The sequence below is a fragment of the Papio anubis genome, chromosome 20 (assembly GCF_008728515.1).
Source record: "Papio anubis isolate 15944 chromosome 20, Panubis1.0, whole genome shotgun sequence".
Classification (NCBI taxonomy): Eukaryota; Metazoa; Chordata; class Mammalia; order Primates; family Cercopithecidae; genus Papio; species Papio anubis.
In genome coordinates this window covers 48,698,791-48,767,919 of record NC_044995.1, presented here as the reverse complement: position 1 = coordinate 48,767,919, position 69,129 = coordinate 48,698,791, and the positions used below count along the sequence as shown (strand labels likewise).

The window sequence follows — 69,129 nt, the reverse complement described above, 5'->3', positions numbered from 1 at the left end:
GGCTGTGTGGTCCTTGGAACGGAAAAGCCTCGGTGTTGCAGAGAGGACCTTGAGGATCACCCAGGGGTTCCCTGGCCCTCGGCTGCCAGCCACGCTTCCAGCAGGACTTGGTCAAGGGCTGTGCCTTTAGGGAAGGTTCCACACACTCACAAGCAGGGAGATGCAGCACGTCTCACAGCGTCCTGACCTGGACCTGGCCAAACCCAAGTCCCAACCCCTCTGGGATGGAGAGCTTTCAGGGAGCAGCGGCTCTGTGGATGGGGGGAGGTGTGGGTGGCCTCCAGGAACGGGGCGTGTGGCCGGCATCTTCAGGTGTGTCCTGCTGGCACAGGCAGCCAGCAGCAGCCCAGGGGCCTCGGGGTCCCGGTCGTTTTCCAGGTTCAGGGTGGGAGGGCCGGGCCCAGCATGTCACCCGCGCACGTGCCCCGTTTGCACTGTGGCAGCTGACACAGGCCAGGCTGGCAGGAAGGGGCCGGGCAGGGCCTGGGTATTCTGAGGCTCTGCCCCACCCCCGCAGGCGGAGTTCGCCATGTTCAGCGGGACCCACGTGGAACGGGACTTCGTGGAGGCGCCGTCGCAGATGCTGGAGAACTGGGTGTGGGAGAAGGAGCCGCTGCGGCGGATGTCTCGGCACTACCGCACGGGCAGCGCGGTGCCCCAGGAGCTCCTGGAGAAGCTCATTGAGTCCCGGCAGGCCAACACAGGTGCACCCGCCCGTCTGGGGAAGGGCGCTAACCTCGGCGGTGGCGGCACACAGCTGGGGCCTGGCATGTGCCCGGGGAGGCGGTCAGAGCTCTGGGCAGAGTGGGCTGCGGCAGGTGCAGAGGCCAGCTCCTTCCTCCCCCTCCACCCAGGCCTCTTCAACCTGCGTCAGATCGTCCTCGCCAAGGTGGACCAGGCCCTGCACACGCAGACGGACGCAGACCCCGCCGAGGAGTACGCGCGGCTCTGCCAGGAGATCCTTGGGGTCCCGGCCACGCCAGGTAGCCACCTTGAGCCGGGCACACCCTGGAATTTGGGGCCTCGGCTGCTTCCCTGGGAAGGTGAAGGGAGTTGGTCCCCATGCTGCACTTAAGTGCAGGAGTCCCTGCTGGGGAGCCGCGGAGCACGTCCCAGGCTCCTCGGGGGACAGACCCAGCCGAGAGGCAGCTGCAGGCCCAGGGTGGAGGGCGGTGTGCAGCCCCAGCCCTCAGGAGGGGTGTGTGCCCTGGAGCCTTTGCTTCGAATGAAGCTGGCGTTTTCTTGATGCAAATGTATGACACATGCTTTGTAAAAAGCCCGGAGAAGTACAGGAAGGCCTAGGAGTGTCCGATCCTGATGATGATAAGTGGGCCCTGTTTCCATCACACCTGTTGTCCTGTGTGCATGTGTGTTCATACACGCTTGCAAGGATCCAGAACTTGGAAATACAGCATGATCTTAACATGGGTGGTATTTTGCTGGCTTAATGCTCCAAAGACTTTAAAACATCTTTCCACAAACGTTTTCGGCAGCGTTGCCTGTGCTGTTGCATGGGTGTGCCTTGCTTTATTGACGCAATCTCATAATGGGGACGTTTGCTTTGTGGCAGCTGACAGCCCCATTAAATGAGCTCCTGTCCTTCCAGGAGAGGGGCAGAGACCTGTGGCCCTCGCTTTGTGGCTGGCTCTGGTTCTAGAAGTATCCGGCGGGTTCCAGCCCTCGCTGTGATCCTCCAGCTTCTCCCCATGCCGGGCGGGGGTCTCAGGAGTCTGGCTGGACGTCTTCTCCTGGGGGAGGAGCACGGGGTGGGGGCTACAGCGTGAACCCCGCCATGTGTCTGTCCCAGGAACCAACATGCCTGCAACCTTCGGCCACTTGGCGGGTGGCTACGATGCCCAGTACTACGGGTACCTGTGGAGCGAGGTGTATTCCATGGACATGTTCCACACGCGCTTCAAGCAGGAGGGCGTCCTCAACAGCAAGGTACGTGGGGACTAGGGACAGGGAGGGCGCCCTCAGCAGGACGGTGTGGGGGGAGGCGGGGACGCAGAGGGCGTCCTGGACGGCGGGGTGGGGGGAGGCGGGGACGGGGAGGGCGTCCTGGACGGCGGGGTGGGGGGAGGCGGGGACGGGGAGGGCGTCCTGAACAGTGGGGTGAGGGGGAGGCTGGGATGGGGAAGGTGTCCTGAACGGTGGGGTGAGGAGGACCGGGAAGCGGGGAGGGCGTCCTGAGTGGCAGGGTGGGCCTGGGCCCGGGGTGCCGGATGAGCCATCCCAGCCGAGGCACCCTCTGGTCTTGGTGCGGTGCTGCCCACAGCTCCCCACTGGGCCCTGCAGGAAGCTCCACACTGTCCCCTCAGGCCTGGGGCTGTGAGTGCTGGGAGCTCCGTGTCTTCCCACACAAGTCCTTCCGGGATCTGCGTGATCGGCCTCAGAGCCATGGACTGAGACAGACCCTTCTCTGGGGAAGGCTGGCTTGGCGTTTGCCATTTATTTGCTTCTCCAACCTCCAGTGTCCTCACTATGAAGTGAGGCCTTTACACCGTGTGAGCCTGTGCCTCCCGCTGACTTGGTGCGACCCAGGCTCAGGGCAGCCGCCGGAGTCCCTCACAAGGAACAGGTGGCTACCAGCTTTGAGGGCCGGCCCTGCCCAGTCTAGGTGCAACATTGCGCTGGGCAGCCTGCAGGTACCTCGGGGCCACCAAACCCAGGCGCTCAGCTGCTCCCTTTACAGAGGTGCAGAGGCCAGGACCTGGGGGAGCAATGGTCCGACAAGCCCCCTGTCTTCATAGACCAGCAGGGACCTACCCCCCTCATGAGGCAGCCTCCAGCAGCTCCCCCTGCTGCTGAGGTGGGGGGTCCCGCCTCTGAGGACCGGCCAGGGTCTGGGAGCTGGGACCGTGGCTGCCTGGCTGGCAGCCTGCCGTCCACGCAGGCACCTGCGGGGCTCTGGGGCGTTGGGGTCTCTTTGGTGGCCGTCTCCGGCCGCCTCGCGGTCTCCTCCTTGCCTCACCTGCCCGTAGTCCCACCGTCACAGGGATAGGCTCGAACCCAGGCCTTTAGGGTGGCCCAGAGCGCAAGCAGCTCCCACCTTGTCTAGCCAGAGGCTCAGCCACTTCTGTTCATGGGCTCAGCCTGGGATTTCAGTGGGGGCTGATAGGGGGAGCCACCTCTGGAGTTTGGGGAGTTTGGGGCTCTGCTGGCCCCTCAGTACGCACCCCTGCTCTGAGATTCTGATGAAAGGCACCTGCGCTCCCCCACCCGTGCTGATGCAGGCGGCCTGCAGGCCTCCCTGGGAGCCTGGAAGGGGTTGCTCCTAGGCCCCCTGGGCGAGGGTGTGCAGACTCCCGGGGTCCTTTGCCTTCCTCCCTGGGTTTCCACCTGGCCACAGTACCCTGTCTCCTTGGCAGGTCGGCATGGATTACAGAAGCTGCATTCTGAGACCCGGCGGCTCCGAGGATGCCAGCGCCATGCTGAAGCGCTTCCTGGGCCGTGACCCCAAGCAGGACGCCTTCCTCCTGAGCAAGGGGCTGCAGGTCGGGGACTGCGAGCCGCAGGTCTGCTGAGGCCCGGCACTGCGACTGCCCAGACTGGCCCGCACTCCCGCCGCCCTGGTGCCTTAGCCCCTGGCCCAGGATGGGGCAGGCTCTGGCATAGCGCCCGGGACTGGCAGGGTGGCTGAGCGGCTGTCTCTTGTCTCTTGTCATTGTCTGTCCCCACCCGGTGGCCCACCCGGCTAGAGACGGCGTCCTCAAGACATCTGGAGGGCTCTCGTGGCTGCCAGGGCCTCGTCTTTGTTGCACTAACACGCCCCCTCCCTGGGAAATGTGCCTGGTCAGGAGATGGCTCTTCTTTGAAATGAAGTCATTAAAAGGAAACAGAAAAGGAGAGAGGCTGCCTGGCCTGGTCGCTGGCTCCTGTGCTTTTTTGTCCAAGGACGGCTGGATGCCGGGTCAGGGTCCAGCCCTCGGGCTGTTGCCACACCAGGCCCTGGAGTGGGGCTCAGGTCCTTGTTGGGGGCGGGGGAATGAAGGCCCGGTGACTGGGAGCCAGTTCCCAGCCAGGCCAGCCTGGGGGCTCTGAGACACTTCTGCTTTGTCATTCTGGAACTTTCCCTCCCCTCCCTGCTCAGCTCTGGCCATCAGGGACCAGGCTCCGCTGGTCAGACAGTCTGGAAAGCCAGGGCAGCCGCTGTGTGCACAGGCAGCCGGGGCGGGGCTGGGATCGGCAGCTGCCCACCCTCTCACCCACAGGGGAAGGCTGGGCTCACTCCGGCTTCATAGGCAGAGTCTCTGGGGGTTCCTGTTGGACATGAGCAAACCGGGTGCACCAGGGCAGCTGCTGGAAGCTCAGCCACGGCCCTCGTCTCTCATGCCCCTGGGGACTGCCCGTGCCTGCCCTCCCTGGCAGCCCCACTCCCCTGCTGTGGGCAAAGTCTTGATCGGGGGTGCAGGGTCGAGGGGTCGGTTCCTGGACCCTCCCACGGTGCTCAGAGATGCCTCAGGGATAGCTGTCGGCTGTGTCCCCACCTCCCGAGCAGGACAGGCGGATGCTCCCCACCTCGTCAATCCCAGCGCTCTGATGTTTTCTCCCGTGACTGAGTTTCTCAGGAGCTCCCCTCGTGCCCTGGGAGCATTCCTCCCCAGTCTTAGTCCTCCACAAAGGCGGCTGGTCAGCAGAACCTGTGAGCCTGTTTCCCGAGGCCTACGGGTGGCCAGACATCTGTCTCGTCCTCACCTCCATTTGGACGGGACTCCGAGGGCTGTGCCATCTGCTCCAGCCCCTCTTGTCCCATTCCCACCCAACCCTGGATCCATGTGGCTGTGGCTGCTGCCGTGGGGCCTGCTTTGCACCTTACACACACCTGGCTCCAGTCCGTGCACCTGCTTCTGTGTCTTTCCAACTCCGGGGGCTAAGGGCTGAGTCTTGTCTTCGCAGAGCTGGACGGCACAGCCTGTGGCCAGCAGGTTATGCCAGCGAGGCGGGAATTGGTAAGTGGGAACACCTCAATGGTCGCGTTTCAGATACAGCTCAGAACGGGTCCTGTAGCTTGCATCTGAAGCCCCAATTACTCAGGAGGCTAAGGCGGAAGGATTGCTTGAGCCCGGGAGGTCGAGGCCGGCCTGGGCAATGTAGCAAGACCCCATCTCTACAAAAAATAAGTTCGTTGGGTGTGGGGCCAGTGCCTGTGGTCTCAGTTTTTTGGGAGGCTGAGGCAGGAAGATTGCTGGAGCCTAGGAGGTCGAGGCTGCAGTGAGCCATGATCCCACCACTGCACTGCAGCCTGGGCCTCAAAGCAAGACCGTCTCTAAAAGTAACAGTAGTAATAAAATACCTGGGGTTCAGAAAAGAGAAGCTGGAAGGCAAAGCCGACCACACCGGGCAGAGGTGGAGATGGCGAGTTTGGGGGCTCCCTAATCTTCCCCTGCACCGAGCCCTCAGGTGGCCTCCACCTGGTCCCCAGCCAAGACCCAGTTGTGCAGGAGCACCCCAGCTGGGCCCTGGGCCGTCACAGCCTTGCCACACACAGCCTGGCCTGTCACAGCAGAGCCTTGGGCTGCTGGGCCGTGGGCAAATGGCCCGGACCGTCCACACCCCGCTCCCCTGGAAGTCACCGACCGACCATGCTTAGACGTCAGTTGCGGGATGCCCCAAGCAGCCGCCCGCGGTGCTTCGCAAGCTGGGCCGCGTCCCCTAGCGTGTCCCCTGCTCTGTGGACACCCAGGGACGTGGAGGCGGCAGCCAGAGTCTCAGTCCGGGCCCCATTGCCCAGGGAGATGGCTGTCCTCAGAGCCTTCCCAAAATGCCCACACCGGGGGCACCCGATTTCCCCAAACAGTCCAGGACAGAGCAGAGGCTTTGATCACAGGGGTCCAGCCCCACACCAGGAGCAGGGAGGGGCCGCAGAGCTGCTGTGTCTCCCGGCTCCTCTGCCCCATGCTCCCCACTCAGGGCTCCAGCAGCGGGCTCAGAGGACAGTGTGGCATTAGCATCCCCTGCCCGTCCGGGTTGTCACTGTCCTTGGCCCCTCGCGGCTCCCCAATGAATAAAAAGGGAAAATAAAGAATTGTTGAAAAAAAAAAAAATATATATATATATATATATAGAAACCTGTGTGTTTTGGGATCTTTGCAACATTTCTCTGTAAACTCATTCTTTGGGTTTTTGACAACACCTGAACGCAAAAGGGGTCTCCTCCCCGGTCACCCATCCAGCCCCCGTGGGCCGTCGCCAGGTGTCCCTGGCTCCTCGTCCCCACAGCCCTGTCCCTGCCTGTGCTGCCTCCAACACACACGCCCCAGGCTTTGTGCCCGTGGCTCCCTTTTGGTCCTTCACAAAGTATTTCTCCAACCAAGAAGCTGCTGGGATCCCTGTGGTTGGTGGCCCCGAGCAGCCCCACTCCTCTCGAGGAAGATACCAGTGCAGCCGCTGTAAGCAGGCTCCGTGCTGCGGGGTAGGCAGGCGCTGTCGTCCCCATCCTCCTCCCCACGGGACTTGTGTTACTGTCCCCATGTCCCAAATGGGGTGTCTCAGGAGCAGAGCCAGCGTCCTCCCTCCTCTCCCCAATCAGCAACACTGGCTGAAGGCCACAGCCTCGAAAGGGACAGCCTACGTGGGGCCTCACTCTCCAGGGCTGTCCCTACTTCAAGGGACAAAATGGTTTGTGAAACTCAGTTCGATTCTGAGATTGATGGCCAGCTTGCGGAGGGCAGGAGGTCTGGGTTCAAGTCTCAAGGTAGACGGAGCCCAGGGGTGAGTTCCAGCGTGGGCTGGGGGCCAGGGAGCTGCCCGCGTGGCTCCCTGGGGAGCTGAGCTCCCCATGGCCATGCACTGAGCTTTTGGGCTTTTCCAGGCTGCACCAGGCCAGTGTGATGCTCTCCTCTTCAGACCCCAGACTACCCTTGGGTATTCTCTCTTGCCCCATCCTCAGCCCAGGAGGTCAGGGAGACGGAGCTCTGTCCCGGAGGCCATCCTGTGCTCCTGGCCACCTCTCATCGATGGTTTATGGATGGGCTAGTGATCTATTTTGGAGCAGCTACACCAGTGCAGCCCTCCAGTCTCACTTGGTTTGAACTATTAGAGAATTTTATTTTTCCCTGAAATTGGGAGGAGGGAATGCTGTCGGCACATGGAGGTGCTTCGAGTGGGGCCTGCCAACCCGAGGGCGCTAGGGCTGTGACGAAGGCTACCCCACTACGTCGTCCAAGCACCTCCATCCCAGTTTACGTTGGGGTCCGGTCTTGCCCCTGAACTTGGCAGTTATGTGAGCCAATAAATTCCTAGTTAGTCTTTATTTTTTTATTGGCTGGGCACAGTGGCTCACACCTGTAGTCCCAGCACTTTGGGAGGCCGAGGCAGGCAGATCACTTGAGGCCAGGAGTTCAAGACCAGCCTGGCCAACATGATGAAACCCCCTCTCTACTAAAAGTGCAAAAATATAGTCAGACGTGGTGGCCCATGCCTTAGTCGGTGTGAGAACTGACTAACGCAATTACTGAGACTATATTATGAACCTTCATAGTGTTAGAAATAAATTTTCGGTGCCACAAAAGAAACAGCCCTCGAATATTAATTTTCTCAGCACGGCAATTTTACTTCTATAGAAGCGTGCGTCTTGCAGATGGAGCAATGGTGAGAGCACATCTGAACAAGGGAGGGGAAGGGGTTCTTATCCCTGACACAGGTACCCCTACTGCTGTGTCATTCTCCTATTGGCTAGGGTTGGACCACACAGTCTAAGCTAATTCCGACTGGCTGTTTTAAAGAGAGCAGGGGTATGAGCCGGAGTGGAGAGGGGAGTAGTTTGGTGGGAAGGACGGCTAGAGAACAGGTGATTCAGGATGACTAAGAACAGCGCAGGTGACCAAGGATAACTAAGGTCAGAGCAGGTGACAAGGGTGACTAAGGTCAGAGCAGGTGATACAGGCTAGGAGGGAGTTGTTTACTGAAACTAGGGGCAAGGAGACGAAAAGAACAAGGAAATTAAAGTTTAAAATGCAGAACAAAGAACAGGGGAGCTGAACATACGGAAACATTGGTTCTTTGGAGAGGAGCTCAGAACTGATTGTACTTAACAATTTACGGGCTAAAACCTTTGAAGAGGAATTTATTATACCCTACAACAGTATATTAATTATAGTAGTTTTACTATTTTAATTTCTGATAACAATTAGTAGAATATTAAATAAATATTTAAACAATAATTTAATTTGGCTGGGCGCGGTGGCTCACACCTGTAATCCCAGAACTTTGGGAGGCCGAGGTGGGCAGATCACTGGAAGTCAGGAGTTCGAGACCAGCCTGGCCAACATGGTGAAACCGGGTCGCTACCAAAAATATAAAAAATCAGCCGGGTGTGGTTGCGCACGCCTGCAATCCCAGCTACTTGGGAGGCTGAGGCAGGAGAATCGATTGAACCTGGGAGGCGGAGGTTGCAGTGACCTGAGATCACTCCATTGCACTCCAGCCTGGACGACAAGAGCGAAATTCAGTCTCAAAAACAAACAACAATTACTTAAGCAATCATTTTAATATGTAATGCATTATACGTTTATATAACTTGCTTAATAAATAATAATAGTTATTAATATCCAATGGCAAGCTGCCGGGAAACGACGGAGCTGGGATTTGAGGATTGGGTCCGCGAACCCCAGAACGCCCGGGGACTCCAGCCAGCCACACAGGGTGGATCCGACAGCAGCAGGGGCATCGCGGTCCTGCGAAGGCGCCGCCCGCCCGGAGGCGGCGCTGTGACCCAGATTGGAGCGCCGAGAGCCCAGCGCCGCGCTGCGGAGCTTGCTGGGACTTGTAGTTCGCAGGCTCGGGGTGCGCAGTCGCAGTGCCGAGTTTGCCTCTGCGCTCGTCGGGGTTGGCGGCGGCGGCTGCGGCGAGTTCCAGAGGGGTGCCTGTTGGGGGCGTCCGCTCCGAGCGGCGAGGTGCCCAGCGGAGGAGGAGTCCCCGGGACGCGCAGGGAAGGCCGTCCAGCCTGCACGGGGCGCTCCCGCCTCGGGGGCTCTGCGTGGCGCCTGAGCGCGCGCCCCAATGGTCACCTGCGCCCACCTGGGCCGGCGCGCGCGGCTCCCGGCAGCTCAGCTGTAAGTGCCGCCGCCTCCCGCGCCGCGACCTCCGTGCCGGGCCTGCCGGGGCTCTGGTGGGGCTGGGGCTGGCGGGGCCGGGTGGCCGGGGCATGACCCTGTCGCGTTAGGGTCCCCACGGGAGGGTCGGGGGCCGGCAGCTCGCCCAGGGCCCCAGCGCCCAGGATGGCACGGTCTGTTCTTGCCCTGTGAAGACACCCCTGGATGAGAGACGCATAAGCTCCTGGGGCCCAGCCTGCAAGGAGAGGGAAAAGACGCATTGACTCTACGCTAAAGGCAGAGAGCGGCTGCCACGCTCGCACTTCAGTAAGGCTACGTCTGAGGGTCTCAGCGAGGGGCGGTCCTGCCCTCCAGGTGACACCGGGCGATGTCTGGGGACGTCTGTGGTCGTCACAACTGGGGGGAGTTCCAGGCATGGAGTAGGTGGAGGCCAGGGATGCAGCTCAGCACCCTGCCCCAGCCCAGAGAATGACCCAGGCCTCAGTGTCCACAGTGCCCTGCGGGAGAGACCTCAATTATGTGTTAGCATCGCGGTCGTGGTGATAAGATAGCAAGGGTCCTTTTTTTTTTTTTTTTTTGAGACGGAAGCTGGAATGCAATGGCACGATCTCGGTCCACTGCAACCTCCGCCTCCCGGTTCAAGCGATTCTCCTGCCTCAGCCACCCGAGTAGCTGGGATTACAGGCATGCGCCACCATGCCCAGCTCATTTTTTCATTTTTAGTAGAGACGGGGTTTCACCATGTTGGCCAGGCTGGTCTCGAACTCCCAACGTCAGGTGATCCCGCCTCTGCCTCCCAAAGTTCTGGGATTACAGGCGTGAGCCACAGTGCCTGGCTTCAAGGGTCCATTCTGTGTATACCCACCACCCCTGTTGAGGAATGAGGAGACAACTGACCTTTCTGCTGGTCTGGCAAGCCCAACCTCCCTGAACTCTCCCTTACCCAAACACGTTGGTTTCTTTTTCTTCTTTATCTTTTTCTTGAGACGGAGTCTCACCCTATTGTCCAGGCTGGAGTACAGTTGCATGATCTCGGCTCACTGCACCCTCTGCCTCCCAGTTCAAGTGATTCTCCTGCCTCAGCCTCCCAAGTAGCTGGAATTACAGGCACCCTCCACCACGCCCGGCTAATTTTTATATTTTTAGTAGAGACAGAGTTTCTCCATGTTGACCAGGCTAGTGTCAAACTCCTGACCTCAGGTGATCCACCCACCTCAGCCTCCCAAAAGTGCTGGGATTACAGGCGTGAGCCACCGTGCTGGGCTGCGTGGATTTCATTTCTGTCTGCAAGGCAGCCTCAAGAGGCCTTTCTTTTGGAGCAAGGATGAGTTTTGGGAGTTGGACATTGGAAGGGATGTTCCTGACCCAGGCGCATAGGTGTGGGTCAGTGAGGGCGTTGACAGGGTCATTAACATCAACCATGAGAGAGGAGGGTCCTGTGAGCCACTTGAGGGTGGAAGAGGGAAGACACAGGAGCTGAGGCGTGGGAGGTCCTGTCCCCATTGCCATGAGCTGTAATGTAAAGTTCCAAGAGTGGGCTGGGTGCGGCAGCTCACACCTGTAATCCCAACAATTTGGAGGTCAAGGCGGGCAGATTACAACCCAGGAGTTAAGAGACCAACCTGGCCAACATGGTGAAACCCCGTCTCTACTAAAAATACAAAAATTAGCCAGGCGTGGTGGCGGGTGCCTGTAATCCCAGCTACTCGGGAGGCTGAGGCATGAGAATTGTTGGCACCCGGGAGGCGAAAGTTGCAGTGAGCCAATATTGCGCCATTGCACTCCAGCCTGGGTGACGAGCGAAATTCTGTCTCAAAAAAATAAAAATAAAGTCCCAAGAGCCAAGGGAGCCTTGCACCATGTTGGGGCCAGAGGGAAGCCTGGCAGGTTGTAAATTCCTGACGGCACCTGCAAAGAATCCCCCATGTGAAGCCCCTCAAAGCAAGGAGACTGTGTCTGTGTTTGCCTTTGGTTTTTTTGTTTGTTTGTTTTTTGAGACGGAGTCTCGCTCTGTCGCCCAGGCTGGAGTGCAGTGGCGTGATCTCGGCTCACTGCAAGCTCTGCCTCCCGGGTTCACGCCATTCTCCTGCCTCAGCCTCCCGAGTAGCTGGGACTGCAGGCACCCGCCACTGTGCCCGGCTAATTTTTTGTATTTTTTAGTAGAGACGGGGTTTCACCGTGTTAGCCAGGATGGTCTCGATCTCCTGACCTCGTGATCCGCCCGTCTCGGCCTCCCAAAGTGCTGGGATTACAGGCTTGAGCCACCACACCCCGTGCCTTTGGTTCTTATATGAGCCTCCTGGAGCTGCTGTGACAATGCACCACAAACCGGGGGGTACGGGGAGGCTTGAAATTTATTCTCTCACAAGTCTGGAGGCCAGAAGCCCGACATGAAGATGCGGAGGGGCCATGGTGCTTCTGAAGGCTCTGGCGGGAGGATCTTCTCTGTCTCTTCCAGCTTCTGGGGATGCCCTGCCATAGTTGGTGTCCGTTGGCTTGGGACCACATCACTCCTGGTTCTAACTGCATCATCACGTGGCCTTCTTCCCTGTGTCTCTTTCTCTCTTTTTTTTTTTTGAGACAGAGTCTCGGTCTGTCACCAGGCTGGAGTGCAGTGGTGTGATCTCAGCTCACCGCAACCTCCACCGCACCAGGTTCAAGCAGTTCTGCCTCAGCCTCCCAAGTAGCTGGGATTACAGACGCCCGCCACCACACTCAGCAATTTTTTGTATTTTTAGTAGAGACGGGGTTTCACCACGTTGGCCAGGCTGGTCTCGAACTCCTGACCTCGTGATCTGCCTGCCTCGGCCTTTCAAAATGCTAGGATTACAGGCGTGAGCCATCACGTCCAGGCATCTTTTTCTCTTATAAGGACCCCAGTCATGCCCCCGGTAGCTGGAAGAGGCAGGAAAAATTTTTCTTGAGGGCTTTTGTTTATTTTTTTCCTTATCTTTTCTTTTTGAGACAGAGTCTTGCTCTGTTGCCCAGGAGTAGATGAGGTTTCACCATGTTGGCCAGGCTGGTCTTGAACTCCTGGGCTCAAGTGATCCTCCTGCCTCAGCCTCCCAAAGTGCTGGGATTACAGGTATGAGCCACCACAACTGAGCTTTTCCCTAGCGCCTTCAGAGGGAGTGCAGCCCTGCCCGCCCACACCTTGATCTCAGACTTCTGGCTTCCAGAACTGGTAAAGGATATATTCCTGTTATTCCAAGCCCCCCGGGTTACTGGCACCTTGTGAAAACAGCCTCAGGAAACACATACGGAGTGGGTGCTTCACTTCCTAATGGAGACTGAGTGTTTTGTAAACTCGTTTGCTTCCAAGGGCCTCAGGACCTTCATCCATAAAATGGGGCCTTTAAGACTCCTGGCCATGGATGGGTGTGGCGTCTCACACCTATAATCCCAGAATTTAGGGAGGCCGAGGAAGGTGGATCCCTTGAGCCCAGGAGCTGTAGACCTGGGACAACATAGCAAGGCCCCCGTCTCTACAGAAAATACAAAAAAGTAGCGGGGCATGGTGGTGCCTGTAGTTCCAGCCACAGGCTGAGGTAGCAGGATCGCTTGAGCCCAGGAGGTTGAGGCTGCCCTGAGATGAGCTACGATCACACCACTGCACTCCAGCCTGGGCAACGGAAGGAGACTCTATCTCTTAAAAAACAAAAACCCTGGCCTCAGTCCTGGGTCCTGGCCTCAGTTTACCTCCCTCTGTGTATGGAGGCCCCTTCAAGCAAATGGAGGTTGTCCAGGCCAAGGGCTCTGGGATCTGGGGACTGGCCTGGGTCTGATATTCACAGCACCTTTCTCCTCCCCACAGCTCTGACTGCCCAGGAACCCGCTTTTCCCAAGAGGAGAGAATGGCTGCCGGGTACCTGCCCCGCTGGTCCCAGGTGAGATGTCCTCATTCTCCCAGAAGGCGCCCAGTATATCATCAGGGAACAATCCCACCAGAAAGCCAGTCCTCGATAGAGAAGGAGACCCCTTGCGATGTGAAAGTTCAGGAGAATTCCCCAGGAGCGGTGTGTGGGATGAGGTACTCATGCCGCTCCCAAGTGTGAAGAATGACCCTCAGTGTTGGGACTGAGTACAGCCCCTCCCTAGGAGACAGTCTTACAGGATCTCTGGGCTGTCAGTTTTTCTGGCTAGAAACCTCTGTGCCCTTGGTGCCTTTGCTCAAGTTCTTGTCCTGCATCCAGGAAGAATGAGGTCCGCAGACAAGTAAAGGGTGAAGAAGGGTTGTCTTTACAGTGACAGCAGCTCAGAGGAGTGGGCAGCTGCTCCCTGTAGGCAGGTCGCCTGGCCGAGTGTTCAGCTCTCAGCCGAGAGGAGGCCCTGGAGAGGATGGTTCCTCTCTGCAGGCAAGTCATTCGGACGTCTCTGCAGGTCTCTGAAGCTCTCAGCCGAGAGGGTAGCTCCTCTCTGCCGGCAGATCATCTGCCGCTTTCAGTGGAGAGGGTACTTCTCTCTGCAGCTGGTCGTCCCGTCCCATCCTCTCATCTCTCTGCCTTCTTTGTCCTCTGGCCGTCCTCTGCCCTGCTGAGGCTGAGCCCAGGGCTTTTCTGGACCTCAGAGGGGAGGAAGTGTGTGCTGACTGGTCCATGAGCGGCCATGGGTGGGTCGAAAGAGGCACCATAGGCCAGGCGCGGTGGCTCAAGCCTGTAATCCCAGCACTTTGGGAGGCCGAGACGGGCGGATCACGAGGTCAGGAGATCGAGACCATCCTGGCTAACACGGTGAAACTCCGTCTCTACTAAAAAAAAATACAAAAAAACTTAGCCGGCCGGGGGGGCGTCGCTCTGTCACCCAGCTACTCGGGAGGCTGAGGCAGGAGAATGGCGGGAACCCGGGAGGCGGAGCTTGCAGTGAGCTGAGATCGCGCCACTGCACTCCAGCCTGGGTGACAGAGCGAGACTCCGTCTCAAAAAAAAAAAAAAAAAAAGAAAGAAAGAAAGAGGCACCATAAGTCCCAAATCTGGTCCGTAGGACTGGCATCCTGGCCCGGAGTCTTCAGGTCCTCCCTGGCCTGAAGGCGGGGCCCTACTGGGGACCCGCCCCCTTCCGCCCAGGAATTAATCTGCCTCCTGCTGCCATTCATGGCCCCGGGCTTGGCCCGAACCCCCCCCTCCCGCCTAGGGAGGCCAGGCAGTGGGATCAGATACCCCCTGAACCTGCAGGGACTGGGAGGTCCTTCCTGAGACACCTGCGGGTGCAGGCTGCAGAGATGCCTGGGTCCGGCGCCTGGGAGGGCAGCCACGGCTGCACCCGGGAGCTCCTGCCTCACCAACGTGGAAGAGGCAGGGGTCTCACTTGTCTCCAGCTCCTGTCTGCTTCCTGGAGCGGGAGGCCCAGCTCTGCAGCTACGGGTCTGGCAGCTACAGCTGCACCCAGGTGGGCAGATCCCGCCTCTTCTCAGGTCCCCCAAGAGCACAGGAAGGCGCAGGAGGGCGGGGCTCCCACCAGCTCCATGGGGTGTGCAGCTCCAGTGGTACCTCCCTGCCGCTGCTAACAAGATGGCATCAGCCACTGCCATGAACAGGTGGGATCCAGCACCTTCCCCTGGAGACCAGACAGTGCTGCCCAGCAACGCATCCTTCTCTTTACTTGAAAGAATATTTTTGTAATTGCGATAAAACACATGAAATAAGGCCGGGCGCGGTGGCTCAAGCCTGTAATCCCAGCACTTTGGGAGGCCGAGACGGGCGGATCACGAAGTTAGGAGATCGAGACCATCCTGGCTAACACGGTGAAACCCCGTCTCTACTAAAAATATACAAAAAACTAGCCGGGCGAGGTGGCAGGCGCCTGTAGTCCCAGCTACTCGGGAGGCTGAGGCAGGAGAATGGCGTAAACCCGGGAGGCGGAGCTTGCAGTGAGCTGAGATCTGGCCACTGCACTCCAGCCTGGGAGACAGAGGGAGACTCCGTCTCAAAAAAAAAAAAAAAAAAAAAAAAAAACACATGAAATATATGTGAACTTCACCATCTTAACCATTTTGAAGTGCACAGCTCAGTAGCATTAAACACATTCATGCGGTTTTACAACCATCACCACCGTCCTCTCTAGAACTTTCTCCTCTTCCCAAACTAAAACTCTGTCCCCAATGAGACACTCACTCCCTGTCCCCCTTCCCAGCCTCTGGCACCTGCCATCCTACTTTCTGTCTCTCTGAATCTCATGACTCTAGGGACCTCCTAGGAGTGGAACCACACAGGCTTTGTCCTTCTGTGTCTGGCTTCTCTCACTGAGCATGACCTGATTGCTGTTTTGTTTTGTTTTATTTTATTTTATTTATTTATTTTTTGAGACGGAGTCTCGCTCTGTCGCCCAGGCTGGAGTGCAGTGGCGCCATCTGTGCTCACTGCAAGCTCCGCCTCCTGGGTTCACGCCATTCTCCAGCCTCAGCCTCCCGAGTAGCTGGGACTACAGGCACCCGCCACCTCGCCCGGCTAGTTTTTTGTATTTTTAGTAGAGACGAGATTTCACCATGTTAGCCAGGATGGTCTCGATCTCCTGACCTCGTGATCTGCCCGCCTCGGTCTCCCAAAGTGCTGGGACTACAGATGTGAGCCACCATGCCTGGCCTGCGGTTTTATTTTTTTGAAACAGGGTCTTGCTCTATTGCCCAGGTTAGAGTGCAGTGGTGCGATCTTGGCTCACTGCAACCTCCACCTCCCAAGCTCAAGCTGTTCTTGTGCCTCAGCCTCCCAAGTAGCTGGGATTACAGGTATGTGCCACCATACCCAGCCAATTTTTGTATTATTAGTAGAGACGGAGTTTCACCATGTTGGCCCAGGCTGGCCGTGAACTCCTGGGTTCAGGTGATCCACCCACCTTGGCCTCCCAAAGTGCTGGGATTACAGATGTGAGCCACCACGCCCGCCCTCTGCAGTTTTATTTATTTATTCATTTTTGAGATGGAGTTTCACTCTGTTGCCCAAGCTGAAGTGAGATCCTGCCTCCTGGGTTCAAGTGATTCTCCTGCCTCAGCCTCCCAAGTAGCTGAGATTACAGTACTCGCCACCATGCCCGGCTAATTTTTGTATTTTTAGTAGAGACAGGGTTTCACCATGTTGGCCAGGCTGATCTTTTTTTTTTTTTTTTTTTTTTTTTTTGAGACAGAGTCTGGCTCTGTTGCCCAGGCTGGAGTGCAGTGGTGCGATCTCAGCTCACTGAAGCTCTGCCTCCCGGGTTCACACCATTCTCCTGCCTCAGCCTCCCAAGTAGCTGGGACTACAGGCGCCTGCTGCCACCTCGCCCGGCTAATTTTTTGTATTTTTAGTAAAGACGGGGTTTCACCATGTTAGCCAGGATGGTCTCGATCTCCTGGCCTTGTGATCCACCCGCCTCGGCCTCTCAAAGTGTTGGGATTACAGGCGTGAGCCACCGCACCCAGCCCAAGCTGGTTTTGAACTCCTGGCCTCAAAGGCCAAAGTGCTGGGATTACAGGCACATCCTGGAGTGGGATTTTTAAAATTTTTTTTTTTTTTTTTTTTTTTTTTGAGACGGAGTCTTGCTCTGTCGCCCAAGCTAGAGTGCAGTGGCGCGATCCTGGCTCACTGCAAGCTCCGCCTCCCGGGTTCACGCCATTCTCCTGCCCCAGCCTCCCGAGTAGCTGGGACTACAGGCGCCCGCCACCTCGCCCGGCTCATTTTCTGTATTTTTAGTAGAGACAGGGTTTCACCGTGGTCTCGATCTCCTGACCTTGTGATTCACCCGCCTCGGCCTCCCAAAGTGCTGGGATTACAGGCGTGAGCCACCGCGCCCGGCTTAAAAATTTTTTTAAATTTTTTTGTAGAAACTGGGAGTCACTATGTTGCCCAGTCTGGTCTCAAACTCCTGGGCTCGAGCAGTCTTCCCAGCTTGGCCTCCCAAAGTGCCAGGATTACCAGTGTGAGCAAAGTCGGAAGGGTTTTCTTTTTTTTCCCCCAGGATGCAACTGAAGAGGGAGAGGTGAAGGCACAAGATGGGTGTGGGCTGAAGCGAGTCCATATAGGGCCCTTAAGGCTGGGGTCAAAAGATCGGGGTGCCTCCTCTATGCATATGGTTCATGTGCTAGAAGTGGTTTTACATCCTTTCTTTTCTTTTTCTTTTTTTTGATGGAGTTTCGCTCTTGTTGCCCAGGCTGGAGTGCAGTGGTGCAATCTCAGCTCATTGCAACCTCCACCTCCTGGGTTCAAGGATTCTCCTGCCTCAGCCTCCTGAGTAGCTGGAATTACAGGCACCCGCCACCACTCTTGACTGATTTTGTATTTTTTTTCTTTTTTTTTTTTTGAGACGGAGTCTCGCTCTATTGCCCAGGCTGGAGTGCAGTGGCATGATCTCGGCTCACTGCAAGCTCCGCCTCCCGGGTTCACGCCATTCTCCCGCCTCAGCCTCCGAGTAGCTGGGACTACAGGCGCGCACCACCACACCCGGCTAATTTTTTGTATTTTTAGTAGAGACGGGGTTTCACCATGTTAGCCAGGATGGTCTTGATCTCCTGACCTCGTGATCCGCCCACCTCGGCCTCCCAAAGTGCTGGGTTTACAGGCATGAGCCACTGCACCCAGCCTGATTTTGTATTTTTAGTAGAAATGGGGTTTCTCCGTATTGGTCAGGCTGGTCTTGAACTCCTGACCTCAGGTGATCCACCCGCCTCAGCCTCCCAAAGTGCGGGGATTACAGGCATGAGTCACGGTGCCCAGCCAACTTTTACATCTTATAGCAGATACCAGCTTAGGTGCCATTTTATACCATGGATTACCTGGATAGCCATTCAGACCCTAAACACTCAGCCCCTTCATATGCTGAAACAACAAAGCTTTCACCATATTTCAGTGGGTCAGGGTTGTAGCAGATTCCTCTTCTTACATTGTCCGTGCCTTGTAACGTGTAACTGTGAGTCATGGAAGCAAAGAAAACTAACCTGTAATAATTGTGAGTTTTGAGTAAGGTCCTGTTCCATCCTGTGTATTGTTGGGTACTGCTTCTAGGTCTTCTGACTATAGCAATAGCAAATGCTGTGACTGATATTAACTAGTTAGTCCCCATGACAACACGCTTTGGATAAAATGCTGCTTTCCATTGAACATATGAGGAGGCTGTGTTCCGGATAGGTCAGATATATACCTGCAGGCCCGTAACCCGCGAGTGGTATGTCCCTGACATCCATGCATTTTCAGAATCAGCAGGGGGAGATTCTCATGTGGGAATGTCAGACTCAGAGATCCAGAGGTTAGAATCACCATTTCAATAAGAAATGGGCAAAGTGTTTCATCCAGACCTGTGTCCTGGTCATCATTGCTGTGTTGATGGTGGGCCTAGGGTCTATATATCCCTCTGATTTGAAGCCAAGGACAAGCACCCACAAGGCAGCTAGTAGACACTGACTTCTGGACTTTGCACCTTGACCTTTCTCAACTTCCCTGGTGCCACCAACCTCACCCCTCCTCCCATGAACGTGGGTGGCGATGGACCCATCTTGAGCAGAACCGCTGTGATATTCCAGGAATTAGTAACCTTTGAGGACGTGTCCGTGGACTTCTCCCAGGAGGAATGGGAGTTGCTGGAGCCTGCTCAGAAGAACCTGTACAGAGAGGTGATGCTGGAGAACTATAGGAACGTGGTCTCCTTGGGTAAGGCAAGCATCATTCATTCCTGTGTTCATTGATTCACATTTATGTTTGTTTGTTGTTTTTTTTTTTTTGAGACGGAGTCTCGCTCTGTTGACCAAGCTGGAGTGCAGTGACCGGATCTCAGCTCACTGCAAGCTCCGCCTCCCGGGTTCACGCCATTCTCCTGCCTCAGCCTCCCGAGTAGCTGGGACTACAGGCGCCTGCCACCTCGCCCGGCTAAGATTTTTTTTGTATTTTTTAGTAGAGACGGGGTTTCACTGTGTTAGCCAGGATGGTCTCGATCTCCTGACCTCATGATCCGCCCGTCTCGGCCTCCCAAAGTGCTGGGATTACAGGCTTGAGCCACCGCGCCCAGCCTGCATTCATCTGGTGTATTAGTCTGTTCTCACACTGCTAATAAAGACATACCCAAGACTGGGTAATTTGTAAAGGAAAGGGGGTTTAATGGACTCAGTTCCACATGGCCGGGGAGGGCTCACAATCATGGTGGAAGGCGACTGAGGAGCAAAGTCACGTCTGACATGGCCAGTAGGCAAGAGAGCTTGTGCAGGGAAACTCCCGTGTATAAAACCGTCAGGCCTTCTGAGACGTATTCATTAGCACGAGAACAGTATGGGGAAAACCACCCCTGCCATGATTCAGTTATCTCCCCCTGGCTCTGCCCCTGATGTGGGGATTTTTTTTTTTTTTGAGACGGAGCCTCACTCTGTCACCCAGGCTGGAGTGCAGTGGCCGGATCTCAGCTCACTGCAAGCTCCGCCTCCCGGGTTTACGCCATTCTCCTGTCTCAGCCTCCCGAGTAGCTGGGACTACAGGCGCCCACCACCTCGCCCGGCTAGTTTTTTGTATTTTTTAGTAGAGACGGGGTTTCACCATGTTAGCCAGGATGGTCTCGATCTCCTGACCTCGTGATCCACCCGTCTCGGCCTCCCAAAGTGCTGGGATTACAGGCATGAGCCACTGCGCCCGGCCAACGTGGGGATTCTTACAATTCAAGGTGAGATTTGGATGGCGACACAGCCAAACCATCTCATCTAGTGTCTACTGTGTGTCAGGCACCATGCTGGGAATGGGGGATTCATCGGTAAATAAGACAAACGTGGGTCCTGGTTTTGTGGCTTTCGTGGTCTGGTTTCTCTGAGAACAGATGACCTTCCTTGTTCAGTACGTGATAGCTGGAGCTGCAGTGGAATTGCATGTCTCAGCTCAGGCCTAGATAACTTCTCTGATTCCCCCTGGGAACAAAGTCAGAGTGTCTTAGTTTCACGCTGCTGTAAAGAATACCACGCCCTCGGCTGGGCGTGGTGGCTCACGCCTGTAATCCCAGCACTTAGAGATCACAAGGGTGGATCACTTGAGGTCAGGAGTTCAAGACCAGCCTGGCCAACGTGGTGAAACCCCGTCTCTATTAAAAATAGAAAAAAAATCAGGCGGGCGTGGTGTTGGGCACCAGTAACCCCGGCGACTCAGGAAGCTGAGGCAGGAGACTTGCTTGAACATGGGAGGCAGAGGTTGCCGTGAGCCAAGATCACACCACCGCACTCCAGCCTGGGCGACAGAGCGAGACTCCGTCTCAAAAAAAAAAAGAAAAAAAAGAAAAGGAAAAGAGGTTTAATGGAGTCACAGTTCCCTATGGCTTGGGAGGCCTCAGGAAACACAATCATGGCAGAAGGGGAAACAGGCACCTTCTTCAAAAGGCAGCAAGAGAGAGAAGAGAGCAGGGGAAACCTTAAAAACCATCAGATCTCATGAGAACTCACTATCACGAGAACAGCATGGCGGAACCGACCCCATGATCTCATCACCTCCCATCAGGTACCTCCCTTGACACGTGGAGATTACAATTTGAGATGAGATTTGGGTCGGGAGACAGCCCAGCCATATCACAGAGCATTTGTACTCTTAATTTAAAAAAAAAAAATGTTTTTACTGTGATAAAAAATACAGACTGGGCGTAGTGTTTCACATCTGTAATCCCAGCACTTTGGGAGGCTGAGGTGGTTGGATCACGTGAGGCCAGGAGTTCGAGACCAGCCTGACCAACATGGCAAAACGCCATCTCTACTAAAAACACAAAAATTAACTGGGCATGGTGGTAGGCGCCTGTAATCCCAGCTACTTGGGAGGCCGAGGCATGAGAATCGCTTGAACCCGAGAGGCAGAGGTTGCAGTGAGCCAAGATTGTACCACTGGACTCTATCCTGGGCAACAGAGCGAGACTCTGTCTCAAAAAATATATATACAGCGGTGGCTCACGCCTGGAATCTCAGCACTCTGGGAGGCCGAGGCAGGTGGATCACCTGAGAGACCAGCTTGACCAACATGGAGAAACCCTGTCTCTATTAAAAATACAAAAGTAGCCGGGTGTGATGGCGCATGCCTGTAATCCCAGCTACTCAGGAGGCTGAGGCAAGAGAATCGCTTGAACCCAGGAGGTGGAGGTTGTGGTGAGCTGAGATCGTGCCATTGCACTCCAGCCTGGGCAACAAGAGCAAAACTCCCTGTCAAAAAAAAAAAAAAAAAAAAAAGAAGTATCTATACATATATATATATATGCACAGATATATCTATCTATATAGCTCTATATAAACATAAAGTGTGCCTTTTTCACCCTTTTTAAGTATGCAGTTCAGTGGCATTAAATGCATTCAGCATGTACCACAGCCAACACAACTGTCCACTTCCAGAACTTTTTTATCCTCAACCAAAACTCTATACCCATAAAATTCTCCCTCCCCAGCCCTTCCTTCAGCCCCTGGTAACCATGAGTCACTCTCCATCTCTGTGGATTTGCCTACCCCGGACATTTCCTATAAACGGAATCAGATAATATGTGGCCTTTTGGCCGGGCGCGGTGGCTCAAGCCTGTAATCCCAGCACTTTGGGAGGCCGAGACGGGCGGATCACGAGGTCAGGAGATCGAGACCATCCTGGCTAACACGGTGAAACCCCATCTCTACTAAAAAATACAAAAAACTAGCCGGGCGAGGTAGTGGGCGCCTGTAGTCCCAGCTACTCGGGAGGCTGAGGCAGGAGAATGGCGTAAACCTGGGAGGCGGAGCTTGCAGTTAGCCGAGATCCGGCCACTGCACTCCAGCCTGGGGGACAGAGCAAGACTCTGTCTCAAAAAAAAAAAAAAAAAAAATGTGGCCTTTTGTGTCTGGCTGAGTTCACTGGGTGTGATGTTTTCAGGGTTCATTTATGTTGTAGCCCGTGTCAGTGCTTTATTCATAGATGAAAAAGATGATTCCATTTTGTATATTCAACACGCTTTGTCCATTCATTCACCAGTTGATGGACCTTGGGTTTCCACCTTTCCACTGTTGTGAATCCTGTTGCTGTGAGGATTGGCAAACAAGTATCTGTCAGTCACTGTTTTCAGTGCTTTGGGTCAATGCTCGGAGTAGAATTGCCGGATCATGCGGTAATTCTATGTTTAGAATTTAACTTTTTGAGGAACTGCCATACTGGCTTTTGTTTTGTTTTGTTTTGAGATAGAATCTTGCTTTGTCACCCAGGCTGGAGTGCAGTGGCACTTTCTCAGCTCACTGCAACCTCTGCCTCTGCAGTTCAAGTGATTCTCATGCCTCAGCTTCCCAAGTGTAGCTGGAATTACAGGTGTGCACCATCACACTTGTTTTTGTATTTTTTTTTTTTTTTATGAGACAGAGTTTCGCTCCTGTTGCCCAGGCTGGAGTGCAGTGGTGCAATCTCAGCTCACCACAACCTCTGCCTCCCAGGTTCAGGCGATTCTCCTGCCTCAGCCTCCCCAGTAGCTGAGATTACAGGCATGCACCACCACACCTGGCTACTGGTTTTGTATTTTTAATAGAGATGGATTTTTGCCATATTGGCCAGCCTGCTGTTGAACTCATGACCTCAAGTGATCCGCCTACCTGCGCTTCCCAAAGTGCTGGGATTACAGACATGAACCACTGTGCCCAGCCCCATACTGGTTTTTGTATCAGCATGTACATTTTCCATTCCTACCAGCAGTATAAACTGTTCTAATTTCTCCACATCCTTGGCAACACTTATTTTTTTTTTTTATTGTGGCCTTCCTAATATGTGTGAAGTGGTATCTCATTGCGGTTTCGGTATGCATTTCCCTAATGACCAGTGACATTGAGCATCCATTCATGTGTTTATTGACCATTCGTATATCGATTTTGGGGGGAAATATAAGATCTTTTTTTTTTTTTTTTTTTTTGAGACAGGGTCTCACTCTTGTTGCCCAGCCTGGGGTGCAGTGGTATAATCATAGCTCACTACAGCCTTGACCTCCCCAGGCTCAAGTGATCCTCCCACCTCAGCCTCCCAGGTAGCTGGTACTATAGACTCAGACCACCACACTTGGCTAGTTTTTGGGTATTTTTTCTTTCTTTCTTTTTGGTAGGTACAGGGTCTCACCATGTTGCCCAGGCTGGTCTCAAACTCCTGAGCTCAAGTGATCCACCTGGCTCTGGGCCTCCCAGAGTGTTGGGATTACAGATGTGAGCTACCACGCCCAACCAGATCTGTAATATTTATTATTTATTTATTTATTTTAATTTTATTTTTTTGAGACTGAGTCTTGTTGTCCAGGCTGGAGTGCAATGCCACGATCTCAGCTTACTGCAACCTCTGCCTCCTAGGTTCAAGCAGCTGTCCCACCTCAGCCTCCTGAGTAACTGGGGTTACAGTCATGCACCTCCACGCCCGGCTAATTTTTGTATTTTTAGTAGAGACGGGGTTTTGCCATGTTGGCCAGGCTGGTCTCAAACTCCTGACCTTGGGTGATCCACCTGCCTTGGCCTCCCAAAGTGCTGGGATGACAGGAGTGAGCCACCGTGCCCGGCCCAGATCTGTAATTTTTTAATTAGAAAATAAAATCTTTACCTTGTGCTACCTCTCAAGTATACTCTTGTCTCTTTCAGAGGCCTTGAAGAACCAATGTACTGATGCGGGGATTAAGAAGGGTTCACTTCCCCCAGCACAAACCCCACAAGTCACTAGTCTTTCCTCATGGACGGGGTATTTACTTCTTCAACCAGCGGCTTCTTCCCACTTGGAGCAAAGAGAAGCCCTGTGGATGGAGGAGAAAGGGACTCCTCGAGCCTCCTGTGCAGGTGAGAATCAGGCAGATAGAAACCGCTGGGATGGCAGCGGCATCATGGGAAATATTGGTCGGAATTATCTTCACAAGGCCCTGATTCTGTAAGGAGAATGCCAAGATCCCATTCTTAGACACCTTGAGGTCACTTTCTGGCAGCTTTCTCCTTCTCTTTACTGCTTTGTATGACCTCTCTCTGGGTACAGAGAAAAGAATATCCCATTTTCTTGTTTTATTCATTTATCTTAAGACAGGGTTTCACTCTGTGGCCCAGGTTGGAGTGCAGTGGCATGATCATCTCTCACTGCATCCTCGCCTTCCTGGGCTCAAGTGATTCTCCTGCCTCAGCCTCCTGAGCAGCTGGGACTATAGGCACATGCCATCGCTCCCAGCTATTTTGTTTTTGTCAGAGATGGAGTCTCACTGTGTTTCCCAAGCTGCTCTTGAATTCTTGGCCTCAAGCGATCCTGCTTTCTCAGCCTCCCAAAGTGTTGGGAGTACAGGCATCAGCCACAACTCCTGGCCCCATTTTCTTCTATTCCCCCCCCGTTTTTTCTTGAAGCCATCCTGCCTATGTTTCTAGTTGTCTCTTCCCTCTTTGCTTTCTTGATAATTCTTTCTGTCTGCTGGATATATTCTCCCAGCTTTACAGAGTAATTTTTTTTTTTTTTTGGACACAGAGTCTCGCTCTTTCACTCTGTTGCCCAGGCTGGAGTGCAGTAGCGCGATCTTGGCTCACCGCAACCTCCACCTCCCGGGTTCAAGCTATTCTTCCACCTCAGCCTCCTGAGTACAGGCAAGCGCCACCACGCCTGGCTAATTTTTGTATTTTTAGTAGAGACAGGGTTTCACCGTGTTGGTCAGGCTCGTCTCAAACTCCTGAGCTCAGGTGATCCACCCGCTTTGGCCTCCCAAAGTGCTGGGATTACAGGCATGAGCCACCGCACCTCCAGAGTAATTTCTCTCTGCATTGATATTTCTCTGCCTTTTCCCGTCACTGTCAATCTGCTGCTGCTGCATCTCATTCTTAGGGGCCTTCCTTGCCACCCGTCTCTCTTTTTCCCATCCTTCCCCCATGTTCAAAGCCGATATTTGAACATCAGTCCACACAGGCCTTGTAGATGTTGGAAGGACTTTTGTCCCACTCGTTTTCAAGCTGTTTCTTCTTCTAAAAAAATTGTTTCCACCTCAATTTATTCCAGATTGCATGACTGTACTAAGAAACCAAGACTCAACTTACAAGAAGGTGGCTTTGCAGGAGGAACCAGCCAGTGGTTTAAAGATGATAAAGCTTATCAGAGAAGACAGGGGATGGAAGCAATTAGAGGAGAGCCATGAAGACCCCCAGGGACTTTTGAGCCAAAAGCCATCCCTCCACGTAGTGGCCATGCCTCAGGAGAAGGCTACTGCATGGCATGGATTTGGGGAAAATGGTAATCTGAGCCCAGCCCTTGTTTCATCACAGGGAAGCTCTAGAGGGAATCACTTGTATGGCAGTGAGCTAGATACTACAAGCTTGGCATCCGATTCCATCTTAAACCGCCATCAGGTGGGATATGCCGATCGGAGACCCTGTGAAAGTAATGAATGCGGAAATGCCATCAGCCAGAACAGTCACTTTATTCCACACGGGGGGAAAATGTTTGTGTATTTGGAAAACGGGCAGTCATTGAACCACGGTATGGCCCTGACCGTCCACAACAAAATCAACACGGCAGAGAAACCCTTTGAGTGCCAGCAGTGCGGGAAGGTGTTCAACCGGAGGCATTCTTTGAGCGAACATCAAAGAATTCACACGGGAGAGAAACCCTACGAGTGTCAGGAGTGTGGGCGAGCCTTTACGCACAGCTCCACCCTCACGCGCCATCTGAGGACTCATACTGGAGAGAAGCCCTACGCGTGCGGCGAGTGCGGGAAAGCCTTCAACAGGATCTCATCTCTGACTCAGCATCAGAGGATTCACACGGGGGAAAAGCCCTATAAATGTGAAGACTGTGGGAAATCCTTCTGCCAGAGTTCCTACCTGATCTTGCACAGGAGGACGCACACCGGAGAGAAGCCCTACGAATGCAGCGAATGTGGAAAGGCCTTTAGCGACCGCTCCTCTCTCAACCAGCACGAGCGGACTCACACGGGCGAGAACCCCTATGAATGTAAGCAGTGTGGGAGAGCCTTCAGCCAGAGGTCTTCCCTGGTGAGGCACGAGAGAACTCACACTGGAGAGAAACCCTACAGGTGTCAGGAATGTGGAAAAGCCTTCAGCCAGAGCTCGTCCCTTGTCACACATCAGAAAACTCACAGCAACCAGAAAACCTACAAAATCATTGACTGTGGGAAAGCGTTCTACCAGAACAGACATCTTATTGGATGTTAGCGATTGCATGCTGCTTTGTGAACCCCTTTTTAGTACTCTGACACATACCTGTGGTTATACTTTGCCGTGGTGGGATGGATAATTTGAAAAGCAGTGGGTTTATGTCACCTTCTCACCTTCTTGGAAGAAAGCTCTGAGAATGGGCCTTTTCGTGTTTTGTTGTTGCGTTTTTGAGATGGGGTCTGCCACCCAGGCTGGAGTGCAGTGGCGTGGTCATACCTCACCGTAGCTTCAACTTCCTAGGCTCAAGTAATCCTCCCACCCCAGCCTTCCAGGTAGCTGGGACTACAGGCGTGCAACACCATGCCCAGCAAATTTTTAAATTTATTATGGAGTTGGGGTCTTGCTACATTGCCAAGACTGGTCTTTAATTCCCGGGGTCAAGCACTTCTCCTGTCTTGGCCTCCCAAAGTGCTGGGATTAGAAGCATGAGCCACTGTACCCAGCCTGACGGGGCCTTTTAATAGGAGGAGTTGCCATTGCAATATGCCAGTGAGCTCCAGACTTTCGGAAAAGATTGGTGGATGGGAGTGCTATCGTGGATGGGATCTTGCCAAGACCCATCACATGTTTAGTTGCTTAAACAAAAGGTATTCTGTTTCTTTCTTTTTTTTTTTTTTTTTGACACGGAGTTTTGCTCTTGTTGCCCAGGCTGGGGTGCAATGGTGCAATCTTGGCACACCCCCACCTCTGCCTCCCGGGTTGAAGCAGTTCTCCTGCCTCAGCCTCCCAAGTAGCTGTGATTACAGGCATATGCCACCACGCCCAGCTAATTTTGTACTTTTAGTAGTGATGGGGTTTCTCCACGTTCACCAGGCTGGTCTCGAACTCCCGACCTCAGGTGATCTGCCCAGCTCAGCCTCCCAAAGTGCTGGGATTACAGGCGTGAGCCACCGCGTCCGGCCCCGATAGTCTGTTTCTTAAGTACTTCTGTGTCTTTCTTTTTTATTTCATTGTCCTTTGATTTTATTTCAATATTCTTTTCTCGGTTTATTTGAGACGGGTTTTCACTCTGTTGCTGAGGCTCAAGTGCTGTGGTGTGATCATAGCTCCCTGCAGCCAGCCTTCATCTCCTAGACTCAAGCAATCCTCCCACTTCAGCCTCTCAAGTAGCTGGAACTACAGATGCGCACCACGACCACACCCAGCTAAATTTTTTTTTGTATTTTGTGTAGCAGTGGGCTTTCACCAGGTGGCCCAGGCTGATCTCGAACTCCTAAGCTCAAGAAGTGCGCCCACCTTGGCCTCCCAAAGTGCTGGGATTGCGGGTGTGAGCCACCACACTGGGATTACGGGTGTGAGCCACAGTGCTTGTGTTTATTTCAGCATTCTGTTTCCGTGTTTACATTGGTCACTTAGCTAGATCCGTCTGTCTTGTGCACTACTGTGCCGATGCAGAGTATATGCTGACAGAAAGTGCTTTGGATGTGAAGTTTAAAAGATATAAGGGGTTCAAAATAGTACTAATCATTTGATCCATACACAAAAGGACAAAGGCTGGACAGAGATGTGAAGAATCATTTACATGATTATCGGGGTGTTCTGATTATGTGTGATTTTGCATCTTTTTTTTTTTTTTTTTGAGACAGTTTCACTGTTGTTGCCCAGGCTGGAGTACAATGGCGTGATCTCAGCTCACCGCAACCTCTGTCTCCTGGGTTCAAGCAATTCTTCTACCTCAGCCTCCCAAGTAGCTGGGATTACAGGCATGCACCACCATGTCTGGCTAAATTTTTGTATTTTAGTAGAGACGGGGTTTCTCCTGTTGGTCAGGCTGGTCTGGAACTCCCGACCTCAGGTGATCTGCCTGCCTCGGCCTCCCAAAGTGCTGGGATTACAGGCGTGAGCCACCACTCCCTTCTAGTAATTTTATCTTTTGCCATTTCATTTTGTATTGCTATAATCATTTTGATAATGAATAAAAACCAAGTAGCACCCAAAATTGTTAAGGATACGGAACCTCATTGATGAGTCAGGGTAGACTGTGGATACCTACGTAGTAGGGACACAGTATAGTAGACTTTGGGACATAGAGGGCGGAATGACCTTTGTTGGCCTGGGAAAAGTCCCACTTGTGACTTATCCCTAGCAAAATCAAGACCAAGAGTGCTGATGTGCATTATGGTCATGAACATGTATTGGATGCTTACTGTATACCAAGCACCAGCCAAGTACTTTCATTTAGCCCTCATGACCCAGTGAGATAATCACTCTTCACATTCCATTTTACAGAAGACAAAATTTGCTCAAGGTCACACAATTAGAAAGTAGTGGAATTGGCTGGGCAGGATTGCTCACGCCTGTAATCCCACCACTTTGGGAGGCTGAGGCGGGTGCGTCACTTGAGATCAAGAGTTGGAGACCAGCCTGGCCAACATGGTGAAACCCCATCTCTACCAAAAACTACAAAAATTAGGGAGGCCAAGATGGGTGGATCACCTGAGGTCGGGAGTTTGAGACCAGCCTGACCAACATGGAGAAACCCCGTCACTACTAAAAATACAAAGTTAGCCGGGCGTGGTGGCCCATTCCTGTAATCCCAGCTACTTGGGAGGCTGAGGCAGGAGAATCGCTTGAACCTGGGAGGCGGAGGTTGCTGTGAGCCGAGATAGCATCATTGCACTGCAGGTCTGGGCAACAAGAGCAAAACTCTGTTTCAAAAAAAAAAAAAAAAAAAAAATTAGCTGGGCGTGGTGGTGCATGCCTCTAGGCCCAGCTATTCAGGAGGCTGTGGCATGAGAATAGCTTGAACCCAGGAGGTGGAGGTTGCAGTGAGCCGAGATGGCGCCATTGCGCTCCAGCTTGGGTGATGGTGAGACTTTATCGCAAAGAGAAAAAAAAAAAGTGGTGGCCTCTGGATTTGGCCTTGAGCACCCTGTACAAAGCCAGCTCCTCATTTGCCAGGCCACCAAGCAGGGGAACTGTTCTCCACATTTTCTCTTGGTAAGCTGGGTGTAGTGGCTCACAGCTGTAATCCCAGTATTTTGGGAGCCTGAGGTGGGAGGATCACTTGAGCCCAGGTGTTCAAAACCAGCCCGGGCAACATAGACCCTGTCTATGTATAAAATACAAACATTAGCCAGGCATGGTGGCTCACGCCTGTGATCCCAGCTACTCTGGGGGCTGAGGTGGGAGGACTGCTTGAGCCCAGGAGGCCAAGGCTGCAGTGAGCTGTGAGTGCACCACTGCACTGCAGCCTGACGGATAGAGCAAGACCCTGTCTCAAAACAAATGTACAAATTGCCTCTTTGGAGTCATCTAACTTTCCTGTGAATCTTCCCTTTTTCCTTGAGCTAATGAGGGAGGTTGCCCGTCAGATCTCCTTTCACCCAAATGGAACATGTTGCTTTTCCTTAGAGATCCTTGATCCACGGTTAGTCTAGACCCTGTTGGGTTGATGAGTAAGTTTCTTTAGGGGCTCTGAACAACTTCGAACTGGATGCAAAGCGTGTGCTGGTGCATTGATGTGTATTTTGGGGAAAGCATCTGTAGCTTTCAGCATATTCTTTTTTTTTTTTTTTGAGACGGAGTCTCGCTCTGTCCCCCAGGCTGGAGTGCAGTGGCGCAGTCTCGGCTCACTGCAAGCTCCGCCTCCCGGGTTCACGCCATTCTCCTGCCTCAGCCTCCCGAGTAGCTGGGACTACAGGCGCCCGCCACCACGCCTGGCTAATTTTTAAAATATTTTTAGTAGAGACGGGGTTTCACCCTGTTAGTCAGGATGGTCTCGCTCTCCTGACCTCGTGATCTGCCCGCCTCGGCCTCCCAAAGTGCTGGGATGACAGGCGTGAGCTGCCGCGCTTGACTCGGCATATTCTTGAGTTGACTTAGAGGTCTCCTGACTACACTGTTTTCAGTTTTGCTGTCTCCCTCCCGCATGAGATGGAGTCTCACTACCTTGCCCAGGCTGGAGTGCAGCGGCGAGATTTCAGCTCACTGCAACCTCTGCCTCCAGGTTCAAGCAATTCTCCTGCCTCAGCCTCCCGAGTAGCTGGGATTACAGGCATGCGCCACCATGCCCAGCTAATTTTTTTTTGTATTTTTGTTAGAGACAGGGTTTCACCATGTTGGCCAGCATGGTCTCGAAGGCTCTGGAACTCCTGACCTCAGGTGATCCACCTGCTTCGGCCTCCCAAAGTGCTGGGATTAGAGCCACCGCGCTGGGGCACACTATTTTTAACTGGAAGCTGCTTTCCTGTGTCAATCCTCTAAACATTAATTTTTATAAGTGTGTAAAACCTTTCTAGGAAAGATAAAAATGAATTTTAAAAATTCTTTTTCTAGGCCGGGCGCGGTGGCTCAAGCCTGTAATCCCAGCACTTTGGGAGGCCGAGGCGGGCGGATCACGAGGTCAGGAGATCGAGACCATCCTGGCTAACATGGTGAAACCCCGTCTCTACTAAAAATACGAAAAACTAGCCGGGCGTGGTGGCGGGCGCCTGTAGTCCCAGCTACTCGGAGGCTGAGGCAGGAGAATGGCCTGAACCTGGGAGGCGGAGCTTGCAGTGAGCCGAGATCGCGCCACTGCACTCCAGCCTGGGTGACACAGCGTGAGACTCCGTCTCAAAAAAAAAAAAAAAATTCTTTTTCTAAATGAAATGTCAGTATCAGAGTTTGAACAACCACTTAAGCTATGGAGTTTTCCGAAATGAGCAGCCATTAACTGTGTTTGATTTTCAGCCTCCATCTATTAAGTGTATTCAGTGTTTTCAGGTCTATCACAATTTTTTTTTTCCTTTTTTTTAAACATTTAAGGCTGGGCACGGTAGCTCACATCTGTAATCCAAGCACTTTGCAAGTCCGAGGCAGGCGGATCACATGAGGTCGGAGTTTGAGACCAGCCTGACCAACATGGAGCAACCCCATCTTTGCTAAAAATACAAAATTAGCTGGGCGTGATGGCGCGTGCCTGTAATCCCAGCTACTCGGGAGGCTGAGGCAGAAGAATCGCTTGAACCTGGGAGGCAGGCATTGCGGTGAGCTGAGATTGTGCCACTGCACTCCAGCCTGGGTAACAAGAGCGAAACTGCATCTCAAAAAAAAGAAAAAAATTAGCCGGGCGTGGCGGGGTGGGCCTGTAGTCCCACCTACTCGGGAGGCTGAGGCATGAGAATCACTTGAACCCTGGAGGTGGAGTTTGCAGTGAGCTGGGATCCTGCCATTGCACTCCAGCCTGGGTAACAGAGCAAGACTCTGTCTCAAAAAACCAAAAATTTTAAAAAAGCCACTTCCCTCCTAAGGTTCAATCAAATTCATTTAAACTTTTGCGTGTTTTTTTATATCAGTTAAAATAAGGATTCAATATCCTTAGAAATAGTCTTTTCTGTTTTAAATAGAACATCTAAAAAATTGTAGTAAAATACAAATAACAAAAATTTACAATCTTCATTTTTAAGTCTAAAGTTCAGTGGTGTTAGATACATTCCTATTGTGCAATATCATATACTTTTTTTTTTTTTTCTTTTTGAGACGGAGTCTTGCTCTGTCCCCCAGACTGGAGTGCAGTGGCATGATCTCGTCTCACTGCAACCTCCGCCTCCCCAGGTTCAAGCGACTTTCTTGCCTCAGCCTCCCTAGCTGGGATTACAGGTGCGTGCCACCACGCCCGGCTAATTTTTGTATTTTTCGAAGAGAAGGGGTTTTGCCATGTTAGCCAGGCTGGTCTCCAACTCCTGACCTCAGGTGATCCGCCTGCCTCTGCCTTCCAAAGTGCTGGGATTACAGGTGTGAGCCACCGCGCCCGGCCAGCCTTTTAATCTTCCAAATTGGGGATGCACTTAAATGATCTGAAAAAATTTTCCTTACAGTTTAAAATATGAACTTGAGAGTTTGTTTTGTTTTGTTTTGTTTTAAATATAGAGTCTCACTCTGTCGCCCAGGCTAGAGTGCAGTGGGGCGATCTCGGCTCACTGCAACTTCTGCCTCTCGGGTTCAAGCAATCCTCCTGCCCCAGCTTCCCCAGTAGCTGGGATTACAGGCGCCCGGCACCACACCGGGCTGATTTTTGTATTTTTAGTAGAGACCGGGTTTCACTATGTTGGCCACGATGGTCTCGAACTCCTGAGTTGAGATGATCCGCCCACCTCGGTCTCCCAAACTGCTGGGATTACAGGCGTGAGCGACTGCGCCCGGCTACACTTGAGGGTTTTAATGAACATCTTCTGGTTGATTTAAGCAAAGTTCCTGCCCCCGCCAGGCTTCGGATTCGGCCTCCCCCAGGCCGGGTCTCCGGATCCCCAGCCCCCCGGGAGGGGCCTCCACGGCGGCCGTGCCCACGCGGGACAGCGCGATGACGTCACGCATGCGGACCCCGCCCCCACGTAGGCCTCAGCCCTACAGACCCCGCGCCAAGCCCCCGCTCGCCCTGCGAGGCCCAGGCCGGCCGCTGGTCTCCACATCCTGGCCGGACAAGGGGTTGCTCCGTGGAGAAACTGAGTCTGGAGTTACCACGCCCGTCCCAGGGGAGGACGCGGGCGGGGCGCCCGAGCTGCCGGGAGAGGGCGGGTCTGCCTCGGGCTGGAACCAGTTTGCCCAGAAGCCAATGTCCCCGCCGGGCGGGACAGCCACGCGTGTTCGCATCGCTCCCGTCACTCAGGCGGCAGGGGTGGGTCCTAGGAAACTAGCCAATCAGGATGGGCAGGGGCGGGGCCGAGACGACTATCCAATCAGGGGCGTCCAATCGGAATCCGGGACCTTCCCAATTACAGCGCCAGGGGAGGGACCGGGGAGTTCTCCAATCAGAGTCGCTGACGTTGGCAGCACTGTCCAATGAGAGGCGCGGCTCCCCAAGCTCTGTCCAATCAGGCCCCTGGGACGGGACGTCTCTGTCCTCCTAGCCGTGAGTGTCCCGCCTGCCCCTAGCGGTCACCGGCGTCCCTGTTCCTGTCTTGCTCACCTGCGCCGGTAGCGGAGAAATCGCCCCGGGACATGGTAAGTGCGGCGCGGGAGACTATCCCGGTGCGGGGCGGCAGGAAGCGGCGGCCGCCTGAGACCGCGGCTGGGATGAGCTGAGGGACGCGCGGGGCGTCCCCGGCGAGGGCGGCGCAGGACGAGCGCCTGGGCCCCGGGGGTCCCGCCTGGCCCCGCCTCCCGCGCTGAGGCTGCGGCTAGGGCGCTCCAAGCCTCGGATCCCCGCCCGCCTCTGGCCCCGAGGCTGCAGAGCGGGGAGCGGCGCCCGGAGCCCGACCCCCTCCCCGTCGTCCGGGGGCTCCCGCGTCCCTGCGCTCCCGACCCCCACGCCCCGCCCGGGGCCGCGGCGCCTCTGAGCGTTTGGCTGCGGCTTCGGGACGCCCGGGTCGCGGGAGGCAGAGTCGCCCGAGACCCCGCGGTGCGGTCCTTGGCTCCCCCGGGACCCGCCCTGGGGCGTACGCCGCGGGGCCTCCTACGCCGCGGGGCCTCCTGGGGTGCGGGTCCCTGGTCGGTGCCGCCTCCGCCCGCGCTCCCGCGGCTCAGCTCCTGGGAGACCTCGCGCCCCCGGCTGCGGTCTCTGGGGGACCCCGGGCTCCTCCCGGGACAGCCCAGGAGCGGTGGGGACCTCAACGGAGCCGCCGGGGGCGGGCTGGGGGCGTCTCTGGAGCCCCAACTTGCAAAGGCAGCCCCTGGGGCCTGGGGCGCGCGAGGTTTCCTCCCCTGAGTCCCAGTTTTCCTTCTTGGGGACTTCTTGTCCCCTCTGACCCCAAGATGCCTGGGGTAGGTAAGGGGGAAAAAAACAAGGGTTCCTGGTCGTCCCTGGGTTCTCACACACAAGGAAGAGTAACTGAAGTGACTAGAGAAACAAGGGAGAGCGAGGACCCCAAAAGCAAACGCCGCAGACCCACAGCGGGGACGCCCGGGAGGCTGATGCATTAGTGTCCTCGGACTGCTGTAGCAACTGACTGCAGATGAGGGGGCTAAAACCACGGAAATATATTCTTTCACGGTTCCCTGGAAACTGTGGATTTCAGGAAGTTTCTCAGATCAGTTTTGAGTCCTAGCAATGGGATTCCTTGGTGAGGGAACACCTGAATTGGGGGTGGGAGGGCGTCCCTCGTGTTAGCCTGGCCAGACTTGACCCCTCCCTGGGTTTGTCACTGTGAAAAGATTTTCACTTTTTCAAGTCTCAGTTTTTAGTAAGTGAAACGTACATTTAATTAATAGAAGTTGGAAGATAAAATATTTCCAGGCCGGGCGCGGTGACTCACGCCTGTAATCCCAGCACTTTGGGAGGCCGAGGTGAGCAGATTAGTTGAGATCAGGAGTTGGGGACCAGCCTGGCCAACATGGAGAAACCCTATCTCTACTAGAAATACAAAAATAAACTGGGCGTGGTGTCGGGCGCCTGTAGTCTCAGCTACTCGGGAGGCTAGGGCAGGAGAATGGCGTGAACCCGGAGGTGGAGCTTGCAGTGAGGCAGCGGCTGTTGCACTCCAGTCACAGAAGTGACAGGCATTGACTCCGTCTCAAAAAATGATAATAATAATTCCAACAGGGTGAGTTTCAGGAAAAAAATTAAAATGTTCGTCTTACATTCCATTTGTTAAACATTCCCTGAAGTGTGTGTAGTAAGTTTCTCAGATCTGTTACTTTCTTTTTTTTTTTTTTTTCTTTTTGAGGCCCGGAGTCTGCAGCTCTATGCGCCCAGGCTGGAGTGTGGCAGATCTCAGCTCACTGCAAGCTCCGCCTCCCGAGGGTTTTCGCCATTCTCCTCAGCCTCCAGTATCATCCCTTCCTCCGGCTAATTTTTATTATTTTTTTTACCAGAAGGCAGGGTTTCCTGCATATTGCCAGGATGGTCTCGATCTCCTGACCTCGTGATCTACCCGTCTCGGCCAGTGCTAAGGGTGAAACGAACGCCCGGCCCTTTTTTCTTTTATTACTATTATTTTTTTGAGAGCTCTGTTGCCCATGCTGGAGTGCAGTGTTGGCGATCACAGCTCACTGCAGCCTCCACCTCCTGGGCTTAAGCAATCTTCCTGCCTCAGCCTCCTGAACACAGGGACTCCAGGTGTGTACCACCATGCCTGCCTAAGTTTTTGTATTTTTTTGTTTTTAGGGATGGGGGCTCACTTTGTTGCCCAGGCTGGTCTCAAACTCCTGAGCTCAGGTGATTCTCCTACCTCCACCAGCCTTGTTCTTTTCTTTTGAATGACAACAAATAGGATTCCAGGGCCTAGACTTCAAAATGTTACTGGGGAGAAGAATCTCAGAGAAATAGAGAAAATCTCCTTTTCACCATAGGTGCAGAAAAATGAATACATTGCCATGAAACATGTTGTGAATAAATTATAAAAATTTACCAAAATGTCAGTTATTCTCCTTGACATGGTAGAGAATTTTTGACAGTGGATGATTCTGTTCTGCTTCCAATACTGCAGTACCCTTTCCTTAATTCTATAATACATTTTTTGTGTTCCTGAAATAGGTAGAATACAAGAGATTTTTCTTGTTTAGATGACGATTTGTCCCGGCTCCATATATTCAAGTGTTCATCATCTGTAATGGTGGCCCTGGCACTGATGAGATTTCCCCAAACACAGGGGCTGCCTCAGGGCTGTGTGCCTTTACTTTGTTTTTGTTTTTGTTTTGTTTTGTTTTGAGACAGGGTCTCGCTCTATTGCCCAGGCTGGAGTGCAGTGGTGCTGTCTCAGCTCACTGCAATCTCTGCCTCCTGGGTTCAAACGATTCTCCTGCCTCAGCCTCTCAGGTAGCTGGGGCTACAGGCACCTGCCACCAGGCCTGCCTAATTTTTCTTCCTTTTCTTTTCTTTTTTTCCTTTCTCTCTCTTTCTTTCCTCTCTCAGTCTCTCTCTCTCTTTTTTTTTTTTAGAGGGAGTTTCGCCCTTTTCGCCCAGGCTAGAGTGCAATGGCAGGAACTTGGCTCACTGCAACCTCTGCCTCCTGGGTTCAAGCAATTCTCCTGCCTCAGCCTCCCGAGTAGCTGGGATTATAGGCGCCTGCCACCATGCCCGGCTAATTTTTGTGTTTTTAGTAGAGACGAGGTTTCACCATATTGGCCAGGCTAGTCTCGAACTCCTGACCTTGTGATTCGCCCACCTCAGCCTCCCAAAGTGCTGGGATTACAGGCGGGAACCACTGCGCCTGGCCATCTTTATGTATTTCTAGTAGATGCAGGGTTTCGCCATGTAGGCCAGGCTGGTCTCGAACTCCTGACCTCAGGTGGTCTGCCCACCTCAGCCTTCCAGAGTGCTGGGATTATAGGTGTGAACCACCATGCCCCCAACCAGAGTGTTTTAAAATTGGCAGCTGGTCACAGAGGTACCCTGTGCCTGGCTGTGCCAAGATTTCAGACACCCAGGAGGAAAGCAGATCTTTAGGGTAAACACATTGTTGCGTAAACAGTTTCAGCACAGTCAACAACTCCTCTATCGGGAGGACAACCCTCCCCAAATCCTGGCTCCCTTAGGCCAGCCAGGGGCCAGCTTTGCAGGCAGCACTTTCCAAGGTTAGGGGCCCTCAGGTCTTTGGGTTGGCACTTCCTGCAGTCCACGCCCTAGGCCACTGGACAGGGGTCTTTTACCGCAGAATTATGGGAGGACCCTATGAAGTAGGATGAGACCACACTGCAGTATTGATTTCACTTGTGCTCTTTAGGGCTCCTGGACTTAGCCAGTTAAGGTAAATTCCATTGGCTGCATTGGCTGCAATGGAATTATTATTATTATTATTATTATTATTATTATTATTTTGAGACGGAGTCTCTCTCTGTCACCCAGGCTGGAGAGGAGTGGCGCGATCTCGGCTCACTGCACACTCCGCCTCCCGGGTTCATGCCATTCTCCTGCCTCAGCCTTCCGAGTTGCTGGGACTGCAGGCGCCCGCCACCTCGCCCGGCTAATTTTTTGTATTTTTAGTAGAGACGGGGTTTCACCGTGTTAGCCAGGATGGTCTCGATCTCCTGACCTCGTGATCGCTCACCTCGGCCTCCCAAAGTGCTGGGATTACAGACGTGAGCCACCCACCGTGCCCAGCCAGAATTACTACTTTTTTAATTTCCATTTTTATTTCCGATTCATGGGGCACATGTGCAGGTTACAAGGGAATATTGTATGATGCTGAGGTTTGGGCTTCCATTGAGCTTGTCACCCAGATAGTGGACATCGTAGCCATGAGGAAGTTTGTCAGCCCTTTCCCCCTGGTCCCTCCATTTGGAATCCCCAGCGTCTATTGTTTCCAGTTTTATGTCCATGTGTACCCAAGTTTGACTTCCCACTTATAAGAATGAACATGCCATATTTGGTTTTCTGTTTCTGCATCAGTTTGCTGAGGATAATGGCCTCCAGCTGCATCCATGTTGCTGCAAAGGTCACGATTTCATTCTTTCTTGTGGCTGTGTCGTATTCCATGGTGTAGATGGACCACATTTTCTTCAGTCCACTGTCTGTGGTCACTAGGTTGACTCCATACCTTTGCTGCTGTGAAGCTGCTGCAGTGAACACACAGGTGATGTGTTTCTTGGTGGAATGGTGTCTTTTCCTTTGGGTAGACGCCCGGTAGTGGGACTGCTGGACTGCATGGTAGTTCTGTTTTTAGTTCTCTGAGGAATCTCCACACTGTTTTTCTTAGAGGTTGTACTAATTTACATTCCCACCAACCACGTATAAGCATTCCTTTTAACAGCCTTGCCAACATCTGTTATTTTTTAACTTTTTAATAACAGCCCTTCTGACTGGCGTGAGATGGTATCTTATCGTGCTTTTTATTTGCATTTCTCTGATGATTAGTGGTGTTGAGCTTTTGTTCATATGTTTGGACCACAAAAGTCTTAGAAAACGAGGTGGCTTATGAAGTTTCTGTATTATTCTCTTCCCACCCCCATTACTGTTTTTTACTGGAGAGAGGCACCAGTTCCTGCACAGCGTAGCTCTGGCCAGTAAGTCGAACTTAGACCTGAGTGCCTTCCAGGGACAAGGCAGTGCCCTGAGTGCCAGGGTAAGTACAAAATAAGTCCCCCCCAAGGGGACAGGGGTCAGTCCCCTTGGAAGCACATTGTTTGCAATGGTTGGGACACCCCAAGCAGGACTTCACACCGGTCAGGCAGTCGGGTTAGGAGGGCCCCCAGCGTGACCTCCCACTGCGGCCTCCTGTCCTAGGGTTCAGTGTAAACAGAATCACTCAGTGTAGTCCTCGGTTTCAGAGGCTCTGCCCGAGGCATCACTTATAAGCAGTTGTGCGTGTCTGTGATACCAGTTCATTCACCTCTCCAGTATGGACGACACCCGGAGGTGTCCTTTGTGGAAAGTTCAGGAACTGGGGCCACTTGCTGCTGTCTCAGGACTGTGGGGTGTGATCGGAGGCTTAGCAGCCAACCTGAATCCAGGGCACTCACAGCCGCGTGCGACGTTTCCTTCAGGAAGAGGGAACGCTTCGGTCATGGCTCCGAAAAGAGCAGCTTGATTTCAGACACTGCCATCCAGGGTCAAGCGAGTCCTTCACTGTGGGCAGCTGCGAGTGAGCCAGACAGACCAGCCAGCACCCCTGATGTTTTTCGTAGTTCACTGCCTTACCCGGGAGTGTCTAGCTCTGCAGTTGCACTGTTTCCTGAATTAGAGGCGTGTTCATTGAGCCTAGCCCTGCTGTCAGGTCAGCACAGTGAAGGCTGAGGTAGCAGTGGACATAGTGAGGATGAATTAGAGTGGGCAGTGTTAGGTTTTAGCTTAGAGTCAAGTCCAGGCCGCTGGGCTCTGAGTTCAGAATTCTGTAAAACACTGAGGCTTTTCTTCTGCAGCAGTACAGCCTGGGTATTACTGGGTTGGACAGCGGTGTGCCAAGATCACGTTGCAAGAGTTTCCTAAGCCCTTTTGGTCTCCTGAGTCTTAACGTCCAAATTGATTCAGCTAAAAATATGCACATCTGGCTTGAAAACCATCAACTCTTAAGGTCGTCAGAAATAGGTTTTCATAAAAGCACATTAACAAACTAAAAACTACTACTTAAGATTCCAAAAGTACATCCCCACTTAGAGATTGCCTCTCTCTTCATTTGTTTCCATTTTCCCTGAACCTCCAATAGGAAAAATGATAGTAAAAATCAGTTGTGGACCAGACGCGGTGGCTCACTCCTGTAATCCCAGCACTTCGGGAGGCCGAGATGGGCGGATCACAAGTTCAGGAGATCGAGACCATCCTGGCTAACATGGTGAAACCCCGTCTCTACTAAAAAACATAGAAAAGTGGCTCAAGCCTGTAATCCCAAGCACTTTGGGAGGCCAAGACGGGCTGATCAATGAGGTCAGGAGATCGAGACCATCCTGGGTAACACAGTGAAACCCCGGCCGCTACTAAAAAATACAAAAACTAGCCGGGCGAGGGTGGCCTGTAGTCCCACCCCCTACTGGGAGGCTGAGGCAGGAGAATGAGGAACCGGGAGGTGGAGCCTGCAGTGAGCTGAAATTAAGCGCCCACTGCACTCCAGCCTGGGCGACAGAGCAAGACTATGTCCCAAAAAAAAAAAAAATCAGTTGTGGAGACCTGATCTTATTTCTAATACTTAGAGTTTAAATTCCAGTCCATGCACCAGGGGCAAAAAGTGTATGACGCCAGGTTCAATAATTGCAAAAACAAGGCCGGGCTGTACTCAAGCCTGTAATCCCAGCACTTTGGGAGGCCGAGACCTGCGGGATCACGAGGTCAGAGATCGAGACCATCCTGGCTAACACGGTGAAAACCCCTGCCTCTACTAGTAAAAAAATACAAAACTAGCCGGGCGCAGGTGGCGGCGCCTAGTCCAGAAGCTACTCGGGAGGCTGGGAGGCAGGAGAATGGCGTGGAACCTCGAGGCGAGCTTGCAGTGAGCTGACATCCTGCCACTGCACCCCAGCCTGGGCGACAGAGCGAAAGAGACTGCCTCAAAAACCTGATTGAGATGATCCCTGTAGTGTTTTTAAAATGACAAAGACTTTTTTTTTTTTTTTTTTTTTTTTGCCATTTTCTCACTTTTATCACACATGCCAATGCAGTTATTCCTCATCTCTTGGAGCTTCTGGTAGCCCCAGGTGTTCCTTTGCTTGTGGCACCATAATTCCAGTCTCTCCTTCCATCTTCACATGGCCACTTTCTGTGTGTGTTTCTGTCTCCATGTGGCATTTTCCTCTTAGAAAGACACCAGGGCCCATTGGATTAGTTGGTGTCATTTTAATTGATGACATCTGCAAGGACCCTATTTACAGATAAGGTTATAGTCACAGCTACCAGGACTTAGGACATGGACATACCTTTCTGGGGACCACTTCACAACAAACCGCTGGCAGTTCAGCATTTACAGGGATGGCATTCTGCTAGCAGGAAAGACCATGGCTGGTCAGGAGGTAAACCAGGGGGAAGCAGGGAACACTCCAGCCTTTTTTTTAAACCAGCAGCAGGTTTTTAAAAAAGCCTGGAGTGGCCGGGCGCGGTGGCTCACGCCTGTAATCCCAGCACTTTGGGAGGCCGAGGCGGGCAGATCACGAGGTCAGGAGATCGAGACCATCCTGGCTAACACGGTGAAACCCCGTCTCTACTAAAAATACAAAAAATTAGCCAGGCGTGGTGGCAGGCACCTGTAGTCCCAGCCACTCGGGAAGCTGAGGCAGGAGAATGGCGTGAACCTGGGAAGTGGAGTTTGCAGTGAGCCAAGATCATGCCACTGCCCTCCAGCCTGGGCAACAGAGCAAAACTCCATCTCAGAAAAAAAAAAAAAAAAAGCCTGGAGTGTCCCCTGCTTCCCCAGAGTTTACCTAAAATTGCGCTCCAGCCTTGGGAATTGACTTAACTTTCTTTCCCTCCCAATGCAACACAAACTTTTACCATTTTCCTCACCCAAAGCTTACCTTTCAGAACTCGGGGGCCCTTTCTCCTATCCGGAGTAGAGAACAAAAACCAAAGGCTGCTCTTTGTTTTCTTGTCTCACGGCCTGCATGGCCCAGAGCAGCCAGGACATCCAGCAAGCCCACCCCACTGGAGCTACGTCTGTCAGTTCTCCCTCCATCAACCGTTAACTCTCATAGCAGAGAGCTCAGCTGTTGTTTCATACCATGAATAGGCTCCATACGCCACGCTGGCCCCAGAGGCTTACCATCCCTTACCCCTTCATCCGTCCTTTTCCCAAACAGTGCTTTTGCCATATTTCAGTGAGTCAGGCTCATTCTAGCAAATCCCACCTCCGATGCCAACGGTGTCAGCATCCCCAGGACCACCCCGCACCCTGCTAGTAGGATTCACAGGGCTCCACGTACAGTCATACTGATGACTATGATTTGATACAACAAAAGGACACGCAGCAAAATCAGCACTGGGAAAGGCACATGGGGGGACGTGCAAAAGAAACCCAATGAAGCTTTTCAGAGTCCTTTCCCAGTGGATGCAGAACGCACCTCATTCCCCCAGCAATGAGTTGTGACAACACCTGTGAAATGTCCACCAAAGAAGCTCATTGGAGACTCGGTGCCCAGGAGTTTTTTTAGATGAAGTCTTACTCTGTTGCCCAGGCTGGAGTGCAGTGGCACCATCTTGACTCACTGCAACCTCCACCTCCCGGGTTGGAGCTGTTCTCATGCCTCAACCTCCCAAATAGCTGGGATTACAGGCACGGGCCACCATGCCTGGCTAATTTTGTATTTTTAGTAGAGATGGGGTTTCACCATGTTGACTAGGCTGGTCTCAAACTCCTGACCTCAAGTGATCCGCCTGCCTCAGCCTCCCAAAGTGCTGGGGTGACAGGTAGGAGCCACTGTGTCTGGCCAGTGTCCAGGACTTTTACTGCTGGCTCATCACATAAGCATCCCCTGCCTGGTGTGTACACAGATTCCATTTCCAGAAGGAAAGCAGTTGTCCAGCATTAACAGTGGTGTTTGCACCATGAGTAATCTGAATTAGGGTGGTGCGAACCTTCCCAAAACCCAGGTTCCCAGACACCAGCTAAGGGCAACATTGCCGGAAAGCCTTCCTAAAGATAGAGTCTAAGGCCCGCAATGTTAACTTCTTTCTGCATGATAGGAACTTTATTATTAAAATACACTGCAAATACTGTACTGTGGGCAATTAAGGCTGACCCAGGGAGCTCACATTATCCCGTGTCAGTACGAGGGTCCTGTAGGTACTCTGCTGCTCTGTGAATAGGGATGTTCTAGCATCAGAATTGCTGTGTGACCGTCTTTTGTCTCCTGCTGATAGATGGTAAGTAACAAGTTGATCTTTCTCAGAAAGCAGGTTTGAAGGAACTGGGCATCTTGGGGTTTCCATGCACCTGTGCCCAATATACAATACATGGAATGAGGGTTCGTTTGTAATCCCAGCACTTTGGGAGGCCAAGACATGGATCACGAGGTCAGGAGATCAAGACCATCCTAACACGTAAAACCCCGCCTCTCAAAAAAAAATACAAAAACTAGCCATGCAGGTGGCGGCTTCTGTAGTCCCAGCTACTCAGGAGGCTGGAGGGGGCAGGAGAATGGCGTGAATCCAGGAGGCGGAGCTGTAGAGCTGAGATCCGGGCCACTGCACTTCAGCCTGGGCTTACAGATGAAAGACTCGTCTTCAAAAAAAAAAAAAAATGGAAATGAGAAATTGAGAGTGCAGCCTCTAGAGTGATAAGTGAGGAATCACTTCCTCCTGGAATTTTTTATTTTTCTTTTTATTTTTTTTTCCTCCTGGAATTTTTGAGACACAGAATTTTCTAGGAAGGCACTATTGAGTCCTTTATGTCTTTTATAACCGTGGAAAATTTGTAATCAAATGGTTTGGACTTCAGTTAACTCCTTTGCAAAGTGGGACTCTTAACCTTACTGTTAAGGGTAGCAAGAATACTTTTTTTTTTTTTTGAGACTGAGTTCTGCTCTATCACCCAGGCTGGAGTGCAGTGGCGTGATCTCAGCACACTGCAACCTCTGCCTCCCAGGGTCAAGCAATTCTTGTGCCTCAGCCTCCCAAGTAGCTGGGACTACAGGCATGCACCACCATGCGCTGCTAATTTTTTTTTTTTTTTTTTTTTAGTAGAGATGGAGTTTCACCATGTTAGCCAGGCTGGTTTTGAACTCCTGACCTCAAATGATCTGCCCGCCTTGGCCTCCCAATGTACTAGGATTACAGGCGTGAGCCATCACACCCAGCCCAAGAATACTTTTTTTTGGCTCTGGTGAAAAGAACTGTTTTGACGTTGTGTACACCTCACTCTGTGCATACTTATTGAGTGAGTGTGCCTGTGTGTATGAGAGAGAGAGCGTGCAAGAGAGACAGAACCCAGAATTAATCGTTGGGCTTCCATCACTGAGGCTCCAAGTATAGGGAATGTGTGGAGGTCCTCGTTCTCATGTCTTTTTCGTCTTTCCTAAGGTCTAATTTCTCAATAACTTCTAGTTTCCAAGTTAAAATTAATACTTCTCAAAAGAATGTTTTCCTTCAGCCAGTTGGACCTGGCATTCTTTAAGACGCTATGGCTACCTGGCGTTTGTTGCCACTTGGGTCCTCTCAGGCCCCTTGGCCTGATGTTTGGTGAAGGAAGCAGAAGAGAATGTTCCCAGTCCGTCAGTGTTTTTATCCCGTAAAACTTCATTCAGTTTTAACCCTGTGCTTTGTGTGGTGCAGAATGATGATGTGTGCAGCAGGGGAGGAGCTGAAACGGTTTGTGTGACAAGGGACTGATGGTCTTAAAATACAAGTATTTGTTTCATTTATATAGCATTTGTTTGATACCTCCAATGTGGTCTGAATGCTTTTGATAGAGAGTAATGTCTTCAGTTGGTCACAGTAAAAGTATAGAGAGGAATTCAGTGTGTTAATGGTCCTGTGAAATCTATGAGGAAGTGAGTGTAGAGTAGACAGAAGGAAGAGGGGTGACAACTGAGTCACAGCGTAGATGTCAGGGACCACGGAATCTTTTTTGAACTGCATACGATATAAGTACAATGCTCCTGGGCTCTCGGTCTCATAAATATGTTGAATGTTTTAGGACTCAGTGGTCTTTGAGGATGTGGCTGTGGACTTCACCCTGGAGGAGTGGGCTTTGCTGGATTCTGCTCAGAGGGACCTGTACAGAGATGTGATGCTGGAGACCTTTCAGAACCTGGCCTCAGTAGGTAAGGATGACATCATTCCTTCCTTCACGTAGTTACTTAGAGAACAAGTATTTCTTACACATCAGACCTGTTCCAAGGCTTGGAATGTGGAAAGGGAATACATTGGTAAATAAGACAGACATAGTCACAGCTGTCATAGAGCTAGAATGTAATGGTTTTCCATGAGAATGAGAATCGGTATTTCAGCTTTTTCTTTTTGTAAGGAAAGCTCCCTTCATGTCGTCATTATGGATATAGCTTTGAGAGGCCTAGTGACGTTTGTTTTTGCAAGCCAGTGAAAATTTGATTTTTTTGTTTGTTGTTGTTTTTGAGATGGAGTCTCGCTGTATCGCCCAGGCTGGAGTGCAGTGGTGCAATCTCGACTCACTGCAACCTCTGCCTCCCGGGTTCAAGCAGTTATCTGCCTCAGCCACCCAAGTAGCTGGGATTCCAGGCGAGCGCCACCATGCCCAGCCAATTTTTGTATTTTTAGTAGCGACGGGGTTTCACTATGTCAGCCAGGCTGGTCTTGAACTCCTGACCTCGTGATCTGCCTGCCTTGGCCTCCCAAAGTGCTGGGATTACAGGTGTGAACCACCGCATCTGGCTGTGATTATTTTTTTAAAATAATTTTTCTATGCTTACCAATACTATGTTTATTGAGTTGCTTACCATTTTGACCATTTTGTGTTTGATGAAGTCCTGAGATACCTAAACTCCTCAGTGTCATTTTCAGCTAACCAGTGCCTTCTTATGATTTGTTAACTTTTTGATTTCAGATGATGAAACTCAATTTAAGGCCAGTGGGTCAGTTTCTCAGCAGGATATTTATGGAGAAAAAATACCCAAGGAATCTAAAATAGCTGCGTTCACCAGAAATGTTTCCTGGGCCTCTGTTTTAGGAAAAATTTGGGACAGTCTTAGCATTGAAGATCAGCCCACAAAGCAGGGGAGAAATCTCAGGTGAGTTGCACTCACAGGGGAACACAGTATTTCAGGAGAGAAATACTTAGTCTGTCATTAAACTTTAAAAAAGCAAGTCAACAGAAAACTCATACAAGCCTAGCTCCAAATTTGTTTAATCCACAGAATTTTTACAAAAAATATTTCTTTAAATGTGACATAGACAGCAAGTGACATTAGAAACATAATTCAGGGCCGGGCGCGGTGGCTCAAGCCTGTAATCCCAGCACTTTGGGAGGCCGAGACGGGCGGATCACGAGGTCAGGAGATCGAGACCATCCTGGCTAACATGGTGAAACCCCGTCTCTACTAAAAATACAAAAAACTAGCCAGGCGAGGTGGCGGGCACCTGTAGTCCCAGCTACTCCGGAGGCTGAGCCAGGAGAATGGCGTAAACCCGGGAGGCGGAGCTTGCAGTGAGCTGAGATCCGGCCACTGCACTCCAGCCCGGGCTACAGAGCAAGACTCCGTCTCAAAAAAAAAAAAAAAAGAAACATAATTCAGATGGAAACCATTATCAAGAAACCCTGGGCCAGGCATGGTGGCTCATGCCTATAATCCTAGCACTTTGGGAGACTGAGGTGGGCAGATCACTTGAGGCCAGGAGTTTGAGACCAGCCTGGCGAACATGGTGAAACCCTGTCTCTACTAAAAATACAAAAATTAGTAGGGCATGGTGCTGCAGGCCTATAATCCCAGCTGCTTGGGAGGCTGAGGCAGAACTGCATGAACCCAGGAGGCAGAGGTTGCAGTGAGCTGAGACTGTGCCACTGCACTCCAGCCTGGGTAACAGAGTGAGACTCTGTCTCAAGAAAAGAAAAGAAAAGAAACCCTATACATAAGAAACACTGTTTTAATAATGGCAGTGGTCAGACCATCTTCCAGGGCATTCAGTTTATTTCATTTTCAGACAATTCACATAGGGTGAAAAACCTGTGCTTTCAGTGAAAATGGTTAAAATGCAATACTTCCTAATAAATACTAACAAATCATTATTAAACCAATAACATGCTTCTCATTTTTAGTAGAAATCATGTGTTGGAGAGAGTCTGCGAAAGTAACGATCAATGTGGAGAAGCCTTCAGCCAGATTCCACATCTTAATCTGTACAAGAAAATTCCACCTGGAATAAAACAGTGTGAATACAACACGTACGGAAAAGTCTTCATGCATCACCGCACATCCCTCAAGAGTCCCATCACAGTTCATACTGGACACAAACTATATCAGTGCCAGGAATGTGGGCAGGCCTACAGTTGTCGTTCACACCTAAGAATGCATGTGAGAACCCACAATGGAGAGAGACCCTATGTGTGTAAATTATGTGGGAAAACCTTTCCTCGTACTTCCTCCCTCAATCGGCACGTAAGGATTCACACTGCTGAGAAAACCTACGAATGTAAACAATGTGGGAAAGCCTTCATTGACTTCTCAAGTCTTACTAGTCATCTCAGAAGTCACACCGGAGAGAAGCCATATAAGTGTAAGGAATGTGGGAAAGCTTTCAGTTATTCCTCAACGTTTCGAAGACACACAATAACACACACTGGCGAGAAGCCATATAAATGTCAGGAATGTGGGGAAGCCTTTAGTTATTCCTCAACTTTTCGAAGACATATGATTTCACACACTGGAGAGAAGCCACATAAATGTAAAGAATGCGGGGAAGCCTTCAGTTATTCTTCGACTTTTCGAAGACACATGATAACACACACTGGAGAGAAACCCTACGAATGCAAACAGTGTGGGAAAACCTTCATTTACCTCCAGTCCTTTCGAAGACATGAGAGGATTCACACTGGAGAGAAACCCTACCAATGCAAACAGTGTGGGAAAACCTTCATTTATCCCCAGTCCTTTCGAAGACATGAAAGGACTCATGGTGGAGAGAAACCCTATGAATGCAACCAGTGCGGGAAAGCATTCAGTCACCCCTCATCTTTTCGAGGACACATGAGAGTACACACTGGAGAGAAACCCTATGAGTGCAAGCAATGTGGGAAAACTTTCAATTGGCCCATATCTTTACGAAAACATATGAGGACACACACTAGGGAGAAACCCTATGAATGTAAGCAGTGTGGGAAAGCCTTCAGCTTATCCGCTTGCTTTCGAGAACATGTGAGAATGCACCCTGAAGACAAATCCTATGAATGCAAGCTATGTGGGAAAGCTTTCTATTGCCACATATCCTTACAAAAACATATGAGAAGGCATACCGCAGAGAAACTCTATGAATGCAAGCAGTGTGGGAAAGCTTTCAGTTGGCCTGAACTTTTGCAACAACATGTGAGAACGCACACTGTAGAGAAGCCCTATGAATGTAAGGAATGTGGGAAGGTCTTCAAATGGCCGTCATCTTTACCAATACATATGAGACTGCACACTGGAGAGAAACCTTATCAATGTAAGCATTGTGGAAAAGCATTCAATTGTTCCTCATCCTTAAGACGACATGTGAGAATACACACTACAGAAAAACAGTATAAGTGTAATATGGGACATTCTCCTACAAATGAATTCATGTGCAATGCTTCAGAAAAGTCACACCAGGAGAGAGATCTGATCAAAGTTGTAAATATGGTGTTGCCTTTATGAGCTCCTTATCCTGAAAGTGGACACTTAAGGAGTGTGTCTGTAGTTCATTTGCAAGTAAACATTTAGGTGAAAAATAATTCTCCAGATACTCTTAGCTATTCTACATGAATTTTAACAGGTAGTTTCTTTTCTTACAATTCAGTAAATAAAACTTTCATCTTAGAGTGTTTTGGACTTATGGATGATTTGAAGTGCATTTTTAATATGCAAGTAGGTTCAAGTTTTATTTAATGTCTTAAATTGTAACTGACCTAGTGTGGCAGGTATTGGTTATCACTTATCTATTATATTTTCCACCTTTCTTACTGGGAGTATTTTTATTGTTTGGCCAGAGGACCCTTATTCCATTTTCTAAGAAGTAGTTGGCAGAATTTTATAATTATGCAAAGTTGTCTAAAGAGTATAGTCTCAAATGAATTGTAATTTTTAATGTTTGCCCTTTGCTGTTTGTCTTTGCTTGTGATTGTGAATTGGACAGTAGGATTTGACTTGTGATATGACAGAGAAATCCAGAGTTCCAGATAGTTCTTCTGCATTGTTATGTCAATGTGGGTAATGTTAGGAACTTCATTTGCTGCAATGCATTTCCTTTATGGTTCCATGTCCAAATTTACCAATAGCAATAACTTGAATGAAATTTAGAATGAAGAAGAAGTCATTGCTGAGCTTTTGAGGTCACATTAAATGAAGACAGACAGATGCATAGGGGCTTCGTGAACATCAAACTTCAGCTTATTTTCCAGATCCTTGTTCCTGCCAATTAAGAGTACCATCAAAAGAAACACTTAAGTGCTTGATTTCCACTGCGTCAGAGGTGTAGTCTTCCACAGACATCTCCATGAACTTGGTATCAGGGATATGCCTGTGTGGTCAGTCACCTACAGTCTGGATTTTTCTCAAAACCCTGCATGACCTCTTGACCACTGAGTCAGACTGTCTTGTTTGGCAATCTCTGAGCTTCTGATTCTCCCGTTCTGTAGATCTTAACACATTTGCATGGGGTCTGATTTATATAGTGAACACCTTGTTATCATAATACTTCCAGTGGCTCTGTGATCCTGATTCCACCACAAAAGCCACAGTGTTGCAGCCAAAGAAGAAAAACAACACGGCCGGGCGCAGTGGCTCAGGCCTATAATCCCAGCACTTTGGGAGGCCGAGACAGACAGATCACAAGGTCAGGAGATTGAGACCATCCTGGCTAACACGGAGAAACTTTGTCTCTACTAAAAATACAAAAAATTAGCCAGGCGTGGTGGCAGGCGCCTGTAATCCCAGCTACTCGGGAGGCTGAGGTAGGAGAATGGCATGAACCTGGGAGGTGGAGCTTGCAGTGAGCCGAGATCATGCCACTGCACTCCAGCCTGGGGCGACAGAGCAATACTCTGTCTCAAAAGAAACAAAACAAAACAAAACAAAAAAAAGAGACTTTGTACCCTATTGCATTTTTAAGTGTGCCAACCCAGTCCTATGTGAGAACAAATACCTTTGTCATATGTTAGATTTCAGGAGATTTCTGTTACTCGGAGCTAAATGCAGTTGCTTGATATAGATTAAATTATTAGGTTTGATTATGTGTCATTAAAAATAATGTGGATTTTGTTTCAAGGAAAACCTTCTGTAGATATTTCTTAGAAATATCCTATTTAGCTGGGCACAGTAGCTCACGCCTGTATCCCTGCACTTTGGGAGGCTGAGGTGGACAGATCACTTGAGGTCAGGAGTTAACATGGTGAAAACCCATCTCTACTCAAAATACAAAAATTATCCAGGCATGATGGTGAGTGCCTGTAACCCCAGCTACTTGGGAGGCTGAGACAGAAGAATCGCTTGAACCCAGGAGGCGGAGGTTGCAGTGAGCCAAGATCGCACCACTACACTCCAGCCTGGGAGACAGGGAAAGACTCCATCTCACAAGCAAAAAGAGAAAAAAATATCCTATTTACTGTGCTTTCAAATTAGTTGTTTAGAGACTATAGTAATTTCCCAGGGCTGCCATAACAAAGTACAGAAACTGGGTGACATAGGAAAACAAACTTTTTGTTTCTCGGTTCTGGAGCCAGAACTCCAGAAACAAGGTATTGGCAGGAGGATGCTTTTTCTGAAGATGCTAGGGAAGGATCTGTTTCAGAACTCACCTAGCTTCTGGTAGCTCCTTAGCTTGTAGCGGCATAACTCTAATTTTCACATGGCATTCTCCCTGTGTGTGTGTCTCTCCATGTGGCAATATTTTTGTACATACACACCACTCATTGGGTTAGGCCCCACTCTACTTCAGTATGATTTTACCTTAACTAATTACGTTGGCAACAACTCTCTTGCCACATACTGAAGTACTGCGAATTAAGATTTCAACATAAAAATTTTGGGAGGCCCAATTCAACCCATAACATTAGAAATGTTATTTTTGTTTACCAAGAGAGTTACAGATTTCAAATCAACTTTATAATTTTGTTAATCATGTTACATTTTGAATCAGTATTACCAGGTATATACAAATACAGGTATTTTTTGTCATATAAATGTTATTTTTAATTGCTGTATACTGAACATTTGCCCTTAAAATTATATTTGTTTTTTTTTTGAGACAGAGTCTTGCTCTGTCACCCAGGCTGGAGTGCAGTGGCATGACCTTGGCTCACTGCAACCTTCATCTCCCAGATTCAAGTGATTCTCCTGCCTCAGCCTCCCGAGGAGTTGGGATTACAGGCCTGCACCACCACACCTAGCTAATTTTTATATTTTTAGTAGAGATGGGGTTTTACCATGTTGGCCAGGCTGGTCTTGAACTCCTGACCTCAGGTGATCTGCCTACGTCGTCCTCCCAAAGTGCTGGGATTACAGGTGTGAGCCACCATGCCTGGCCTAAAATGATTTCTTATTTGTGGTTAATAACAATTAAAAAGCGTAAATAATGATTTTGTCAATGCCCTATACCCAGAAACCACCAGGATCACACTGGTAGTCAAAATTCGCTGTGTTGAGTTGAAGTTTGAACACATAATCAAGAAAGGGCTGTGGCTTGTATCAGTCAGAGGGTGTTTAAAAGGATTTACTATCAGATTTGGCCTTGTGTTCTGTGATTTTGGTGAGCAGGGAAGCCACGCTTTGGTCTGGATTGGATGTTCTCAGAGAATGAATACAATTCTCTGGGAACCCCCAAAGTTCTCATCTATAAAGCAGAAGTTAATTGGAGCTGAAAACTGATCAGTAAAGCAGCAGCAGCCAGTCATATTGGGGAGAAGAGGGGAATGTTTGATCATTTCTGTGGTTTAGAGGTGAGTTCCAGAACAAAAGAAGACATGTTTGACATCCTCAAACGAGAAAATTTTTCATGTGTTTTATAGGCCAAGGAGGCAGAAACTTTTGTTTTAACGAGCCAGAAAGCCCCAAAAGCCTATTTTAAGTTTTCTCAGGTATGGTTTCAGCCTCTGAACTTCCAGAATTAACTAGGGAAGAGGAAAAACACGTAACTCCTTAGAGTTTCATTAAAGAGCAAGCAATAACCAATAATCTCCATTACTTTCCATGTTAACATAAGTTTTCATAGCGCTCTATAGATTAATGTGATTTGGCAGTCACTTGTATATCTTAACACCCCCTTACCCATCATTCCCTCTTAGATGAAGAAAGTTAAGTGCCAGGAACATAGAGTCTTGTATATTCATGTAGCTCATGATGATGGAATCAAGTTTGAAGGCTTAACCTGTGCTAAACCTATATTGGGCATTGTCAAAACTTAAATTTAGAACACTAGAAAGCAAGTATAATTAATTTTACAAATAGGGCATCAAATTTTACAAAAAGACTCCTAAGGCTATATGGTATTCTTTTATAAGACATGGAAAAGGCAAAGATAAAGGAAATGAACAAATTGGTTAGAAGTGGGGGATTTGAGTACAAATGGGCATAAGAGTGTTCTATCATGACTGTAGTGGTGAAAAGCATTTATGAAAAGTCATAAGGCTATCCTTAAAATAGCAAATTTTGCTGTATGTACATTTTAAACAATAAAAATGCTTTCAGTATGTTAACTCAAGACCAGGCACAGTGGCTCATACCTATAATCCCAGCACTTTGGGAAGCTGAGGCGGGAGAATTGCTTGTGGCCAGGAGGTTAAGGCTGCAGTGAACTATGATCACGCACTGCACTCTACACTGGGCAACAGAGCAAGACCCTGTCTCAAAAAAAAAAAGGAATTCAAACCTTTCCTGAAACTTGATATATAAGTTCGCAATAAGACTTCCCTAGCTGGGCGTGGTGAATCATGCCTGTAATCTCAACATTTTGGGAGACTGAAGAGGATCACTTGAGGTCAGGAGTTAGAGACCAGTCTGGGCAACATAGCAAGACTTCCAACTCTACAAAAACTAAAAAGTGACCCAGGTGGGGTAGTGCATGTCTGGTCCCAGCTACTTGGCAGGCTGAAGCGGATCACTTGAGGCCTGGAGGAGCCATGATCATGCCACTGCACTCCAGCTTGAACGACAGAGCAAGACTGTCTCAAAAAAAAAAAAAAAAGACTTCCCCCACCATCGTGGAATTCTCTGGAGGAAATGTAGGGCTGGATGACAAGGACTTGTGCCTTGTCAGACCCCGTTTGAAACCCAGTCTGAAGTTTTGGAACACCCACAACGGCCATACCTGACTTCATCTCACACACATAACAGGAAAGAAGAGGGAGGTCTTCCAGAATCTGTCGTTGAGTTTACATCAGGTTCCTCCCATCGGATCTTTGGAAATGCTGTGGTTCTGAAACATAAAACGGGGACCCTACACTTCTTCCCAGGAATACCCTGCCTGGGAGCATCCTGATCCTGTCTTCAGACAAGGGGCATCCACATTTTGTCTTCTAGGGCCTTTCTTGAGGCCCCTTCCAGCTCCAAAGTTCTCATCTCAAGCTCAGTTCTGTGTCTTCATGCTGCAAAACGTCTTTACGGATCCCCAAACTCCTCTTGCTGTTGGGAACACGTGGCAGTCGCGCGTTGTGAGGTGAGATAGAAGAGGCAGTGGCAGAACCCATGCCATGGAGACACGCCCATCAGCCACAGCAGCTCCTGCTACTGCATAAATCCACAGGCACAATCACACACCTCACAGTGTCAACATCTCCCATGACATCATAAAGATGCCCAGCTGGGACCCACCTACAGTGTTGGGGCGATGGGGTTTCACCTACAGGCGGGCAAACAGGCACTCCTCCTCACTGTCCCAGTCACCTGACGTGCCTTCTCTGTACACTCAGGTCGTGATGCCCCAGGAAGTGCCCATCGCGCCCCAAGCTCCTTACCTGCTTCCTCCCACACTCCGGGACGTGCCTTACTAACACCTCACCAGAGCGCATGTGCCCTTCTCAGGCGCAGCCCCACGGCGCACAGCGCCAGCTTATTGGCCTGCGGGAAGTGGAGTTCCGAGAGAAGCCCCTCAGTCTCCGGAAGCCCCGCCCTGCAGATTGTTCCCAGGATGCAACACGGGCTCGCGGCGGAAAGAGCTGTGCTTTGTTGGGACTACCTGGGAGTTTCCACCTTTGACCAAGTGCGCAGGCGCACTTAGGCGAGGCGGGGTGACTGTAAGAAGCGGAGATATCAAGAGTGGTACTGGCAGTGGCGGAAGCTCCCCTCTTGCCCTATTCAGCTTCCGGTGTGGTGGGTCCCGGATGTTGAGTGTCTGTGGCGGGTAGACAGCTCGAGCATCTTGTAATGGCAGATGTACTTGAGTGGACACGACAGACGGAGAAGGACCCTGATGGTCTGAGGTACCTTTCACAGCAAATAGAAGGCACTGCTGTGAATATGGTGGCATCAGAGGTGACTGCAAAAAAGGACAGGGCAGCCGAGCGAGGAAGAGATACCAGTGATGTCCTAACTGAGCTCCCTGGGTCTGGTAGTGAGGAGCTCTTTCTTAGAATTTGAGCGGCGTCAGGGGCTACAACGTCATGACTCTTGTCCTGTGGTGGACTCAGGCTCCCTGTTCCCAGGTTCTTATGTAGACAGTGAGGGCTCAGGAAGGCTCCCACCACCACCACCATCACTCCACCAAAACGGCTGAAGGACCTTCCTTTAGGGTTGGGGGGATCTCCTCCTTCCACAAGGGATGGCTGTGAAGACAACTCATTCTCTGACTTTCAGATGGATGTGGCCCTCTGATGAGATGTGTGCACACCTCACCGAATGCATATGTCTGTTGAGCCTGGACATTAAGTATTTACTGATGTTCTTCTGTGTAACAGGTGATGTCCTAGGTGCTGCAGTGAGCAGAAGAGACAAAATATCCTTGTTCCCTTGAAGCTAATGTGGTAGGGGCCAATAAAAACAAAACAAAACAAGGGATAAAAGTCAAGTGCACTTTCTGTGGACAGTGGTAATTCCTAAGAAGAAAAACAAAGATGGGGATGAAGGGTGCAGAGGGCCTGTACTGTGTGTCTGTTACTACCTCTGGGACTCTATCTCTTGAGTGAGTGTGCTTGGGTATGTCCACCTGTTTTTCCTAGTGACAAAGTCTGGGTGATTCTGTGGGGACATATATGGGTGTGTCTGGGAGGTCCCATGTGTCTCAGTAGTGGTCCTTGTTTTCAGGAAGGAGTGTCTGTGAATGTCCATGTGTCTCACTGCACGGCTGTGATTTTTCTGTGTCTGTGTTTTCCAGTCTTTGTGTGATGAAATATAAAGGCCTAGCAGGCTCAGAGTTATTAATGAATTGTAGTTAAGCATTTAGAGGCATATATTTATTGTACTATTAAATTCTTCCAATATATAGTAAAAGCAAACAAAAATAGCTTCACAGTTTTTTTAGTAAGGTTGAGTGAATTTTTTTCAGGGAGTGGGAGACAGAGTCTCGATCCATTGCCCAGGCTACAGTGCAGTGGTGCAGTCTCAGCTCACTGCAACCTCTGTCTCCCATGTTCAAGCAATTCTCGTGTCTTACCCTCCCAAGTAGCTGGGATTACAGGTGTGCGCCACCATGCCCAGGTAATTTTTTGTATTTTTAGTAGAGATGGAGTTTCACTGTGTTGGCCAGGCTGGTCTCAAACTCCTGATCTCAAGGGATCCTCCACCCACCTCGGCCTCCCAAAGTGCTGGGATTACAGGCATGAGCCACTGCGCCCAGCCTGAAGTTGATTTTTTAAAGTTTGGCATTCATTGTTTATTTAAAAAACAACAATTGGGCAGGGATCAGAGGCTCACACCTGTAATTCCAGCACTTTGAAATGTCGAGGCAGCTGGATTCCTTGAGCTCAGAAGTTCAAGACCAGGCTGGGCAACTTGGAGATACTGCATCTCGGCAAAATATATGAAAATTAGCCAGGTGTGGTGAGGCTCACCTGTAGTCCCAGCTAATCAGGAGGCTGAAGCTGGAGGATAGCTTGGACCCAGGAGGTCAAGGCTGCAATAAGCCGTGATCGTGCCACTGCACTCCAACCTGGAAATAAGAGCAAGACCCTATCTTAAGCAATCAAAAAAATCCTATCGGAAGCAGACAAAAACAGTCATTTTATTTTAAAATATGTATGAAATGAGTAGAATTATTAACAGGAAACCTGTTTTCTAAATGGTGACGCTTTAAACACTGATTCTTATGGAAGTGGCCAGTACTTTTTGTAAATCATAAAACATGAATGTTTTCTTCAATTTGGTGTGTAAATAAATATCAGAGTTTGCACTTCCATTGGTTCTTAAATAGAAGAATATTTTCAGAAATGGAAGCATATAAAATGCATCAGGAGTTTTGACCCAATTCCTTAGTGATTGATGGAGGCCAGCCAATCTTCAGTTGCACCTCAGAAGCTGCCATTAAATTTAAAATAGAAGATCAGAAACTAAACTTCTAAATTGACAGTGGTCCAACTTTCTCTGCCAGCTTCTCAGAGGACTCATCTCTACCGTCACTTTTAATTCTATTCAAGCTGTCAGAGTCTTTAGGCAACCTGTTTCATTACCCACGTCTCAGGCCACACCAATATCCTTAGTTTTGATTAACACTCATTATAGCTTTCTAGTTTCTGAAGCCTCACCAGTAAACTTTCTAGGTAGAGATTTGTTACATCAATTGAATGCCATCTTACAATGTAATGGGAAAGGTGTTTTTATCCCCTTGACCTCAGACCAAATCTCACACTTTCTGTTTTCCCTGATTGAGACGCGGCCTCTGAAGAGGATGCAACCTCAAGTGATATTCCAGGCCGGGCGCGGTGGCTCAAGCCTGTAATCCCAGCACTTTGGGAGGCCGAGATGGGCGGATCACGAGGTCAGGAGATCGAGACCATCCTGGCTAACACAGTGAAACCTCGTCTCTACTAAAAATACAAAAACTTAGCCGGGCGAGGTCGCAGGCGCCTGTAGTCCCAGCTACTCGGGAGGCTGAGGCAGGAGAATGGCGTGAACCCGGGAGGCGGAGCTTGCAGTGAGCTGAGATCCGGCCACTGCACTCCAGCCTGGGTGACAGAGCGAGACTCCGTCTCAAAAAAAAAAAAAAAAAAAGATATTCCAATTACTTCCAGTTACTGACGTTCCAATTAGTCTCTGGGCCTCATATGCAAATGAAGTTGCATTGCTACAGAGCACAGAGACTGTGCACGTTGCCTGGAAAAGGAATAAGCCTTTTCAACCAATAGCTCAATGCCCTGTTGTGTCAATATGCAGAACAAGGAACTGAATCTATACTAGACTCTGTTACAGCAGAGTGCCCATTAACTTTACCTTCTCCCACTATTAACACCCTAGTCTTGCCAGTAAAAATAAGAAGGGAAGTTTGATTTTGATGAGAACCAAATTTACCAATTTTACAAATTCTAATAGCCACAATTCTTTGTAGTTCCTCACCACTCTACAGTTCCCATTACAACCACTATTTGTACCCCGGTTCCTGCTTATGCAGGCTGGTTTGCTTGAATGGACCTCTGCTCCGCTGTCTTTTCCATTCTTTTGCACGCTGATTCACAGTTCCTCTGTGCAGTTCTCTTTAGAGGACAGTGGGTATGGCCTGCATACCTCAGGAATATTGTTGCTCCCCCATCAATGTTTTCCTGAGTCCTTAAGGCTTGCTCAGACTTGTAACTTTTATCCAAGGCTCTACTCTTGTTCAGTATACTGATAATCTCTTTGTACCCAAGCTAAGCAAGGTGGTCTTATGGATTTCCTCGTTCTCCTAGAGACACGAACTGAATTAGGTCATAAAGCCTCGCAATCTAGCCGGGCGCGGTGGCTCAAGCCTGTAATCCCAGCACTTTGGGAGGCTGAGGCGGGAGAATGGCGTGAACCCGGGAGGCGGAGCTTGCAGTGAGCCGAGATCCGGCCACTGCACTCCAGCCTGGGCGACAGAGCCAGACTCCGTCTCAAAAAAAAAATAATAATAAAATAAAATAAAAAGCCTCGCAATCTGTATAGCCGTGGGTGCACCATGTTAACCAGGATAGTGTCCATCTCCTGACCTCATGATCCGCCCGTGTCGGCCTCCCAAAGTGCTGGGATTACAGGCTTGAGCCACTGCGCCCGGCACCTTGAATCAATTTTATCCATTGCTGTCCCCAGAATAAAAGCAGGTATGGGCCAGGTGCAGGGGCTTATGCCTGTAATCCCAGCACTTTGGGAGGCCAAGATGGGCGGATCACGAGGTCATGAGATCGAGACCATCCTGGCTAACACAGTGAGACCCTGTCTCCACTAAAAATACAAAAAATTAGCCGGGCGTGGGGGCAGGCACCTGTAGTCCCAGCTACTCGGGAGACAGAGGCAGGAGAATTGCTTGAACCCTGGAGGCAGAGGTTGCAGTGAGCCAAGATCATGCCGTTGCACTCCAGCCTGGGCAACAGAGTGAGACTCTGTCTTAAACAAACAAACAAAACAGACATGTATAATTCTAGGAACAGCTGGCTATCTTCACTGAGAATTCCTAATTATGCTGCCTTTGCTAAACCTCTGTATGCTGTCTTTTCAGATCTGCCTCAGAGCCTATTATCTGCCCCTCAGAGACATCGACCTTCTTTGTTTGTTTTTTTTTTTTTTTTTGAGACGGAGTGTTGCTCTCTCACCCAGGCTGGAGTGCAGTGATGCAATCTCGGCTCACTGCAAGCTCCGCCTCCCGGGTTCACGCCATTCTCCTGCCTCAGCCTCCGGAGTAGCTAGGACTACAGGCGCCCGCCACCGCGCCCGGCTAGTTTTTTGTATTTTTAGTAGAAATGGCGTTTCACCGTGTTAGCCAGGATGGTCTCGATCTCCTGACCTCGTGATCCGCCCGTCTCGGCCTCCCAAAGTGCTGGGATTACAGGCTTGAGCCACCGCGTCCGGCCGTATTGTCCCCTTAATGCGGTATTGTGATATATTAATTGACTGCATAGTATTTTATTGTAAAATATAACGTATTCAGGCCGGGCATGGTGGCTCACGCCTGTAATCCCAGCACTTTGGGAGGCCGAGGTGGGCGGATCACGAGGTCAGGAGATCGAGACCATCCTGGCTAACACAGTGAAACCCCGTCTCTACTAAAAATACAAAAAAAAAATTAGCCGGGCGTGGTGGCGGGCGCCTGTAGTCCCAGCTACTTGGGAGACTGAGACAGGAGAATGGCGTGAACCCGTGAGGCAGAGCTTGCAGTGAGCCAAGATCGTGCCACTGCACTCTAGCCTGGATGACAGAGCAAGACTCCGTTTCAAAATATATATATATATGTGTGTGTATATTTATATGTATGTAGGTATATAGTTTATATATCTGTGTACATATGTGTATATATGTATATATCTGTGTACATATGTGTGTGTATACATATATACACAGTTCACTTATTTTTTAATGCAGATGGTATATTGCAAGTACTACTGTTTATCATGAACTACCTTTCCAGTTATAAAGATTAGCATAACAGTGAGATGGTAGTTCATTCACTTTTGTTGCCAACATAAAAAGTGCTCCCTTGTGAGAATATGCCATTGTCATGTTTTTTGTTTTTGTTTGTTGAGACAGAGTCTCACTCTGTTGCCCAGGCTGGAGTGCAGTGGCACAACCTCGGCTCACCACAACCTCCGCCTCCCAGGTTCCAGCGATTCTCCTGAGTAGCTGGGATGACAGGCATGTGCCACCACACTCAGCTAATTTTTGTATTTTTAGTAGAGACGGGGTTTGATCATGCTGCCCAGGCTGGTCTTGAACTCCTGACCTGAGGTGATCCACCCGCCTCAGCCTCCCAAAGTGCTGGGATTACAGGCATGGGCCACTGCGCCCAGCCCCCAAAAGCATTTTTTAATTTTTTATTTTTTTTTGAGACGGAGTCTTGCTCTGTCGCCCAAACTGGAGTACAGTGGCCGGATCTCGGCTCACTGCAAGCTCCGCCTCCCGGGTTTACACCATTCTCCTGCCTCAGCCTCCTGAGTAGCTGGGACTACAGGCGCCCGCCACCTCGCCCGGCTAGTTTTTTGTATTTTTTTAGTAGAGACGGGGTTTCACCGGGTTAGCCAGGATGGTCTCGATCTCCTGACCTTGTGATCCGCCCGTCTCGGCCTCCCAAAGTGCTGGGATCACAGGCTTGAGCCACCGCGCCCGGCCAGCATTTTTTATGTGTGCCCTTCTGTTTGGTGGTTGGCCTTTGAATGGTAGTACCAGCCCCCACCCACCCAAATGGGTCTGGATTTCATGCCACACCCACCAAAAGGACAGAAAAAATCCCTAGGCAAGAGTATTGTGTGGAGATCTGGGGAGGTGGGAGCTGGTCCAGGTGGTTTGAAGGAAGCTGAAACAGTGCATTGGTGAGTTTGGCCTCTGTAGCGGCTCAAGGCTGGGGCGGGGATTTTGTGAGGCTTGACCTTCTCACCTGCTGGAACCACAGGGTGAGTGGTACCCATGGACCTTCTTTTTTTTTTTTTTTTTTTTTTTGAGACGGAGTCTCGCTCTGTCGCCCAGGCTGGAGCGCAGTGGCTGGATCTCAGGTCACTGCAAGCTCTGCCTCCCGGGTTTACGCCATTCTCCTGCCTCAGCCTCCCGAGTAGCTGAGACTGCAGGTGCCCGCCACCTCGCCCGTCTAGTTTTTGTATTTTTAGTAGAGACGGGGTTTCACCGTGTTGGCCAAGCTGTTCTCAATCTCCTGACCTCATGATCTGCCTGCCTCGGCCTCCCAAAGTGCTGGGATTACAGGTGTGAGCCACTGCGCCCGGCCACATGGACATTCTTATCCAGTTGCATGATGGGTGGGCAGGGAAAGGGCTGTAGGTCTGTCAGTGGTCAAACATCAAAAATCAAAGTAGCCTCTTGACTACATTTCACCCCCTCCCCCGCCCCGGAATTTGATCAGTGACTGAAATTCACCATGTGTCATGTACTTGAATTTTAATTTTGCCAAGTACAAATTTTAAAAGCCATTTGCCCAAGCAACATACTATAATTTGAAAAGCAGGTCTTGGCTAGGCACAGTGGCTCACACCTGTAACCCCAGCACTTTGGGAGACTGAGGCAGGCAGATCACCTGAGGTCAGGAGTTTGAGACCAGCCTGGCCAATATGGTGAAACACCGTCTCTACTAAAAATACAAAAATTACCCAGGCGTGGTCGTGGGCGCCTGTAATCCCAGCTACTTGGGAGGCTGAGGCAGGAGAATCACTTGAACTCAGGAGGCGGGGGTTGCAGTGAGCCAAGATCGCGACACTACACTCCAGCCTGGGGGACAGAGTGAGACTGTCTCAAAAAATAAAATAGGCAGGGTACAGTGGCTCACGCCTGTAATCCTAGCACTTTGGGAGGCCAAGGCAGTTGGAACACGAGGTCAGGAGATCCAGACCATCCTGGCTAACATGGTGAAACCCTGTCTCTACTGAAAAATACAAAAATTAGTCAGGCGTGGCCGGGCATGGTGGTGGGCGCCTGTAGTCCCAGCTACTTGGGAGGCTGAGGCAGGAGAATGGTGTGAACCTGGGAGGCGGAGGCTGCAGTGAGCCAAGATCATGCCACTGCATTCCAGCCTGGGCAACAGAGCAAGAGACTCCGTCTCAAAAAAAAAAAAAAAAAAAAATTAGCTGGGCATGTTGGCGCATGCCTGTAATCCCAGCTACTTGGGAGGCTTAGGCAGGAGAATCACTTGAACCCGGGAGGCAGAGGTTACAGTGAGCCGAGATTGTGTCACTGCACTCTAGCCTGGGTGACAAAGCAAGACTCCATGTCAAATAATCATAATAATAAAATAATAATAAAATAAAAAATAAAAAGTAGGTCTTGAAAGAGTATTCAGATGCGGTTGTCTCGGGGCATTGGAGTTCCATGGTATCTTTTCAAATATTTCAGTAACGTTTTAGACCATTGTCTTATTTATTGTCATTGGGGGAAAGGCTTATGGGGTGCCTGTGTAAACCAGCCATAAAAATATGGGACAATAAGTTGTGGAAAGCCACAAGAGGCCTCTGAGGAGGAAAGCCTTCTTATCGCCATTATGTTCCCATGCTCAGAGCGAGACTCGCTCTCTTAGCCATAAACACTGTGTTCAAGGAGAAAGACACTCCTTTGAAGCACTGGAATGTGGACAGACGTGCAGGCTCCTAGTTAAGCTGCTCCCACTAGCTACTCTCCGAAGGACAGCACAAAGGAGATTCATTTAAACCACCACTGCTATAGATTACGCGTGTGATGCACTGCCTCCCTTTCACCATTTCGCCCTGAACGTCTGCTTCTTAGATCTAAGTGACTGCACTCAATAAATAGTGAGGAGACCAGAACTTGGCGCCTTTTGCAGCCTCCATTGTGCAATTGGCCCCCTGGCCCCCACTCTTTGTGACCTCTTAACCTGTCTCTTCTCATTCCTTCATCGCCACTGGACTTTGGGTACCCTACGGGTGATGTTGAGGCTGGTCTCCAACAATTATTTATGCAACCCTTCCAGTACCCACGTACAGCGTACAGCCAGAAGCCCCTTTAAGGGAACATAACTCTCCCTGGCTGGCCAATAAATAGTCCTGAGCCAAGCGGTCATCAGCTGTCGCGTCTGCCAGGGAGTATTATCCTTCACGGAAAGCATCTAAAGCATTAGCTATCCACCGCGTGTGTTAGAGTGTGCTGAATGTTTTCCGATGGCTTCCTGGTTTGAGTTGACAGGACGACATCATGTGTGCCAAAGGCAGTGCCTGTCATGGCCCGAAAAGTATGTGCAATGAGCAGAAAATTAGCACACTTGTGTCAAGAGGAGGTTTGGGAGTGGGTGTGAGATGGAGCAGGGACTCCCTCCTTGGGACCTGTGGGTCTCCCAAGCATAGAACTAAAGAACAATCTTGTGTTTCTTCAAGGTAAATTTCAGTCACCTACTTGGCCTCAAGAAGTAAATAAGCAATTTGATAAGCAAGAAGGTAACAGTAGCCTAAAACAATAGCGAAGGAAGCTAGAATCATGGGATGTTTCGTTCTTCTATAGAAACTAAAGATGGTTAGGCATGGTGACTCACACGTGTAGGCCCAGCACTTTGGGAGGCTGAGGCAGGAGGATCGCTTGGGGCTGGGAGTTTGAGACCAGCCTGGGCGACATGGCAAAACCCTGTCTCTACAAAAAAAAAAAAAAGAAGAAGAAAATTAGCCTGGCATGGCAGTGTGTATCTGTAATCTCAGCTACCTGGTAAGCTGATGTGGGAGATCTCTTGAGCCCAGGAAGTGGAGGTTGCAGTGAGTTGTGATCACACCACTGCACTCCAGCCTGGGTGACACAGCAAGACCCCATCTCAAAAAAAGAAAACTAATTTTTTTTTTTTTTTTTTGAGACGAAGTCTCGCTCTGTCACCCAGGCTGGAGTGTAGTGATGCAATCTCCGTTCACTGCAAGCTCCGCCTCCCGAGTTCACGCCATTCTCCTGCTTCAGCCTCCCGAGTAGCTGGGACTACAGGTACCGCCACCACGCCTAGTTAATTTTTTTGTATTTTTAGTAGAGACAGGGTTTCACCGTGTTAGCCAGGATGGTCTCGATTTCCTGACCTCGTGATCTGCCCGCCTCAGCTTCCCAAAGTGCTGGGATTCCAGGCGGAGCCACCGCGCCCGGCCGGATAACATCTTAATATATGTCTCTGAGGTGTTTTTCAGAAACCCCAACCCCCACCAAACAAATTATCCCACGAGTAGACCACAAGTGGACAAGATAAGGGGGAACTGGGGATTGACCTCTGACCTCCACTTTCTACTCCAAATTTCTTCCTGAGGGTACTGGAGTTGGTCACACCCACGAGCCAGAGCTAATATTCGTTTCTACTGATGCTGCGTTTTTAACAAAGCTTCTCTTCACCAACTGCAAATTGGAAAATCTTTGACTCTACCTATGACCGGTAAGCCCCCCACTTCAAGATATACCAGCCTTTTAGGCCAAAACCAATGTGTAACTTTTATATATTAATTTACCTTTTTGCCTATGACTTCTGCTCTTCTAACATTTACCCCTGCCTTGAACAACCCTTACCTGTGAGCCACCAAGGGTGCTGGGACTTAAGCATGAGCTGCCTGATCCTCCTTGCTGGACACCTCGCAAATACACACTTTCCTTTCTACCACAGCAAACCTTGGTGCGGATGTCTGGCCTTACTTTGCTGGGTGAATGGACTCCAGTTCAGTTCTCAAACAGGTGCCCAAGAGGAAATACTGACCCCTCCCCCAGGTCACACAGACGACAGATGATGTTCAAAAGAAGGCCCAAGAAGGGACATAAGAGTCACGGCCAGTAGAGAACTATCTCAGTTAACAAGAAGGGACATAAGAGTCACGGCCGGTAGAGAACTATCTCAGTTAACAAAACCCCAGGGGAGTGACCATTTTGAAATAAGCATGTGGGCCGGGTGCGGTGGCTCACGCCTGTAATCCCAGCACTTTGGGAGGCCGAGGCGGGAGGATCATGAGGTCAGGAGATTGAGACCATCCTGGATAACACAGTGAAACCCCATCTCTATTAAAAAAATATATACAAAAAATTAGCAGGGTGTGGTGGCGGGCGCCTGTAGTCCCAGCTAGTCAGGAGGTTGAGGCAGGAGAATCGGGAGGCAGAGGTGGCAGTGAGCCGAGATCGCGCCACTGCACTCCAGCCTGGGAGACAGAGCGAGACTCTGTCTCAAAAAAAAAATAAAGAAAAGAAAAAGAAAGAAAGAAGCATGTGTTAGTGTGTTACGGGTTGTACTCTAAGGTACCAATAAGTCTGATGATCAGGACAAAGTAAGGGACCCTAAAGGCTGGGGTTGAGCCTAAGTAAAGCTGTACACAGTGGAGAAGACCCATTTAGAAGACCATGTGTGGTCTGTAGTGTCAACAAGGTTTGTTTGAGCCATCAGTTCCACGAGGCCTCTAGCCCCAGAGTATAAGAGAGCAGAAAGTTTCTTTGAATGCCTTATTCAAGAGCCCAGTGTTGGCCGGGCGCGGTGGCTCACGCCTGTAATCCCAGCACTTTGGGAGGCCAAGGCGGGTGAATCACGAGGTCAAGAGATCAAGACCATCCTGACCAACATGGGGAAACCCCATCTCTACTAAAAATACAAAAATTAGCCAGGTGTGGTGGCAGGTGGCTGTAGTCCCAGCTACTGGGACTCCTGCTGAGGCAGGAGAATCACTTGAACCCGGGTGGTAGAGGTTGCAGTGAGCTGAGATTGTGCCACTGCACCCCAGCCTGGTGACAGAGTGGGACTCCATCTCAAAATAAATAAATAAATAAAAGAGCCCAGTGTTGTGTTGGAACAGGAATTAAAACAAATTAAAGAATGTGTAAGCAGAAACTCAGCTGTAAGGAAGAAAACCCAATTCCTGGCCAGGCACGGTGGCTCACGCCTGTAATCCCAGCATTTTGGGAGGCTGAGGCGGGTGGATCACGAGGTCAGGAGATTGGGACCATCCTGGCTAAAACAGTGAAACCCTGTCTCTACTAAAAACACAAAAAATTAGCCAGGCGTGGTGGTGGGCACCTGTGGTCCCAGCTACTCAGGAAGCTGAGGCAGGAGAGTGGTTGTGAACCCGGGAGGCGGAGCTTGCAGTGAGCCGAGATTGCGCCACTGCACTCCAGCCTGGGCGACAGAGCAAGACTCTGTCTCAAAAAAAACAAAAACCAAAAACCAAAATGAAAACCCAATTCCCCCTGAGAAAAAGAAAGAGCTGGAGTCCTTTAAAAATTAACTGCCTGTTTTTCTGTGGCTGGTGAGCCTTATCTCTCCTCCTTTCCCAGGCATTGTGAAGACCCTGTTTCCCTAGCTGGGCAGCTGCAATGTCATTAGACAGATAAACTCAAGTTGTAAAACATGTTTTTCCTTGAAAAGTAAGAAATGATGTAATGCATGTCTCAGTTAATTGAATAACTGTCTTTGTATGTCTCAGTTAATTGAATAACTGTCTTTGTTTCTCGCTTCTGTAATATTCTTCCCCCTGCACAAATCTCTCCCCACCCCACAAAATGCTTAAAAGGTAACTTAACTCTTTGTTCAGGGCTCAGTCATTTGCATGTTACTCTGACTGGGTCGGGGCACCTAAATAGTAAATATCCTCCTGAACCCATCGGTCTCTCTGATTCCTTATCGATCCCGCGACAGTGTAGTTTGAGAACAGAACTGAGCACCTTGGTCACTGTCAGTAACGTCTCTAACCCCAAGGGTAGGGTGTGTCTTGGTGAAACCCTGTATTGTGGCCCAGCAGGAGAATGTCTGGTGGGACTGGTAAGGAACATGCTCATTTAAGTGGCTACCATGATCAGAATATAGGGAATAGCCTCTGCAAAGGTGAGCAGTGGGCGGGGACCCTATAAAATCTGTTTGCTCTCGGCCCTACGAACAGGCTTCCAGGAATTATGCCCCCTTGTTTATATGTCGTTTGCCTTTAGAATATTCAAGCCATTTCATCTGCCTGCACATTAAGCACCCAGCTCTGAAGTTGGAGTTTTCATAGGTACAGAGATATTCGTGACCTGGACTTTTACTTGGGAAGTGTGAGGCAAAATATCCCCAGAGTGCTTTACCTCAAAATATTGACCTAGGATAAAGAGTTGTTGCCACAGTGTTTGTTTGTTCTGTTTTGTTTTTGTTGTTTGTTTTAGTTTTGAGACAGAGTTTCGCTCTTGTTGCTTAGGCTGGAGTGCAGCTCACTGCAACCTCCACCTCCCAGGTTCAAGTGATTCTTCTGCCTCAGCCTCCCGAGTAGCTGGGATTACAGGTGCGCACCACCACGCCCAGCTAATTTTTTTTGTATTTTTAGTAGAGACGGGGTTTCATCATGTTGGCCAGGCTGGTCTCAAACACCTGATGTTAGTTGACCTGCCCGCCTCGGCCTCCCAAAGTGCTGGGATTCCAGGCGTAAGCCACCACGCCCGGCCAGCTAGACCATTGCTAATGGCTCAAGAGTTCAGTTCTAGCAGTTGTGCTGACTCTAGTTAGGGAAGGTAAACTTTTCCTTGGTCACTCACTTGACCCCATGGGCCTTCCCAGGGTCTACTGGTCAGCAGAGAGATGAGACCTCCTCCAGCATCATGGAATCTGGCAACAGACTGAGGACAGAAGAAGCTGCTTTTTTCTTTTTCTTTTCTTTCTTTCTTTCTTTCTTTCTTTTTTTTTTTTTTTTTTTTTGAGACAGAGTTTGTTTTGTTTTGTTGTGTTTTGCTTTGAGACAGAGTCTTGCTCTGTCGCCCAGGCTGGAGTGCAGTGGCGCGATCTCAGCTCACTACAAGTTCTGCCTCCCAGGTTCACGCCATTCTCCTGCCTTAGCCTCCCCAGTAGCTGGGACTACAGGCTCCCGCCACCCCACCTGGCTAATTTTTTGTATTTTTAGTAGAGACGGGGTTTCATCGTATTAGCCGGGATGGTCTCAATCTCCTGACCTCATGATCCGCCCACCTCGGCCTCCCAAAGTGCTGGGATTACAGGCCTGAGCCACCAGGCCTGGCCAAAGCTGCTTTGTTCTACAGGTGGATAACTGAAGGGCCCAGGTTTGCCTCTAAGTCAGCACCATTTTCATTTCAGGAAGGAGACCACTGTGGATGGGGGATGCTGCCTGCAGGACCTAAGACCTGAGAACTGACCAATCAAGCAGCTGGGGTGGGGCCTTGAGAACTGACCAATCAGGGGAGCTTAGGTGGAGCATGGAGAACTGTCAATCGGGGGGGTTGGGGCAGAGCCTGGAGACCTGTCCAATCAAGGGAGCTGAGGCAGGGCCTGGAAACTTGACCAATTAGGAAAGCCGGCGTGGGGCCTGAAGCACTGTCCAATCAGCAGACTCAGGGCTAGCAAGCTGACCAACCAGAAGAGCAGGGGCAGAGTCTAAAGAACTGTCCAATCAGGGGATTTGGGATGTGACTGGTGAACTCTCCACTCAGACGTGAGCAGAGAAGAGAACTGTCCAATCAGCCCCAGGGGCGGGGCATTGCCACCCTCCTTGCTGAGCACTCCCGGCCTGCCCTGAGTGACCACGGGTGTTCCCTTTGTGCGAGGCGCAGGGAGCTCGGCGAAGAGCTCAGGTCTTGGGTCCTGCAGGACATGGTGAGTGCAGGGCAGGAGCCGAGCCTGAGCCGGAGTCCTGGGAGGGGAGGGTTGGAAGCGGCCAGAACACGCTGAAACTCCCAGGGGAGCCGCCTGGGAGCCCCATGGAGCCTCTGTCCCCGTGTCACCCCCGGGTCCTGCGGGGACTCCCCTGCCCAAGTCTTCATTCCCTGCAAAGTCGTAGTTGTCAGGACGCTGGGATGGAGGGAAAAGAAAAGACAGAGATGACTCCTGCCCTGGGGGGGGTCTCACAAAGTTAACTGGAAGAAAAACTAACCCAAAGTCCAAAAACAAAAACAAACAAACAAACAAAAAACCCACCCCAGCGAGGCGGTGCAACAACCCCCAAAGCAGAATGCGCTTTAGATGCAAACTTTGGGCCCAGGCCCACCTCCCTGGGAGGAGCGAGGGGTGGACAGGTGGTGCGGGCGCTCCTGACCCCAAAGGCCCGCAGGCCGGACTCCAGGCCAGCCGCCCCTGCCTGGGCCTCTCTCCTTCTAAAGATTGATTTGGTTACTTGAGCCTGAGATTTTTTCAGTCCATGGAACATACAGGAAAGAAGAGAGTTTGAAAGATAAAATATTTCCAAGGAGGTGAATTTCAGAAAAAAAAAATAAAGTTCTCCTCTTACATTCCATTTGTTAAAAATTCTTCCGTGCCTTTTTTTTTTTTTTTTCCCTGTTCCTTTTTTGCACGTATGGTTAAGTTTCTCACATCTGTTGTTTTCTTTTCGGTGATGACAAATGGGATTCCAGGGCTTAGCCCTTGACTGGGCTCCCGGGAAAAAGAATCGCAGAGAAAGAGAGAAAATCTCTCTCTTATTATGACACCCTCCGAAATGAATACATTCCTATAAGAAAAAATGTTTGGTGTTTAATTTGGTGAATTACAAAAACTTGCTAAAATATCAGTTATTCTCTTTTTCCAGGGTAGGGAATTTGTAACAGATAATAATTCTGTTATTTTATTTTATTGTATTTTATTTATTTTTTTTTTTTTGAGACGGAGTCTCGCTCTGTCGCCCAGGCTGGAGTGCAGTGGCCGGATCTCAGCTCACTGCAAGCTCCGCCTCCCGGGTTCACGCCATTCTCCTGCCTCAGCCTCCCGAGTAGCTGAGACTACAGGCGCCCGCCACCTCGCCCGGCTAGTTTTTTGTATTTTTTAGTAGAGACGGGGTTTCACCGTGTTAGCCAGGATGGTCTCGATCTCCTGACCTCGTGATCCACCCGTCTCGGCCTCCCAAAGTACTGGGATTACAGGCTTGAGCCACCGCGCCCGGCCTGTTCTTTTATTTTTTATTTTTTTGAGACAGAGTCATGCTCTGTCACCCAGGCTGGAGTGCAGTGTCACGATCTCGGATCACTACAACCTCCACCTCCCGGGTTCAAGGGATTCTCCTGCCTCGACCACCAGAGTAGCTGGGATTACAGGCATGCATGGCCACACCCAGCTAAGTTGTGTATTTTTAGTAGAGACGGGGGTTCCACCATGTTGGTCAGGCTGGTCTCGAACTCCTGACCTCAGGTGATCCGCCCGCCTCAGCCTTCCAAAATGCCGGGATTATAGGTGACAGCCGCCATGCCCAGCCCCTTTAATCACTCTTTTGTATTCACTCATAAGGATATGTTGTTAGTGTTTGTTAGTTCCACTGTTTGCTAGTGACTGGGCATTTTCAAATTTTTTCCATTATGACCAGGGCCACTAAAGACATTATTATATGTGTATCCACTTGAATGTCTTGTTCTCATCTGCTTTGCAGCATACCCTCATCCTCTTCCCCAAAAGCCTGATCCAAAATAATAAAAATTAGCCTGCCTCCCTGAGCTCCGCTGATTGGATAGTTCTTCAGGCCCCACCCCAGCTTTCCTAATTGATCAGGTTCCCAGGCCCTGCCTCAGCTCCTTTGATTGGACAGGTCTCCAGGCTCTGCCCCAACCCCCCTGATTGACAGTTCTCCATGCTCCATCTACGCT

General features: G+C 50.6%; 4 protein-coding genes and 1 long non-coding RNA gene across 10 annotated transcripts in view; 4 read left to right on the top strand and 1 right to left on the bottom strand.

Moving 5' to 3' along the window:
* The window catches only part of THOP1 (thimet oligopeptidase 1), a 25,141-nt gene extending 21,287 nt beyond the window's left edge, over nt 1-3,854 (top strand). The window contains exons 10-13 of one of the 3 annotated variants that reach the window (XM_003914632.3): nt 518-704; nt 855-983; nt 1,808-1,944; nt 3,372-3,854. In XM_003914632.3, coding sequence (XP_003914681.1) covers nt 518-704; nt 855-983; nt 1,808-1,944; nt 3,372-3,527 — 609 coding nt within the window. In that variant the 3' untranslated portion in view covers nt 3,528-3,854. The other 2 variants (XM_031660143.1, XM_031660142.1) reach the window with 2 other exon arrangements.
* Nucleotides 3,855-8,810: 4,956 nt separating this feature from the next.
* ZNF554 (zinc finger protein 554) lies at nt 8,811-26,737 on the top strand. Its single transcript, XM_003914633.5, has 5 exons — nt 8,811-9,056; nt 12,871-12,943; nt 18,541-18,667; nt 23,584-23,775; nt 24,962-26,737. Exons 1-5 carry the CDS (start codon nt 9,004-9,006, stop codon nt 26,131-26,133), a joined length of 1,617 nt encoding a protein of 538 aa, XP_003914682.2. The 5' UTR covers nt 8,811-9,003; the 3' UTR covers nt 26,134-26,737.
* Nucleotides 26,738-32,923: 6,186 nt separating this feature from the next.
* On the top strand, nt 32,924-47,877 carry ZNF555 (zinc finger protein 555). Of its 3 annotated transcripts, none has more exons than XM_031660139.1 (4): nt 32,924-33,060; nt 44,049-44,175; nt 44,934-45,117; nt 46,143-47,877. In XM_031660139.1, the coding sequence occupies exons 1-4, from the start codon at nt 33,058-33,060 to the stop codon at nt 47,713-47,715; spliced, it is 1,887 nt and encodes a 628-aa protein (XP_031515999.1). In that variant the 5' UTR covers nt 32,924-33,057; the 3' UTR covers nt 47,716-47,877. The 3 variants fall into 3 exon arrangements, with proteins under 3 accessions (XP_031515999.1, XP_031516000.1, XP_031516001.1); XM_031660140.1 differs by having other exon boundaries at nt 32,931-33,060; nt 46,146-47,877; XM_031660141.1 differs by lacking the exon at nt 32,924-33,060 and adding an exon at nt 37,796-38,057.
* Nucleotides 47,878-48,116: 239 nt separating this feature from the next.
* Nucleotides 48,117-54,464, bottom strand: LOC116271712. Its single transcript, XR_004180422.1, has 2 exons — nt 52,361-54,464; nt 48,117-48,468 (listed from the first exon to the last, which is right to left on the bottom strand). It is a non-coding gene; the product is annotated as an uncharacterized LOC116271712 (long non-coding RNA).
* Nucleotides 54,465-66,479: 12,015 nt separating this feature from the next.
* Nucleotides 66,480-69,129, top strand: part of ZNF556 (zinc finger protein 556) — a 10,568-nt gene continuing 7,918 nt past the window's right edge. For both annotated transcript variants that reach the window (XM_009193117.3, XM_009193115.3), the window contains exon 1: nt 66,480-67,156. In XM_009193117.3, the coding sequence (XP_009191381.2) occupies nt 67,154-67,156 (3 nt within the window). In that variant the 5' untranslated portion in view covers nt 66,480-67,153. The remainder of the gene's footprint in view (nt 67,157-69,129) is intronic.

Coding starts and splice junctions, on each gene's coding strand:
- ZNF554 (XM_003914633.5), top strand. CDS start 9,004: ATGGTCACCTGCGCCCACCTGGGCCGGCGCGCGCGGCTCCCGGCAGCT. Junction 9,057..12,870: donor CGGCTCCCGGCAGCTCAGCT/GTAAGTGCCGCC, acceptor TCCTCCCCACAG/CTCTGACTGCCCAGGAACCC. Junction 18,668..23,583: donor TAGGAACGTGGTCTCCTTGG/GTAAGGCAAGCA, acceptor TGTCTCTTTCAG/AGGCCTTGAAGAACCAATGT.
- ZNF555 (XM_031660139.1), top strand. Junction 44,176..44,933: donor TCAGAACCTGGCCTCAGTAG/GTAAGGATGACA, acceptor TTTTGATTTCAG/ATGATGAAACTCAATTTAAG. Junction 45,118..46,142: donor AAGCAGGGGAGAAATCTCAG/GTGAGTTGCACT, acceptor TCTCATTTTTAG/TAGAAATCATGTGTTGGAGA.